The sequence below is a fragment of the Lissotriton vulgaris genome, chromosome 11 (genome assembly GCF_964263255.1).
Source record: "Lissotriton vulgaris chromosome 11, aLisVul1.2, whole genome shotgun sequence".
NCBI classification, from domain to species: domain Eukaryota; kingdom Metazoa; phylum Chordata; class Amphibia; order Caudata; family Salamandridae; genus Lissotriton; species Lissotriton vulgaris.
In genome coordinates, this window is record NC_141699.1 from 22696233 (window position 1) to 22768321 (window position 72089).

Below are 72089 nucleotides of genomic sequence, written 5' to 3' on the forward strand. Positions count from 1 at the left end.
ACATTTTTCTTTAGCAGCCTAGTAATGGGGCTCACCTTCTCTGAGAAGTTCAAAATGAAGCGTCTATAAAAATTGGCGAATCCCAGGAAACTTTGGATCTCCTTTACAGATCTGGGCGCCGGCCATGACTTGATCGCTTGCAACTTAGAGTCGTCCATGGCAACTCCTTCCGGAGACAAAACAAAGCCCAAAAACTCCACTCGGGAAGAGTGAAAGACACACTTCTCCAGTTTGACAAACAGATGGTTCTTCAGCAGGAGTTTCAAGATGGCTCGCACATGATGGACGTGTTCCTCTAAGCTGTTGGAGTAAATGAGGATGTCATCGATGTAGACCACTGCGAAACGGTCCAGACACTCACGAAGCACATCGTTGACAAAATGCTGGAACGCCGCGGGGGCATTACAGAGCCCGAAGGGCATCACTTGGTATTCATACAAACCAAACCTGGTTCGAAAGGCAGTCTTCCACTCCTCTCCTTCGGCCATGCGCACCAAATGATAGGCCCCCGTAAATCCAATTTTGTATACACACTGGCATCCTTGACTTGATCCAGGAGTTCTGAAATCAGGGGCAGAGGATAACGGTTCTTCTTGGTGGCCAAGTTCAATGCCCGATAATCAATGCAAGTCCTCAAAGTCCCATCCTTCTTCGGGATGAAGAAGAGGGGCGAGGACACTGGAGACTGAGAGGGGCGGATGAATCCATTGGCTAGATTTTGTTCGATATAGTCCTTCAAATGGAGATTCTCCGGTTCCGACAATGCATAGATTCTACTGCATGGTAAGGACACCCCTGGTTCCAATTCGATCCGACAATCATATTCTCGGTGAGGTGGCAACTTCTTAGCTTCCTTCTCATTGAACACCTCTTTCAGGTCCTGGTATTCCTCGGGAATCTCTGGGGCCTCCAAAGCACACACCATTTGAACCTGATTGGCCAGGTTTTGTGACAACGTGGAACTTGGGCTCTCCGAAGTCAACTGGAAACAATGCTCCGAACAAAATTCGGAATTCATCTTTACAGAACGCCGTGACCAATCGATCTGCGGGTTATGCTCGGTGAGCCAGGGTAACCCCAGTATGAGTTGGAACTGGGGGGCATCTATGAGACTAAATCGAATGAAGCTTCGGTGCTCTCCGGGTCCCACCACTGTCATCAACTCCGTATCATAAGCAATAGGTCCCGACGACAACTGGGTGCCATCCACTGCTCGTACCGGTTCCGGTCTGGGCTTCTTTTCAAACTGTATTCCCAAGGTCTTGGCAAACTGGATGTCGCAGAAGTTCCCGGTAGCCCCTGAATCTACCATCAACGAAACCTCCTCCTTCTGAGCTTTTCCAAACTCTATCCTACACAGTAAATTCAGATGCGGGGCTGCGGATTGCAGGGTGTTGGCTAAAAGTTGTGGCTTGGGAGTTGGCTCGTCACTCGCTCCCACCAGTGCAACTCCGTCTACTGGTGGAGCCGATCTTTTACCCACGAGCTTGCCTTTGATCTCTTCGGACATTCCTTGACAAAATGGCCCGATTGCCCACAATACATACACAATCGACCTTGGCGTCTCTTTTCTCGTTCCTCCTGCGTAAGAGGGCCTCGAATGGTTCCCACCTGCATCGGCTCTTCCTGGCTTTGGCCTTCTGGGTTTTTTACGACCTCCGGTCGGGACGATCAAATCGTGGCGGGAGAGTGCGGACATCCTTTTGTCGTTCACTTCGCCTTTCTGCAAGTCTCTGATCAATCTGCAATACAAGATCGATGAGTTCTGACACATCCGTGGGTCGTTTGGGAATCTGCGCCAAACCGTCCTTCAACTCATCCTTGAGGCCTCAGTAGAAAATGGCCGCCCGCTTAGCCTCGGGCCAACTCGTTTCGACGATCAATTTATTGAATTGTGCCAGGTAAGCCACCAAATCACGATTCCCTTGTTTCAATTCCAATAGTTCATTGTCGGTGGTCTGCGAAACATTTCTTCGGTCAAAAATGCGCAAAAACTCAGCTTTGAATTCTTCGAATTTATACAATACTGGATCGTTGCTTGCCACCAAAGGCAAAGACCACGCGGCAGCATCTCCGCTCAGGTAAGACAGCACAAAAGCCATTTTAGACTGATCCTCTTTAAACAGAATGGGCTTACACAAGAAATGCAGGGAACACTGGGTCAGAAAGATTTGGGCCTTGTGAGGATCTCCCTGAAATCTCTCGGGTGGGGCCAACGGAATGGTAGGGGACATTGCGTGCACCACCTGTGTGGTAAACTCCGTAGAAGAGGATGAGGAGGGAGCGAAACCAAAGGCAGATGATTTTATACTACCGAAGTTGGGGCGCGGGCTCTCTGCTAGTTCATCTAATCTCTGACGTAAATAACTAGCCTCCTGGTTAGATTTCCTAACTTCCTCCCTCGTCTCACTCAACTGTTTCTGAAGTCCCTCTAACACAGAAGCCAAAGCCTTGACATCCAATCCTTCGGCCATCTCGCTCAGACGGAAGATAATTGAGGCACTTCAATCTGTCAGAAGCAGTACCTGAAATATCCAGATCTCCGTGGGAGCGAGCGGCTATCTTCGGCGATGCTAATTTCCGAATTCCCATACACCCCTGCACCCGGATTGCTCCAAGCCCAGGAATGGAAGGGAAAGGGGAAGTGGATAACAAACAACAAAGAGAGTCTTCCACACTGGTGTCTCGTACTACCTCTGGAAGGAGTGGCTGGGGAACACCTGCAACAGGGAGCAGAACATTACTAACATTCTAATAAATCATGGACAACACACTCTCTCTCTCTCGACTCTCTTCAATCATACCTGGTTATTGTGTGGAGTTAGCTTCTCTCTTAATGAGTCCCAAATAGTGAGGTGTGGGTTGGAACTCTTGTTGCTTGTGTATAGCTGTTGCAGAGATGATGCGAAGAGTAGAGGTGGTAGACAACAGTATTACCATATGCATATAATATATACTCTCATTTACTTGACGAATATCGTGAACAAGGAGAAACACTCAAAGTCTTGTCACAACTGGATTTGGATAGTTCTGAACAGTTCAGGAATACAACTCACTGGAAGGCTCTGAGCTGATGACGGGCAAGAGCACTGGGCAAACGACAGGACCGGCAAGTCTGAAGAATGAAATGTTCTTACCGCAATTCTGTGACAATGCGGGAGGTACTTGCCCACTGGAACGAAACCCAGACGAGGAGCGCTTGACTGAAAGAGTCCGCACGGCCAGACACAGGCCGCGGCGAGTCAGGGGCACACAACCCGGAATGCAGTAATCCACAGGAACGAAGCGTGAACACGCTCCAGGGGTTCTGAAACTGAGTCTCTGTGAAAGCTGACTGGAATAGCGGGAAAACTATGAAAGAACGCGGTGAATTGACAGGAGCCAAACTCAGGGCGTCAAACTGCTGGAAAGGGACAGTTGAAGTGCGCCACATAGAACGTGCGGCATTAGGAAATGGCGGACGGCTGAAAAAGACTAGAACGCTAACTGCATCGAAATGGCGGCACAACCAGAGGCGCGCTACACCTCCGACCAACCGTGATCATGAGCTAATTTTTGCAAGGAACCCCAAAGTGGGAACAGCCTCCAAGCAGGAAATCTTCCCCTAGCTGCCGGGACGGACAGAGGTCTCTTGCTGGGGATCGGCATAGTCCTGACAATACGCTGTTGTTTGTTATGGTGTGTGTGGTCTTTTGTAGGAGTTCCGCTCTGCGTAATTCTGCAGAGTGTACAAAAAACTCCACAGAATTACTCTCTGCAAGTGGGCGGAGTATGCCTGGCACTGCTTTAGCACAGACTTGCCTTGAGACTAGTGGTATTGGCATAAACAAGTGTGAAACCCTGAGCACAGATCTAGAATGAGCCTGCTAGTGCATCAGTGACACAAATCAGCCTTTCTTTACAGTTCAGTCAGCTGTTAGCAAGCAAAGGTTAGCTTCCGGGTCAGGTTAATATTTAAAGCTGCTAAGGCATCAAAAATTGGTGTGCTTCTGGTATCTCTGCACGTATGGTTACGTCTGCAAGTGATGCCTGTTTCGTGTTTTTTGTGGCTACTTTTGAAACAAGTGCTCCCCACAGCACAGCATGCTCAGGTTTCCTCAGAGCACATTCATGCAAACACTAAGGACAGGCAGCGGGTAGTGTATACTCCACCATGCAGAAGAGTCAGAGTTTTTGAAGAACTCCACATTCCAAGTGGAGTGCCGAGTAGCAAAAACTCTGCAAACTCCACCCACGGAGCGGAGTCCACCGCTCACCCATAGTCTTTTGGTGGAGCAGGGTGTTGCGCGGTTTGGTGTCCATTTTGGTTCTAGGGGGATTTTGTGCTGCAGTAGGATATGAGATGTTGCCTCATGTATTTCGCTTCTGCCTACAAGGATACATGCAGAGAGAAGAAGTTTTTTTTCTGATAGGATTTGTAGCTGAGGATCCAAGGACAGATATTGCGGATATTATGTTGTAACTTGTCTGTTAAGGTTTGTGGTGTTGCCTATGAAGCGCTATTGGCCGCACATTGAGAGAGGCACTTATTAAAATTCGATGATGAGATTGTACTAATCTAGATTGTTGTTTGGTTAAGCTTTTTGTACAGGGGACTATACCACGCTAGTCAGTATCAATTCAATTCAATTCAAAAGACCTTTATTCGAATTTCATAAAATTCATAAAAGTACACAATAAAAACATTCATTTATACATTAAAAACAAATATGGAATAATACATTTAAAAACTGAAGCATTTCTCATGGGGAAAGTAGACAATTTAAGAAGGGCTTTCCATGGTTTTACGTCAGTATCAAGATTTCACTTTGTGTGTTGATAGTACTCTTCTTGTGCTCTTCCCCAATTTCTCCCAGAGTGACTCTGGACTCAAAGCTTTCCTTTAGTGAAACAGACCGTTATTCTTTTGTTTTTGTTTTTAAATAATTTGTTATTGCAAAGCTGAATTGCTTTTGAGTGGGAGATACAGTGAGGTGCTGTGATTTGCGTCACAGGGTGCTCCCTCTATTGGTCAGTTGGTTTGTGTGCTGCGCTGGGATTGGTCATTACCTCAAAGAGTGCTGCGCTGTTTTTGGCCAGTTGTTGGTATCCTACTGAGATTAGGAGTTAGTGTCATTGTGCTTTTCTTTGTGATTTTCAGAAAAGTGATGGTTATTTCAAATTGACCTGTAATTAACTTTGTGCTGCATTAAAATCACAAAAATTTAAATGTTCAAGAAATTAAGGGCATTATTTAGGGATGATGTGCAAACCCATGTTGGTGATGGTGAGGAGGCAAATACAGTATTGTCTTCTGAATAATGATTTTACTTAGGTGGTTACGAGTGTTCCACTGTCAAGTGAAACCCATAAAGCATTGTTTTCCTATGCTTAGTGACTTATGAGTCAGGTTGGACCATTTGTGAAGTTTAAGGGCCCAATTCACAGAACTAACTTAAGACAAAATCCTAAACTTACTACCATTTTGGTATTCACAGAAAGCACTTACTCATTTCGGTATTCACAGAAGTTAGGATTCCTAACTTTAGGACTCCTAAATACCTTCTGTGAATACCGAAATTCTTAACCTTAGGATTTTTCTCAGTTTAGGAGTAGTAAAGTTAAGACTCCTAATTTTAGGACTCTTAAATGCCTTCTGTGAATAACGAAAATCCTAAAGTTAGGATTTTTCTCAGTTTAGGAGTCCTGAAGTTAGGAGTCCACACTTTACTACTCCTAAACTGAGAAAAATCCTAACTGTAAGACTTTCGGTATTCACAGAAGGCATTTAGGAGTCCTAAAGTTAGGACTCCTAACTACTGTGAATACCGAAATGAGTAAGGAGCATATGCATGAAATGATTTTTCATTCGCAAACGCTGCGATTCGCAAAAAAACAGCGTTTGCGAATAAAAGAATCATAAATCGCCATATATGAGACATTGCCGCATCGCAATATTAAGGAATCGTTAATTTTATGATTCTCAATTTTGCGTAAGCATTTAGGGAATCGTAAATTACGATTACTTAAATGCTATGTAACAAGCATCCAAGTTGTGCGATTTCTCCTTCAGAAACCGCAAATTACCACCAACTTCAAGTTGGTGGTAATTTGCGATTTCTTTCAAAAATGCAATTTTTGGCATTTTTCAAGGTGCCATGTGGCGTACATACATGCCCTTAGGGCATGTATGTGTGCCATATGCGCACACATGCTCATTTCAGGGGTGCATCACGGTGTCCTTATGACGCCCTTGCACCCTTGAAATTATTCTCAATTTGCGATGCTCAAACTGCGAATCGCAAATTGAGAATGACTTCCCATTCATTCCTATGGGCCTCCTGGCCCATAGGAATGAATGGGAAGGTATTCCTTCATTTCGATTTCGCAATTTGCTAATCGCAATTAAGGAATATTACGAAATCGCGACATATTTGCGAGTTTTGAAATACATCCCGTTTTGCAATTCTCAAATAGCGATTCTCAAAAAATCGCTCTTTGAGAATTGCAAATACGGATTTTGATACATAAGCCCCTAAGTACCTTCTGTGAATACCAAAATTGTAGTAAGTTTAGGATTTTGTCTTGAGTTAGATCTGTGAATCGGGCCCAGAATGCTTGAAGCCGCTTTCATGATGCTTGTGAGGTTTCTTGTACAGATGTTTTTTCCAGTCATTACTTTGCTCTGTGATTTTGTACTGTTATCACACTCATCTAATAGAGAATCATCGTTTCACTTCAGTGACACATTCACAGTAGACAGGATCGGTTTTATTGCTGGTGGCCCCCGGTCCGGCACTCTTTATTGGCACCCCCCATGACCTCCTTTTCTACGGATTCACTCATTACCACCCTCCAACAGTGCCCCTCATCTCTCCGTAGCCCCTATCTCAAAAGCAGTTCATTTTTTTAAATAATATTACTCATGCCATTGTAGTGAGTCAGAGCACTTTACATCACACACACTTTATACAGAGACAATGAGCCAAACATGTGTAAATCAGTCTATAGGATATGAGGATTACAAGATGAAGGAGTCACATGTCATCCAGTAGTTAGTATATTTCAAGACTGCTTGGTCTGGAAAAACACACACTCAGGATTTAAAACGTACCTCTGTGGTTGGGGTTGGCTTTACTAATATAAGCATATATTTCTACCTAAAAAAAACTTTTAAGTAACATGAGGATGCTGGGGGAGAAAGGCATGATGTTTTGCTCTATACCATGTAGTTTTCATGCAGCTCTTTGGAGACAGTTCATATGTCACTGTGCTGTAGCAGGATGGTAACTTAAGAACCGCAAGTAACAAAAGGAATTCTGTGATAAAATCAGTAGCCCACTAAGAAATCCACATGAAACATGGTTCCGTGATCTGCATGGTACACATTCTTTACAGCCTACATATTAACCCTCTCTGCTACTTTGGGATTATACAAAACTCCAACTATACAAAACTTGATCTCTCTCCAGCAGGAGCATTAATCACCAGTGTTATCTTGACAATTTTATTGTTGCCTGAAAACTGCTGGACACACAAGGAACTCTGCAGCGGATTCTTATAAACCCATGTTATTTCTAAACACAGAACGCTCCAAGGTCAGCGCCGGTGCAGCTTCACTGCTCGCACCATCAGCCAGCCCTTGACAGTCGTTGATTTTTGAAGTTGCTCAAGAGATGCCAACAGAGACTTTGCTAGAGGCATTTCAGCTGATTGCCTAGAAGCGATGCTTGCTTCTGCAGCCTCACAAGTGAAAGAACCAAAAAATGAATATATATATTACCACTAAATCTGCCTGTTAAGGATTAGATGTTACCAGACACAAAGATTTACAGAAGTGGTTTTCATTTAGAAAATTTCGCTTGGAAATTGGTACATTTTCCATCAGAGTGAGACGCCTTCTATTTGTGGATGTTGCTGTGATTAGCCGGAGAGTCGAGAACTCTGTATGGTAAACTACAATGCTCTTGTTGTCTTTTCATTGAACTGACTCCAATAGTCTCTGTCAAAAATGGAGTTGGAAACACTAAAATTCAAATCTTTTGGCTTTTGGCATTCACTTTGTGATCCTTTGGTTTATTTAGAATGGTGCAAAATATTTGGTACGCCTGGTTATAACTGTCTTCATATAGTTATGGTGATAATAAGTATTAATAAAAATAAAGTATAAACATTAATAACAATATTAATAACAATGATACCAAACGTGATATTTTTTTCAATGTAGCCCAGCACGTCCTATTGTACTACACTGTTTTCCAAGCACAGTTAATAATCTTTTTTCCAATTTGATATATTACAGAATCCAAAACGACGGAATACTGAAATGTCGCATTTACAAAGTGACATATTGCAAAACAACATTCACATATATTATTATACGTACATGCTGCATTGCATTGTGCATTTCCGCACTATCTTGTGTGCTTCACTTAGCCAATGAACTGTGCATTTTATAAGTGGGTTCTTCAAAGCAGGTCTCACATTAAAAAAAAAAACAATTAAAAAGCTGTATCTAAAATAACTTTACAAGTCATTGATGGAGCCAAGATGTGAACTAGGCAAAACAATGCCAAAGAACAAACAACATGTCCTCTCCTACACCCTTTCCCTGAACCCATCACCAGCATCCTTCACCATTTAGCCTTACCAGAGATTAGCCATGGATATAATAGCAGGCTGGAGAATGAACCCTTATCCTGCTGGTCCCAATCTGTTGTTGGGCAGGTCACCTCCAAGGTCTCCAGTGTGTTGACAGCCTAGGCAGTCTGCACAGTGCCCTAGTGAGATAGTTTGGGCTACGCGACCCACTGCAGTTTAGTTCCTCTGCACAGCAGCCATAAACTAGGTAGGCCAAGAAGAACATTCCTAACGCTAGCCCAGACCTGTCATTAGTGAACAGGCTTAGGTAAAGGCAGCAGGAGGGTTAACTGATAATATAAACACTGCTAATATCGAGCTACAAAATTATCATTACACTAATATCAACAACAAAAATATCAACAACCTGTATTTAATAAAAAAAACACGAAAATATCTAAATCAAAATATTGTCATAAACTGCATCAAAACACCCAATATCGAAAACAAAACTATAGAAAACAAAAATATAGTAAACATTAAGGGGTCGATTCTTCCCATACGAATCGTACCCTGCAATGTCCCCCGTACGTACGACGAAGTACGATTCGTACCAGGAGCTGGACTCCGTACGTATCGTACAGAGACCGTATAAATGAAATCCCCGTACGAATCTCCCTCGGAACCCGCTGCACGCGACATCTGTACGGTTTGCGGCTGCTTTTTCCGACCCGGCAAGCACGATTCGTGTTGGGTATGCACTGTACGACCCTTTTTCTGAAAACAGACGTAAAAGCAGAGTTCGCCCCAAAACAGGTACGAAACGGCCCCACCGAGTATGGTGCGTAAACCCCATGATCGCATGGGTAGGGTGCATATCCCTGTGATCACGGAGTGTATGCACTGTACCCCGCGATCTTAGGGTGTATGCACCTTACCCCATGTTCGCTGGGTGTACGGTACGTACACCCTGCGATCGCGGGGTACTGTGCGTACACCCCAAGATCGCAGGGGTACGCACCGTACCTCTGCTATCATGGGGTGTACGCACCGTACGGTGTGTAGGTGATTGTGTGGTTTTCGGTTCGAATCGCCCTTACCTGACGTGGACCTTACGAATCGCGTCCTCATACCCCAGGCCGGATCGTACTCGTTGGGTCGTACGGCATGTATACGGTTCACTGTTTCAGCCTTGCAATACGTACGGATCGTGACGATTCGGATGGATTGACGGAATACAGATCGTACTACGCGACTCGGACGGATGGGTATGAATCGTACGGCGATGGCTCCGGATGAAAATCGTACGGACGTTTTTTTTCAGGATCGGAATCGGCCCCTAAATATAGAACGTAACAAAAATATTGAAGCTAAAAATATCTACTGCATAAATATCATACAAACACAAACATAGCAACCTTAATAACATTAAAAAAAATATGAATCTAATATTAGCAATATAAAAATGATTCAACAAACAAACATAATTCTAAGCACCATATGTTATGTTATGTTATGTTATTAAAATTTCTATAGCGCACAGCTGCCCCAGCAAAGGGGCGTCCCAGCGCTTTTATACTAACAGAGGAACTCCGGCTGCAATGTCAGAGGCAGAGTAGCACAGCAGACTGGTGCATGTAACAGAATCAGGGTTTGAGAGGGAACAGATGGGTTTTTATCGCCTTCCTAAAGGGAAGAAGATGATCCAGGGCACGGATGTGAGCTGGTAGAGCGTTCCAGAGTTTTGCCGCTCGAACACCCACATTTGTTACCTCGTTCACTGAAACGGGGGCCTGACCCAGAGTGGCGGGACACCACTGATCTCCCCATAGGTTACTGTGTTTACCAAAGATCATGACTTCGGTTTTGTTGGCATTGAGCTGGAGGCAGTTAGCTGTCATCCAACCAGCCACTGCCGCCAAGCCCTCCCTGAACCTGGAGGCCTCCAGGTCAGAGCCCCCTGAGAGCATAACCACAAGCTGCGTATCGTCTGCATAAGAGACCATAGTCATGCCCCAATGCTTGCCGACCGCAGCCAGCGGCTGCACATACAGATTGAACAGCGTGGGGCTAAGCGCAGACCCCTGAGGCACACCCTGTTCAAAAGGATAAGCCTGTGATTTGTATGGAGAAGTGGCGACCCTAAACGATCTTCCAGAAAGGAAAGACCTGAACCACTCAAGGGCATGATCAGTGACCCCTGATTCCTCCAGACGCCGGAACAGCACTGCGTGTGAGCCCGTGTCAAACGCGGCACTGAGATCGAGTAACACCAGTGCCGCAGTCTGACCAGATTCCAACACCCAGCGAAGATGTTCCGTCATAGCAAGGAGAGCAGTCTCGGTGCTATGACCAGCCCGAAACCCATTTTGTGAGGGGTCCAGGATGTTGGCAGTCAGAAGATGTTTAGAGAGCACGTTGTTAGCATGTGCCTCTGCCACCTTGGCTGGCCAGGGAAGAAGGGAAATGGGCCGATAGTTTTCCAGTTTCTTGGGATCTAAGGTGGGTTTCTTCAAGATCGGGGTGACATAGGCTTGTTTCCACTTAGTCGGAACAGTCCCAGAGGCAAAGGACAGGTTAATGAGCTGGCGAAGAGGAGGTACCAACGTCGCATCTATAAATTGAGAGGGTCTAAGCGGGTCTGCAAGAGAGCCCGATTTTACTTTGGCTGTCAGCCTGTCAAATTCTACCTCCGTGAGTTCAGGAAAGATGGTAAGACAGTTGTTATTGATAGCAAAGGAGCTCTGTTTTTCATTCACGGGGTAGGTGGTTGGGAATGAGCTATAGATAGTGCGCACCTTCTTGAGGAAGAAGGTGGCGAGATCTTCGCAATGTGTGGTTGAACAAATCTCAGCTATAGGGGCTCTTTTGGCAGTGAGATCTTTAAGAACTTTAAAAATCAATTTAGAAGGATTAGGGCTGTGTTTAAATTCAGTGGAATAATAGGCCGCACGTGCTCTACAAATGGCTATATGGTAAGCTTTGACTTTGGCCAGGTACTGCGTTTTCTTCTCACTGTTATATCCTTTCCGCCATTCTCTTTCTGCCTGTTTGCAGGACTTCTTCATAAGCAGCAAAGCATTGTCATACCAAGGGCTAGGCTCAAATGCACGGCATTTACTCAAGGCAGCAGGGATCAGGGAGTCAAGGGCACGACTGACCCAATCGCAAAAAAGGTCACAGACTGCTTCGGCATCGTTGAGTGGACCCAGGGGATCCTCAGCGAGCAAGCGATGAAAGTCCGCAAGCTTTAATTTCCTCCAAGGGCGTTTAAATACAGTCCTGTCGATATTTTTAAAAGTGGGGTTCAAGGTCGGGAGGAATAGTTCTATCAGAAAATGATCGGACCATGCCACCGGAGTAGGTGGCTGGACCTTCATTCTAGCTAAGTTGGTGAATATAGGGTCTAAAATATGTCCGCCTACATGAGTGGAGTGGGTGATAACTTGGGATAGCTGAAATGCCGCTAAATCAGCTAGAGTGCTGCTGATGGTTGAAGAATTACAGAGGTCAAAATGCAGATTGAGGTCACCCACTATCGTGAAGTTGGCTGAACCCAAGGCAAGAGAGCTGACTGTCTCAGGGAGCGCTTTCCTGAAAGCGGTATTGTTTCCCGGAGGTCTATAGATCAGTAGCCCAGAGAGGGTCAGATGGTGATTAATTGATATGCGAAAGTGAGCACTCTCGCAACCCTCCATCTCTAGAGCCTTCCAAACACACGGGTAGCAGGACTTGACTACTGTTGCTATCCCTCCACCCCTGGTATTGCGATTACATGTAAAGACTGTATATTCAGGGGGAAGGGCTAAATTCAACCCAGCTAAAGTATCATCATGAAGCCAAGTTTCAGTCATAAAAATGATGTTGGGGGATTCGTCAATGATGAGCTCATGGATAGCAGAGTGGTGTTTTACCAATGATCTAACATTTAAATGCCCGATTTTAATGTCCTGTGAGCCTAATGGTGTTTGAAGGTCTTTAATAGGGATACAGGCATGTAGGTCAAAGTTACCGCAGCAGCACTTAAAAGGGCCACACAGCGGATGGCGACCGGGTTGTTCACATTTCTGGGTATACTGCCTTATATCCAGCAACTTATCTCTCGTGTAAGTTATAACCCCTTGGCTGGGAGGGGCAGCATCCCTGGCGAGAGGCGCAGAGTTGGCGCTGACTGGCGCAGACGGGCTTACCTTAGGTGCACCTTCGGCGCCCATTCGGTCCGCCTGCTGCACCCGTCTGCTGCGCTCCCGCCACATGCCTGCTTATATAATACGATGAATGAACGTCGACCAACTAGACCGCTGGCCAAGATGGCGGGTCAGAGTGTGCTGCAACCGGAAGTAGGTCTTTTCCGGTCTAACTCCTTGCTCTCAGACGGCCCTCCACACAAACAGCCAGAAGACTGCGGTGGACCGGGGCCTAGAGCGTCGTGATGCAGGGGAGTGCAATTATATACAGGTAGGTGTTCAGGGCGCAGTTTAAAAACACAGTGAAAACGTCTGTCTAAAAACACGAAAGTGCCCTCCACCCCCAAAATACTCCAGTGCAAACAACGAGTGCTCCGTTCCCCTCAATGAGCAATTTTACATTGGAAGGTGTTCAGGGCGCAGTTTTAAAACACAGTGAAAGCGTATGTTTATAAACACGAAAGTGCCCTCCACCCCCAGAATTCTCTAGTGCACACAGCGAGTGCTCCGTTCCCTTCAATAAACAGCTCCGAATAGGCTGTTAGTCAAGCAAACACTATTTGCTTTATATTATTTATTATTATATTTAATTAAAACACCTCTCCATATTTTCCTAATTTTCTTTCTTCATCAAAAATGAGATATCATACAAAAACACAACGTAAAAAAATACATATTTCAAACATATAATACATACATTTCTTAACAAAAATATTAGTTATATAAAACTAAATTAGTGTTTACAACCAAATATACCCTTATTCAAAAATATTTCACTTTTTCCAAATAAGGACATACCTGTCAAACCAATTAAAACTAAGAAACTAATAAAAATCTACCAACAATTAAATATAAGACATAAACATTTATATATAATCTACCAGAGGCCAAATCGCTACCAGATCTCTACCAGAATGCCAAACCTTTATTTTTACACTTTCAACAACTTGCAATGCAATTATAAATAAATAAAATACTTATATGTTCTTTTTACTCATTGGGGCTTATTACGATGTCAGTCGGAAAGCCACCGACCGCTAGTCAGAAGCTTTCCGACAGCTTTTGGAGGCTTTCCTACGACACAGTCGGTTTGCGATCCGACCGCCGAATTACTATGTTTGGTCGTCGGAGCGTGAACCTGCCGGTCTTCCGACGCGGTTCCCACTGGCTCTCGGAGTGTTCCTGCCCGTCGGCACCACACCGTAATCCCCTCTGGATGGCGTTTCTGCAGTCGAGATTATGTTGTCGGTTTCACACAGCCTTTCCATGCCAGCCTTTCCGACATAGAAAGACTGTCAGAAAGTGACTTTGGGGGGGCGCCCTTAGCAGGTCCCCCCTTGCCTCTGCTGCCTAAAGTTGTTAGTCGAGAGGGTAACTCGGGTACCCCCCTGTAAATCCATGCACACACCCATTCCTTCATGGGAGCCTGTATTACAGCAGGATGTCAGCCGTAACACAAGGTCCCATAGAGAAATATGAGTATCCGACCAAACAGTGCTCGTTCGCTTCGTAATCAGGCGGTTGGAACTGCTAACAGGAGAACGGTCAAACCCGAGACCAAGACAATGTTGATCGGAGGCCCATTAGATCTCCTCTACAGATATTCCCAAGTAAAGTCAAACTAACTACAAACAAAATCAAAGTAAATCCACCAAATAACATAAGTATTTGTTTAATAAAAACTAACCCACTAGTTTAGAAAATAGTTAAATCCCACCCACAACCTATCCACCAAATAAAATAAAAAAAACAATAGAATTTATCAAAATAAATATTTTCTTTTCTTCAACAGAAATAATCTAACCACCAACACCAAAGAAAACCAGAATATTTGACAAAACCCAAAAATAACAATGCACCCAAATATTTGATTGTATTTGGATTTCTTTTTATGTTTTAAAATTGTCCATAATAACTAGTTAACAAGTATATTTAATTACAGTCCAAAACAGAAAATGACAGAGGTTATAAAATGTATTACTTCACAGAAAGGAAAAGGTGCACTATGCAATATGGGTTATATATTTTATAGATTGTAATTAGATGAAACCTATGATCTAGGTCAGAAAGCCCCTGACCTTTGGTCGGAGGCTTTCCGACCAAGATCGTAATAGGTCCCATATCATTTACTATTCCCACTACAAGCTACCTTAAGACAGGGAAGATGCCGGACACTAAACATATATAATTTACTGTTCCCACTCCACCCTACCTTAAGTCAGGGAAGGTGCTGGACACTAAACATATATAATGTACTATTCCCACTACAAACTACCTTAAAGCAGGGAAGATGCTGGGCAGTAAATATATAAAATGTACTGTTCCCACTTCAACCTACCTTATGTCAGAGAAGGTGGTGGATACTAAACATACATAATCCACTATTCCCACTCCAATCTGCATTAAGGGGCCTATTACGATGTTGGGTGGACTCACGTCCGCCCAACATCATATCGAAACTGGGATCGACCGGCCGCCGGTCGGCGATTCCGACCTCCTGATTAGGTTGTGGCGAAGACTGTTCAGTCTTTTTCTGACATTTCCCTGCCTGTGGGAGCATGTAGATTGGCCATAAACCAGCTGTAGTACATGCTCCCAAAGTAAAATGGGAGGTGGTATTATTCCCTGCACCTGCCACGGAGTGCAAGGATTAACAGGGGGGCACCATAAGTGCCTCCTCTGCTCCCAAACGGAGGCCACATATACAAGGGGGCCTTGCCAGGGGGCCCCATACTTGCTCTCCAACAGGCTTTCCATGTCAGAAAGCCTGACATGGAAAACCTGCCTGAGACCAAGGGGTTGATTACTATGCAGCCTGGAAAGGCTCCGACAGATGGTCTGGGCCACATCTCGGTTTACTTTCCGACCGCCGTATTAAAATGCTGGTGGCTGGAAACTAAACTGGCTGGTCATTTCAGCTGGCTTCCGATGGGCTCAAGGGGTCCCGTCAGCCAGTCGGAGGCAGACCCGCAATCCCAAAGGGCAGTCTTTCTGCCCTTGGACTTACAAAACTCATTCTCAGGCAGGCTTTCCATGCCGGGCTTTCCTACATGGAAAACCTGTAGGAAAGCAAGGCTGTGGGCCCCTAGCAGGATTTCGTTGTGTGCACGGCCTCCGGTTGGGGGTTGAAGAGGCATCTATGGTGCCCTTCTGTTAATCTCTGCCCGTCCAAGGTGCCTGCCATGGGGTGTAGGTATGGGAGCTGGTTGATGCCTGGAATGTATGTGCCCATAGGGGAAATGTCGGAATGCAACCAAACAGTGTTGTCTGATATCCTAATCAGGAGGTCAGGAAAGGCGACCAGAGGTCGGTCAGTCTCAGTTCTGAGATGGTGTCAGGCACATGCGCGTCCGTCTGACATCAAAATAAGCTCAGGATTACCGCAATCCTAAGGGTGGAAAAATAGCCCGTGGGGATTATGGGTCGGCCTCTGACTGGCTGATGGGCTTCCTGAGCCCGTTGGAAGCTAGCTGGAATAACCAGCCGGTTTAGATCTGACCGCCAGCATTGTAATGTGGCAGTCGGAAAGTAAACCGAAATACGGCACGGAAAGGCTCCGACCAACGGTCAGAGCATTTCTGGGATGCATTGTAATCGGCCCCTATGTCAAGAAAGGTGCTATAGACTTAACATAATTAATTTACTAATCCCACTCCAATATACATCAGGTAAACAAACATAATTTAGGTTTCCCACTCCAATCAAGTTTAGGTGAAAGAAAGATACTGTACACAAATCATAAATATTAAACTACTAACACCCACATATATCTTGGGTCAGTAAAATTAGTAAAAACTAAACGTACATTAACACTACAATATACCTTAAATTAAGCTACAATTTCATCATTAAACCTACATAGTTATCTATTACAATGCCAATGTATCTTAAACCATACAAAGTGATAAACAGTAAACAAAGGAAACTTATTGTAACCTCTCAAAGATAAATAAAGTTAAAGTGAAATTGAAAAGAGATCATACATAATTTACTAATAAATATTCCAAATGTCATCCCTAGAATATTAACAATATGATTTTTTAAATAAGTTAGTATTCTCTCTCCAATCATACTCTTTCTTTCTATTCTAAATTTTATAAAAACACTACTGTTTGTTCAAATTATTAATTGTAATTATAATATTTTAATATAAAATGTAAATAATGTGTGTTTAAAATATCAAATAAACTTAACTTAACTTTATTAACCAAACAAAAAAATATATCCCTTATTATGTTACATAAAACATTTTCTAAATTACAAATTTATAAAAATTATTTCACCATTAACAATAAAGTCACTTTATGTCTTTTCCTTTTAATTCTCACATCTAAATAAATTTCAATATAAATACATACTAAATGTAAAGGTTTTTTTTATAAATAATTTATTTTCCAACATTTAATTTTCACTAAAGTATATTGAATTATATTGAAGTTTATCGGTCTAAAGTATCTTATATTTCAAACTAAAAAAATATTAATTAAATATATACTTAAAAATTAAATATAACTTTAAAAATAATAAAATGAAATGTCTACAAAGTAATTTTTTCAAATACAAATATTTTCAAACATTTTTTAAAAACAAATTTTATTTGTCAAATAGCACATATAACGCAGAGCACTGTATTCCAGAAACTTCTGCATATGAAATGTACATCATTCTGACTTTGACAGTTTTGATGAACAAATAGGACAAGTGAAGATCAATACATATGAATTATCAACAACAAAAAAGGAAAACTATAACCCCACAAACCCATCCCCCATCGCACTAGCACCTACTCCAGAACAGCACCACGAAAGTAACAGCATTGTCCATACAAGCATGATCAGTCATCGCCCATGGAGCAGTGTCTTATGCCAACTAAACTGAGAGTGAAGCCGGGTCAAGGGACCTGGTCATTGAGATGGGTCCCAACTCTAAGCCACGATAAACCGCCCAGCGCTTCTGAATCTTAAAGGGTTTAAGCTGGCACTCCTGGTCACAAAGATTAAAATCTCCAAGCCTATACAAAAATCCATGCCATTCTTCCATGCTGATACCGAGGAAGCCCTTGGTGCCTTCCAGGCCCTAGCGATATCCCTCTTAGCCAAGGTAAACCCTAGTAGCAGAAGATGGCGTTTGGATATATTGCTCCCAATTCCGTCCATAACATGCAGGAGTACCAGCTTTGGTGAGCAAGGGAGGTCCCAACCCAGCACTTCGGAGAGACACGCCATTACCCCCCTCCAGAATCTCGCTAAAGCCAAGCAGTGCCAAACTGTATGGAGCAAAGTACCTTCCTCATGTTACCATCTGAGACACACCGGGGAAGCCACCAGTCCCGCCCGTCACAGCCTGACTCTGGTAAAATACACCTGGTGAAGGTATTTGAACCGGATAAGGCGCAGACTTATGGCTATGGATGCCCTCTGCGGGGAGGCGAGAGCCTCCATCCAGTCCTCTTCCTCCAGTGGTCCCCCTGTCACCCTCCTAGGCCTCCCTAAGGTGTAGCAGCATGGGGGAGCTATGGGTAACAAGGGACTGATAGATTTTGGAAATCTTGTGGTCTTGGAGGTCCTCCTTAAACACCTTCGCCTCTATCGGGCTCAACTCAGCGAGGGACTCCAAGCCCTCTAAGCTGGGGAAGATGGCGTGTCTGAACTGCAGGTATCTGTAAAATTGGGATTTTGGCATATGGAATTCCCTCTGTAGATCCGGAAAGAATTTCAGGACCGGACACACATTACGTCACCCAGAGTAGAGATGCCGGTACGGTCCCAGCCACGAAAGCCAGACACCGTAGCAAGTTGCAGTAATCGCCCATTGTGCCAGAGAGGGGCCTCCCGGGTCAACCTATTTCACCAACCGATCCTCCGCAGTGCCTGCCACCAGATTTGGAATATCATTTTCGTAACAGACGGCAAGGAGTTACGTAGCGGTGCAGAGTAGAGTATAGTGTGTAATGTGTGATCCCCATGCACCGCCGCTCGACAGCGTACGCCGGGTCAGCCCTGATACCACCATTCATTGAGGACCAGCAGATGTGAGGCCATGTAGTATGACATAATATCAAAGGTCGCCACCCCCCACAGTATGTGGACTGAAAAGAAGTCCGCAGGGCCACTCTCGCCACTCCGCCGTCCCACAAACAGTGTCCCAGAGCCACAATAATCTGTCGGAACCATCTGGGAGGAATCAGAAATGGATGGTTTTGTAGGTGATAAAGGAGGCGCGGGAGCGAAACCATCTTCAAGATAGCCGACTGGCCACAGATTGACAAGGGCAAATTAGACCAAGTTTTAAGATCTTCCCGCACGTGATCCCATACCGGGGCCAAATTCCTATTCCAAGATGTGACAGACGAGTCCGACAAGAACACTCCCAGATATTTCAGCCCCCCCAGAAACTACCTGAACAGAGAAGGTCCAGGAGCCAAGACCCACCTCCCCGCCAAGAACCCAGAGGGTGGATTTTCAAGGGTTCATATATAGGCCAGAAGTCTTCCCCAAAATGTGCATGATGCAAAGCAACCCCTGTCCCGTCCTATCAATATCAGTGAGGAAAAATAGCACATCGTCGGCGTATAGGGCAACAGGATCGGACAGTCCTGGCGCCCATTCAAGACCGGTCACTTGAGCATCTATCCAAAACCAGTACGCTAAGGGTTCCATAGCTAACACGAACAGGTAGGGAGACAGTGGACAACCCTGCCTTGTGCCTCGTCCAATAGAAAATGTGGAGGAGATGGAGCCCGCCACTTGCACAGATGCAGTGAGGTCCGTATAAAGCAAAGTCAGGTAGGACAGGAATCGAGGTCCAATATTCAGCCTACGGAGGAGTGCGAATAAATAAACCCAGCTAAGAGAATCAAATGCCCTATCCATATCTGCTAGCAACAACACTGCTCGGTCGCCACGGCAACATGTGTACGAAAAATATTATGGCGGGTCGTCTGCTGGGGCATAAACCCGGCATGATCGGGATGGACCAATAAAGTAATATGGGGCCAGAGGCCGTTAGCCAGAGCCTTTGCCAGAATCTTGGCCTCCAAGTTCAGGAGGGAGATAGGGTGGTATGACGTGGTATGACGTGTGCTGTTCGGGCGGTTTGCCAGGCTTGTGGAACACCACCACTTCCACCTGTCTCAATCGGGCGGCAGACGACCACGCTCCCTGGCCTCCTCCACCACTCTGCCATAATGGGGCCCTAATTGTAGAAAAAATTCACAGGGAAAGCCATTAGGTCCTGGGGCCTTCCGGGGTGCATGTGCCCCAATGCAGCACCCAATTCGTCCTCCGTGAGAAGGAGATCCAGCTCTGCACTCACTTTGTCAGAAAGGGCATTAGGTGGGAGGTCATCCAGGAAGCAACCGATCACATCTGCATGGAGACATTTTTTGTGGGCATAGAGATCTACATAATACGTAGCAAAGCTTTCGGCGATAGTGGAGGGATCCAGGAGGGGAGTCCCATCAGGGCCTACAATGCAACAGCTTACTGGACTTATCCCCCACTGGTAGATCCTACTGCGGGTCGCTAGCCACGCCTGGTGGGATTCATCTTAGAGGAGGTGTGAATAGTCATGTTGTGCCAATAGTAGTTGGTGACAGGCGTGTGTGCCCCCACCATCCCTACTGCGAGTTTCTAGATCAAGAAGTTTATCCTCTGCCTGTACGAGGGACACCCCATGCATTCTGCGGGCCGCCACACAGAAGGAAATGTCCATGCCATGGATCGTGGGCTTCATTGCCTCCCAGATAAATTCAGCCCTCTCTACTGAGCCTACACTAAGTGTCAGGTACTGATCAATAGCGCCTTCCATTCATTCTCTACAGTCCTCCCTCTGGAGGTTCCAGGTCAAAAGGCGCCACTGAAAGGGCTGGCGCACCCACCCCACCCCCAAGGTTAGAGCCACGGGCGAGTGATCTGAGAGGCAGCGTGGAAGGATATCAGCTGCAAATACCCTGCTATCTACCACCCGGGGGGGCAAATATATAATCAAGGCGGAAGTTGGAGTCATGCACTGCGGAAAGGTACATGTATCCCTGCAAAGTCCCATTCAGTTGGCGCCAAGGGTCCACCCAATCAAAGCCCATTGTAGAGAGTGCAGTTTGGTAGACTATTGGGCATCTGTAGAACCCCCGGTCCTCCAGCGGTCTCTGGCCAAATCCATCACGTCATTTCAATCTCCCCCCACAACTGCCAGGCCATCAGACATATCCACCCACCAGGTTATAATTCTCTCTACCATACACCAGGAGAGAGGCAGGGGTGTAAATAAACCCCAGTACCATAGTTTTATCCCCTACCGTCCCTTGTAGAAAAAACTACATGCCCTGCGTATCCCCTCATGTCTTGACATGTGTGTAGGGAACCCGGCGATGTACCAATACCGCAACTCCCCGAGACCCCCCTTACAAATGAAATAAATGGATGTAGTCAAATCATTGAAAGATAGTACCTTGGTCTCCATAAGGTGTGTTTCTTGTAGCATCAGAATGTCTGTGTCAGCTTGTTTTCCCTGCTTAAGTACAGGTCCTCGTTTGATCTTGTCTACCACCCCCTGACGTTCCATCTAATGATCTGAAGGGTCCCAAGGGGATCTTGTTGGTTACCTGATAACGCTGCCATGGGAGGACTTGTGCAAAGCATTGGCATAAATAACAACGTGTGATATGTGCAAGGTGACGCAGCAGTGAAGATCAGTGTGATCAAAGAACTAACCCCCCCACCCACAGCAACCCAACAATTCCCCCCACCCACCCTGTACCTCAAGAACAATGAATTACCTGTCACGGTGGGCACAGCCTGCAGACCCCAACAGGAGGCCCCCCCTCAGCCAGCCAATGGATCTTCAACTTACATCCCATTGTCTGCTGGCACTCTCCCTGTCAGTTAATGTCCAACAGAGATACAGACCCTCATCTATGCTTCTCTGGTCAAGGCAAGCGTATCAAAGACCCATGAGACTATAAGCACCCGGAACAGTCAGTCCAACGATGTGTGCTGTCACTGGGCCGACTCAGCCCGGGAGGATGTGCCACACGACTTGGATCAACATCTGGACCTGGAGCGTCTTCTCCCCTTCGCCTTCTGCGTGGGCTCCTTCCGTGCTGCCTCACTCGACGAAGAATCCGATTCCCTCCGGGGAGGTGTGTGAGGGCAAAGACGCACCATCTCATCCGTCTACTGAAAGACCTCCTGTGGTGAATCGAAGAGATGGGTACAGGACCGGTACACCACCCACAGCCTGGCCGGATACAACAAGGAATAGTGAAGCTTGAGATCTCGGAGACGGGCTTTGGCCGCCATGAAGGACTGCCTCCATTGCTGAACTAGTTTAGTGTAGTCAGGAAATATCAGAATGCGGGCATGGTCAAATAGCAGAGGTTCTTTGGCCCTAGCCTGTTTCAAGATAACGTCCCGGTCATGATAATTGAGCAGTTTGCAATAACAGGCCTCGGGCGGGTGCCAGGTGGGGTCTTCTGCATCAGGGCTCTATGGGCGAGCTCCACCATGAAACATTTGGACAATGACTCCGGAGGTAGCCAACTCTCCAGCCACTGTAAGGAACCGCTCCATATCACCATCCTCGCACCCCTCTGGCAACACGACAAAGTGAATATCATTGCACCGGGTCCTCCCCTCAGCATCCTCCACTTGGGAAGCCAGTCCACGTTGGATCGTCTCCAGTGAGGCCACTCACTTCTGCAGAGTGTCGACCACGTCCTCCACTCCAGAGACTCTCATCTCGGTCTTTGTGATACGCTTAACTGCATTGCGTAGGTCCTATCACAGCAACATAACGTCGGAGCCAACTGCCCCAATCTTAGCGTCCAGGGCATCCCTTGACTCGGTGATGGCAGCTATGAGAGCAGCATTGTCGGGCATCTCTCCAGGCGTCCCCCTGATGCCACTGTAGAGGCCCCAGGGCCAGTGAATTTATCCATCGTGCTCTGCCTGGCTGATCCCCCACCTGCTTTGTCTCTTGTCATAATGGACTTAGGACCACTCTGCACCCCAGAGAATGTCATACTAACTTCTGTATAGCGCAGCCCAGATATAGTGGCTCCCAAATCACAGACAGGGGGTAGGAAGAAGTGCACCCTCACAATGACAACGACCCTCCCCAACGTTGGAGGCTAGGGTTCGTTGGATCCGGCTGTGGGTAGCAGAAACAGAGGAGCTCGGCCCAAGCAGCCCGACCTGGCCGCCGATCACATGGCCGTGCACAGGAAGGATAAGACGGGGCCAGGGAGCCCGGCACAATTGGGGGCCACACGTGCCGGAGGGCATCAACTACCGGACCTTGCTGTTGTCCAACACACCTCTCCTGCTGCTGCTCCAAGACGAGAAATAAAGGGGGAGTCCCCACAAGCCCCGCTACAGCCCCTCAAGGACCCCCCATAGTGTGCAAATGTCACTGCCAAAGCCCTGGTGAACAAATAGTGACTCAGTTTTGAGCTTGCGCAGCCCGATTGACCACCCAAGTGAGCAGGCCACCCCACGTGTGATGAGAGAAGTTGAGGGTTCCCCAGCCAGCCGGTGGAGACCCGTATGCGCCACAGGTAGTACTGGGCTCAGGTCCACTGGCAAAGGTCCTGGAGGCGGTTACGCTGCTCAACGGGTTGCTGGCAAGGGATCTCTGTGCAGCGAGAGGGAAAGGGCACAAGGAAGGTCCACCACCAGGCCCCGGAAGGCAGAAAAGGCTGCAATCACCCTTCAAAACTATGGCCGCCGACTCCATTAGTCCAGCTGTACTCTCAGATGGCACCCCCATGATCTGATATAGCCGCCGATCGTTAAGGCACTTCTCGAGGGGGAGGCGGGGAGGCGGGAGGATGTACCTGAATGGCCAGGGAATAGGCCCACTGAGAGGCTCCAATCTCCAATATCCCCCACAGGCGCTCATATGGCCCAGTAGGCCACCAGTGCAAGCCCTCCACGCCGCCAGGGGGAAGAGTACGCTATCACCGCCATAGCCCAGGACACAGAGAGGTGCCACCAGCTCCTCAGCCCAGCCATGCATGGTACTGACTCTCCTCCTCGCGGCTTGATATGGCCACCGACAGTTAGGGCTCACCACGTAGCGGAGGAATGAGGGGAGAGGCAACCGGCCTCCGAAAGCAGTGGAGCAGGTCTAAGAGCTCCCTCTGCATCGGAGATGGCCACCGGAATCACCTTGCTGCCAGCACAGCATGCAGACTCCCCGTCCCGCAGGGGCCCAGCCCAATTCAGCTCTCCGGCCTCCTCACCAGGCTGCTAGACTTCACCGACCAGAAGGCAGACCCCGGGGTGACGACGTCATCCCGCTGTTCAGGTTTGCACCTCGAGTCGGGATTCGGAAGGAAGGTGCAGCACCAGCCCGCACCGTTCCCGGTGCACAATCTGGGTGAGAAAGTGGACTGGAGAAGCAGGATGACTCCGGATATTAATTTAGGCTGGACGAAGCTCTCCTAGCACACAGCCGCCAAATATGGCTTGCTAGGCAATGCCCCCAATTTCAAATACTCCAATATCAATTTAATAACATAACCAAAATCAAAAGAATTATATTTAAATGGATCACTGACAAAATATAGAATACAAAAATATAGAATACTAAAAATATCGAAGTTAAAATATAGAAAGCAAAAATAACGAAGTCCTATCTACAAACAGGTAGGTACAAAATATCGAATCAAAAATATCGAAAAAAATATATAGTTAGTCAAAATATCAATTTTTTTAAATGTCTTAAAAGTAATTTAAAATTAATGAAATAATAACTATAATGAACTAAAACATACTTAAATAACTTTAAAAGTATTACATAATTAATTTAAGTAAAAAAAATAAACATACAATTTAATTTTTTACCACATACATATATATATTAACATAATATTAATGAATAATATTCAATATTTTTACTGTAGGATAGCGGGAGGGTAAAATGTACTATTACCGCTCCAGCAACTGCAACAGTAGGGTAAACGTTGGATAGCGGAGGGGTAAAAATTACTATTCCCACTCCAGAGAGTGCAACAGTAGGGAAAGCGCTGGATAGCGTAGAGGTAAAAATTACTATTCCCACTCCAGAGAGTGCAACAGTAGGGAAAGCGTTGGGTAACGGGAGGGTAAAAATGACTATTCCCACTCCAGACAGTGAACAGTAGGGAAAGCGTTGGATAGAGTAGGGGTAAAAATTACTATTCCCACACAGAGAATGCAACAGTAGGGAAAGTGTTAGATAGCGTAGGGGTAAAAATTACTATTCCCACTCCAGTGAGTGCAACAGTAGGGAAAGCGTTGGATAGCGTAGGGGTAAAAATTACTATTCCCTCTCCAGAGAGTGCAACAGTAGGGAAAGGGTTGGATAGCATAGGGGTAAAAATGACTATTGCCACTCCAGTGAGTGCAACAGTAAGGAAAGTAAATACTTCATTTATTAATAAAAAAAAAAAATATATATATATATATATATATATATATATATATATATATATATATATATATATATATATATATATATATATATATATATATATATATATATATATATATCCAACCAACAACTTTCTCCAGTAAGGAAAAAGAAATCCGGGCCACTTGTAAGTGCAAAAGCGTGATTTATTCAATGGCTTTCTCGACGCGTTTCGCAGTAAGTTCTGCTTTTTCACGAGACCGAAACCAACCAGGAAGTGCAAGTTATATACAATCACATGGTACAGTCACATGGTATTAAAATAATACACATGGAAAACAGACTACCCATAACTTCGTGGGCTGTGTCCTATGTAAACAAACACTCGTTGTGCGGTAGGATGGACATAAATTGGTCATGAATATCTAATAAGGGTGCACAATGCAGTTTATTAAATTAAATTAAATTAAATTAAATCCTCGAGTTGCCCCAGGATGGATTCATGGCACCTTGTGGTGCCGTTTCTATGATTGCGCCCAAGTGGGCGAGGCTACTTCATAAGGAAGTTCGCCGTTCAGTATGATCCAGAGGTATTTACCAAACGAGGCTAATGTTCAGACATTGAATATGTCTAGGGTACTAAGTGCAGCCCAAGTGGGCACATAGTTAGTCCAAATGAGGTAACTGCAAGAAAAAGGGGGTTCAGTCCACAACATTGGCACCTTGACAGCCGTGAATTAATTCATTCATACTGTCCATCTCAGAGATTGCGCCCCAGTGGGCGAAGCCATATCATTCTGAAGTTCACAGTGAAGTCCATTCATACATTTCATGCTCATCCGAGGTTTGTACTTTTGGATAGATTCCCAGGCAATTCTGTAAACCAAAAAAGTGAGAGACATGCGATGAGTGACTGTACTAAACGTCATAAAGTAATAACACAAAATTAGTTAAAAAACGGCAGATATATACACAGACAAACTAGCATGTCAGCCTAAATGAACACTCAATTCCTCATGTAGATTGTGGCCATTGGGTTGGGTCTAGATTCTAGTCTTCTCATCTCTTTTATGCGATCTCCCCCCGTTCTCTTGAAGGGACTGTTTCCAGGACACAGAATGATAGCAAGTTGGCATTGCTTTTGTGGTGCGTGGCGAAATGCCTGGCAATGGGATACTGCTTGTCCTCATTGGTTATGGCCCGCATATGTTCAAGCACTCTTTTCTTGGCCTGGTGTTTCGAGCTGCCAATGTAATGCAACTGGCATGGGCATTTCAGTGCATATATCACATGGTCTGTTAAACATGTCACATGCTTGGTGATTTTAAACTTATTGGTATCTTTTGACTGTTGTATTTCCTTTATGTTTTTACTGTTGCGACAGGCTTTACACCTGCCGCAAATGTAAAAGCCTTGTACAGGGTTTCTCTGTTTGATCGTCTTGGGTAAGAGAGTCGAACAGAGGAGATCTTTCAAGGATTTTGGTCTTCTAAATGTAAGTTGGGGATGCTCAGAGATTCCTGGCGCTAGATCTTTATCCAGTTTTAAAATGTTCCAGTATTTGCTAAGAGCTTTCCTCACCCCCTTGGAGTCACAGTTGTAGTCAGTAATGAATCTACTGATTACACCTTTGTTAGTCTGGCTCTCTAGTATATTGGGGCTGAGGAGGCTTGTCCTATCTCTCTCTTTCACTTTAGCCAGAGCCCTGGCTATGCATTTGCGGCCATACCCTCGTTCTTTGAACCTTTCACTCATGAGGGTTACCTCCTTGTTGTAGTCTAATTCATCAGAGCAATTTCGTTTAGCTCTGAGAAATTCTCCTACTGGGATGGAGTTGATGAGATTGGTCGGGTGACAACTTGAGGCGTGCAGTAGGCTGTTCCCAGCCGTACTTTTGCGGAACAGGGTTGTGGCAAGAGTGTTCTTCTTGCTCTCAACCCTGACATCAAGGAATTCAATAGTTATGGGATCTGTGTTACAGGTGCAAGGTTCTACAGCGACTCTGTTGGTTGTATATATATATATATATATATATATATATATATATATATATATATATATATATATATATATATATATATATATATATATATATATATATATATATATATATATATATATATATATATATATTCCAAAGTTCCAATAACAAACGTATTAAAAGTAATGACCAATTTAATATAATATAATAATGAATCAATTAAAAATGCAAATAAAAATTAATTATTAATATGTACTACCTATTAATACAAATTAATTACCAACTAACAATTAATTAATTAGCAATTAAACATTAATTAACAATGAATTCACAATAAATACCAATAAATAAATGAAAATATTTAATTAATTACAATTAAATTACTTCCCACCCTATTCCCCTATAAACACACAACCCGCTACGGGAAATACATTTATAAAATTAACATAATTATCAATTAATCAATTATAAAAATTAATTATCACTTCAAATTTAATTAATTACCAATTAAAATGTATTTAACAATTAATTCAAGATAAATACCAATAAATAAATTAAAATATTTAATTAATTATAATTAAATTACTTCCCACTCTATTCCCCTATAAACCCACAACCCGCTACAAAATTAAATTACGCAAAAATTAAATAACATAAAATTAATTACTTAAAATAAATTATAAAATAAATATACACTTTTCACACATATACTAACATACAAAACACTTTAAGAAATTCGATATTATTAAAAATTCGATATATTTAATACCTATATTATATGCTTCGATATTTTGACTTTCTATATTTATGAAAATCGATATTAAATTACTTACCTTAAATTCGATATTTTTGTTGACTATATTCTGTCCATTCGATATTTTGTCCATTCTATATTTTCACTTCGATATTAGTGCTATTCTATATTTTTGATTCGATATTTTGTCTGTATACCATTTAAATATTAGCCATTAATATTTTTTTATTTTAGAAATGTTCATACAGCATTATCAATATTATAATTATCGATGATAATTAAAACATTTTTTTACACAAAACGTTTTTACGTTTTGAGGTATCTTTACTAATGATGTGGTTTCAATGTTATTGTGTGTGGGTGTGGTAGTGGTTGTGGGTGTGGTTGTGCTTGTGGGTGTGGTGTGGATGTGGGTGTAATTGTGGGTGTGGCAGGTTTAACTTAATTTCTTCATGGTGAGATTGCAAATGCTTAGCCTACTTAAGACTTGGAGCTGCACTACATGCATATGACAGTGGCAGGGTTTGTGTGTATGTGTACTTCTGTAGGGTGATGAGAAAGTATATTTTGATCATTATGTGCTGTTGAGGTAGGAAACGCACCATATAGTTTGGAGCCATGTGGCTTATTTATGCTGACGTTGTAGGGTGATGGGCAAGTATAGCTTGATCTTGATAATCTAATGAGTTATCAAGCCCTGAGATGGAGGAATGACTTTGATCTCAGTCATGCATGTGATATCCAGTGGAGTTGTCTCTTCCCGCAGACATGTGAGGCGTAATGCGCTATTCATGAGAGCCTGCCAGGATGGGAAATACCAATACAAAGATGGAACTAAGCTGAGGCAGGAGGAGGAGGAAAAACACTGAGTCCAAGTTCATCTCTGCAGCAGATGATAAGAGGTCTTTGGTAAATGTAAAAGGAGGAGAGCAAGTGGGCCAAGTTCAGAAATGCGGACAAAGGTGATAGGCAGTATGGCAGTGGTGGCTGGCTTGTACCGAGGGTGGAGGGACATGGGTGGGGGTGAGACAGACACTAAAATAATTACTAATAAAATTAATTCACTTATCTTCTTGCAGCACGACATCCTCCTTCCTCCTTCCTATCTTGTATGAAGCTCCCGATGCAGGAAACTGCACTACCCAATCCTGGAGCTGCTTGCACAGCATGAGAGCAGCACCAGGATTGGATATCAGGCTCTTCCAGGGCTCCTAAGAGCACTGGAGGATTTGTCTAAGACAGCTAGGTTAGAGAACTTTAAAATGCACATGTCTGGCAAGAAGGTCGGCCAGAGACATGCGCCACTCAACAGCTTTGGCCCAGACCCATCCTGACACTAAGGGGATGATTACAATGGCGTGCGGACTCAAGTAGGGGGGACTGGGACTGCCCGCTTGTCAGGCTGCAGTCCTACAACCCCGATCATGATGCGACTGCCACCGTGGCAGTCACATTGCCCATACTTTGCATTGTGGCAGGGATGCACACAGCAACCCCCTCCACATTGCAAATACGAGGCACTTGCATGTCCCTGCAGGACGTGGCAGGCACCATGCGGTGCCTGTCACATGGTGCAGGGTTATGCAGGGGGACACCATAGGTGCCCCCCAGTTCACTTGTCAAAGGTCTAAGGATGAAGGGGCCCGCTACGGGCCCCTGAATCCGTTTCTGCCTTTCTTTTTGTGGCGGGTTGCACGCCACGAAAAGAACGGTGGAAAGAGATATCGTAATCCCCGCAATGTCAGCCTATGGTTTAATTCGGCAATGTGGTCGGGAAAGGACCTCCTTACGGAACCATGGCAGGCGGTCTTTGTGACCGCCACACTGCTACATCGATTCCCACTGCCATCATAATTTGGCTGGGGAAAACAGCAGTACGATGGCAGAAGGCCCATTACCGACTGGCTGTCGGTGGCGGGCCTTCCGCCATCAGAATGAGCCCCTTAGTTCAGGACAGGTTGCTGAAAAATAAAACGGAAATAAACAAATTTTATTAACATCTAATTTTTCAGCTCTGGCGCTTGGGAGGATGTACCTACGTCAAATGGAGGAGCAGCCCCTGCAGTGTGGGCAATCAACCTTAGCCCGAGTGGCCACAGGCAGAGTAAATAGCAGCTCCACATACCTCAGCTGATTTTAAAGATGGAGCATAACTCGGAAGGCTCTTGCGGCTTTAAGTAAGTTTGGCTGAGCCGCAAAGTCACTTACAGAATGACAATGGGCAGAAGGAACAGGCTCAGCATGTGGTGTACCTCCTCATGGTCCTGGGAGGTGACTCTCTGAGCAGCAAACTTAACAAGTCTTTGGTGTGGCGAGGTGGCTTTTGTCCCACACAACAGGACACACAGATCCCTCAGACAAGCTGCAGGTGTCTGCTGCCAGCATTCTCAGATTCACACTGGGAGTTTCATTTCAATGATGTGCTTTGGACAGATCAAGGGCAATGGAATCAGAGAACAGACATTGTTAAAGCCAATAGGTCTTGACTACACAAGCTATTGGCTCAGGGTTTTAGCCATGTTACGCAGCTGTGCATGGCTTTAAGGCCTACAAAAAAGGCTATGATTCAGCTGTCCTCATTACAGCACTTAGGCGCATATTATAATGGGCCATTTCGCCGCTTTTTTAACTTTAAAAGCCAAAACAGCGGCGAAAATGACATTGCCTTATCTAAAAGGGGATGCTAACATGCATTAGCGCATGTTAGCACCCGTTTTCTTGATGCCTCGCTTTGCATCTCTAAAGAGATGCAAAGTCGGCGTCACTGGTCAGTACTCCTTGTAAATTATCGCTGATGTGCACATCGCAAAATTTATAGGGAGGCCCACGCATTTTTGCAGACGTTTTCGCAAAAACTAACATCTGCAAAAATACTGACTTAGGTATACATACCATTGGGGTGGATTATGCTGATACGACCACAGGGTCGTATCAGCAAGGTTATCGCCGTTTTCCATGGAACATCACTGAAAAACCAGCGATGTTCCATGAAAAACATTGCTATCGCTGGAATAATTATCAACATTGCACTACTCGTTGTTAATATAGCGCTAGCATGGCGATAATCACCAGCGATAGCCGGCGATAACATTTTTCACGCTGAGTGCGGCCAGCGATAATCGTCGCTATTGCTTGATAATATGCTCCTATGTTTTTAAACTGCTTGCAGGATGGTGGGGCAGGAGGCATCGTGGAGGGAAGGTATTGACCACAAAGAGCATAGATGCCTTTGACCAGCAATATAAAAAAAGTGCCAGCCACAGCACAGCACTTTTGTTTAAAAATATATATGTATAAACTTTCAGTGTTGCTGTGCAACTTGGCTTTGAACAATAAAGCCACAATGCTGGACGGGATGGGGCAAGCAACAATAAGGGAAAGGATGGGTGGGGGCAAGCAACAATGCAGGATGGAGATGGAGGATGTGAGGCAGCAATCAGCAACATAGATTATAGGGGCAAGCAATGCAGGATGGGGTGGGAGAGGGAAGCAACGACGAGTGATGGGGAGGAGAGGCCATAATGGGATGGGGCAACCAACAACGATGTATGGGGTGGAAGGGGGCAAGCAAGAACGCCAGATGGGGTGGGAGGGTGCAAGCAATGGAATGGAGCCGGGTTCGAGGAGGCTAGCAATAACACAGAGAGGGAATGAAAGTGGGAGAGGGAAACAACATAATAGAAAGGGTAGGAAGAGGCAAACAATAACAGAGAGAGAGAGTCATAAAGGTGGGTAGGCAACAACAAAGAAGGACAGGATGGTAGCAGGGGTCAAACAACACCATGGAGTAGGATGGTAGGGAGCAAGCAGAAGCACAGAGAGGGACAGGAGGGTGGGAGTTGCAAAGAACAATGTGAAGAAGGCTTGACTATGCCAATGTGCTCTACCTAGGGTCCCCAGCCTCAACCATTAGAAAATTGCAAATTGTACAAAACTGTGCGGCGCGTCTTCTTATGCAGGTTCAGAAGCAGGAATCGGCCCAGCCTTTTATCACTTGCCTGCACTGGCTCCCGGTGGCTGAGAGAATCCAGTTTAAGGCATTGTGCATTGCTCAGAAGTCACTCTCAGACAGGGCTCCCCGATTCTTCAATCCATTATTTCCCCTTATCTCCCAAAAGATCCTTGCGCCATGAGAATAAACATCTAGCTATGGTTCCTAGAGTATACTGAGCTAGGAGTGGGGGACATTTTTTTCCCTCATTGCGGCTAAATGCTGGAATCAGCTTCCAGACCATGTCTGGCTTGAGGCTAACTATCTTTCCTTCCGCAAACGACTGAAGACTCTGCTATTCTCTGGAACTCTCTGATCATGCTTTGATTGTGTGTGGGCTCCGTCTCTAGAGCTGGGCGCTCTATAAATCTCTATTTATTCATAAATCTCTATTCATTCATTCAAGACGAAAACAAAACACGGAGGAGAATGGAAAATTAGGAGGGGGCAATTAGGCCTAGGCATCAAATTTGTCCCTGCTTACAGTGTTTGCAGAGCTTTTTCCACACCACGCTCTTCGTAGCGCGCAAAGTTCCCAAAAACTCTGCTCCTCTGAGTTTCTTTCTCGCTCATTAATGTTAAGTTGGTGAGCGGAGAGAGGAAACTCTTACTACAGACTACCTCCCAGCGAGATTTCACAATGCTGGTGGTCGCGGAGGACCACTACCGCTCTCAGTAAGATAACTTCCATTTGCGTTGAGGAAGCTGCCGCTCAAGTAGAAATCTACTCAAGAGGCAGAAAGAAGCAACGCCCACTTGCTCTGCGCATGGTGCTCTTAGCTCTTATTTTCCAGCATGGGGCAAACACCCGGCGTTAAAAATCAGCACAAACGCCATGCCCCAATGCACCCCACAGCTTGTACAACACTGCTTAGGGAGGTGGAGTTTTTTGGTTACTATGCCCAGGCCTAGGGGCAAGCAACAACACAGGGAGAGGTGGAAGGGTGCAGGCAACACCATGGAGAGGGACAGGAGGGTGGAAGGGGGTCAACAATAATACGGAGAGGAACATCAGGTGGAAGGTCGCTAAAAATAAAATGGAAACAGGCAAACAATAACAGAGAGAGGGAGACAGGAAGGTGGGTAAGCAACAACGGATAGGGACAGGAAGGTGGGAGGGGCAAACAACAACAGGGAGTGGAATGGGAGGGAGCAAGCAGCAACATAGAGAAGGACAGGAGGGTGGGAGGGGCATACAATAACATGAAGAGGGAAAACTGGAGAAGGATGGAATAGTGGGAGGGGGCAAGCAACAGCACAGAGAGAGGTAGTAGTGTGCAAGAAACAACACAGAGAGGGACAGGAGGGTGGAAGGAGTCAAGCAACAACATGATTTGGGTAGAAACACATGAGTAAGGCAGCCTGTAAAAATATTGGGGGATATTCTCTAGAATGTGTGATAACCATCGCAAATTTAGCTTAACGCAACTGTGCATATCGCAGTCTATCACAAGAAAATAACACCGTCTTAACGTCCAATTCACAACCCAGAGGCACCATGCGACAGAAGCATGATAACGCAACAATGACAGCGCAAAACTCAATGCGACTAACAAAAAATGCCAAACACGAACACCCAAGAAGTTGCGATGCCCCAAAGAGCGATACCAAAATCATCGAAAAACAGCGAAAGCCCTGCAATTCCCACGCGCCAAGCGGAAAAACGCACTATAAAAGCCAAAACAAAAAACCACACCAAAACCAATTCAAACTGTGTAGCACCATGGATGCACCCGGACCGAGTGCAGAGGACAAGCCAAACCCCACAAGCCCCATGGAGGACCAGCATGGAACCCCGTGTTCGGGGAAGGGCAAGGAGAAGAGGAAGAGGAGACGGGCTTCAGTCCGCTGGAAGACCGGATCATCGTCACGGAGGTGGAAGAACACTACCAACAACTGTCCGTCACCTCCACTGCGGCACTGCCAACTCAAACGGAAATATGACAGACCATCGTCACCAATGTCAATGCAGTTGGAGTGTCGAGGAGGTCAATGGAGGAGGTCAAGAGGCGCTGACATGATGTGCAAAGGCAGACCAAACAGAAACTAGCTGCCAACATGAAGGCAGCAACGGCGAATGGAGGTGGGAGTCCTGCACCACGGGTGGAGCTGGATGACCTGGAGGAAATGGTGGCCACAGTCACCAGTGTAGAGATGGTGGCAGGAGTCGGGGTCCTGGCAAGAGCACGATATGACCTAACTCAACAGCAACAGGGTGAGTGATGACCAGGGACTAAGAGGACGGGGGGAGAAGGGCACAATGGCATACATGCACAATCATGTGGAGCACACTGCACACACACAATGACACTGGAACATGTCCCTAATACCCTTGGCACACTGCAGCACACATACAAACACCAAGTAGACCCCCATCCACCATGTGCACATAAGGGCCCCATCCGAATATCCAACAACACTACCATTCCATGCACATGTGATGAATCCAGAAAAGCAGCGGCTGTGTGAGCCACACTGACTAAGCAAGTGACACTGCATGACCGATAGCACGGCAGCACCAAAAGAGATGAAATGGTGCACAAATCGACATGGAGGTGGCCCAGTGTGGATCACATCCGTAAAGGAGCAGGTCACACTCTGACATATCTACGTGCACCCACAACCCATGCCGTCCAATGCACGCAGCAGACAAACAATGCACAAGGCCACAAAATCTGTCCAAGAGCACAAATGACCCAAGTCGCAAATATGTCAGCCCCTGAAAAGCACACAATTCAAAGGCACACCACCTCAAAGGGACGAAATCAGAGCTGCAGGGTCGACTCCCCCACAATGCAGCACACACACATAACAACCACAGAACATCACCAATGACGTCAATGTGGGACAAAGTACAACACCTACACCACAGGACAGAGGACACAACAGGTTCCGCTTGTGCATAGTAACTGGGCACTAAGCATGGGCGAATTTTGCGGATCTCGCGTTCGCGAATTTTGCGGATTTGCGGATTCGCAATCCGCAAAATCCGCGAATTCCCGCGAATTTGCGGATTTTTTTTTTTTTTTGTGTTCGCCCGTGTTTCTGCCAGTTCGCGAGGGTTTTTACAATTTCGCAATTTGCGAACTTACCTGTCGGGTCGCAAGTTTTGCGAACTTGTTGTTTCTACATGTCCAGCCTGTTTGGGACACTCTTCTTCATCACTGCCACTCTCTGTCACCACTGCCACTCTCTGACTACTCATGCCACCCTCTGGCCCACCCATGCCACCCTCTGTTTCATCACCACACCCTCTGGTTGTCCAGTGTACATTATTTTCGGCAAAGCAAAGCACACCTTCCCTGCCTCAAGTGACCTGAATTAATTTGGGGCTGATTAATGTGTCACAGAATATTTTTTTAGCTGGCACCTGCTTCCTTAGTGCGCCCTGATTAGTGATCTTTTGCACTTGCTAAGTGCTTTCATTGTTGCAAAATTAGTTACAACACCTGCCCTGCCCCAACTGACAATAATGAATTAGGGGCTAATTAATGTGTCACTGAAAGAATTTAAAGTTCCAGCCTGGCACCTGCTTGTCTGCTCCTTTAGCTGTAAATCAGGACCTTTGTGGCATACAGTTAAGGTCAGAGCAGGGTCACACAATAGTTGCAAGCAGGCAACCGAATTCTGGAGGGCCCCCTCAGGAAGCAATACAAAGAATCGTTACAAATCATGAGGTTGACCTTTTGCACCTGCTCATTGCTTTTGCTTTTGCTGAAATCGTTTTGCGGTTTTTTTCGCGCTATTCGCGGGGCGCGGCGTCGTGCGAAACCGACCGCGGAAGCCGCCAATTCGTGCGAATGAGCATTTTATTTTTTTGCGGCTTGTTGTTTCGCGAGTTTTTTTGCAGTATTCGCGAGCCGCTTGCAGCGCAACACGCGAATTTACCCCAAGGTCGAGTACGGGCGCGGCCATTTTGTTTGCGTGACGTATTTCCGTTTCCGCCCGCTATGTATAATCTCGCGCAGTAAGCGCATTGCGAGTAGAGGTTCGCACGAGATCGCGCGGGAAATCTAGAGGTTCGCACGAGATCGCGAGGAAAATCTCGCGCGAACTGACTTTCGCGCTCGGAAACGGGCGCCGGCCATCTTGTTTTTCATTCATTTCCTGTGTCTGGGCATGGTGTTTAATCCTCTTGATATCTTTCCCATCCTTTGCTTGTTTTCAGTTTTTTTTTTACGATTTTGCTTCTTATCTATCCCTCTCTTTTCCTAGCTGTATATTTTTGTCTTTTCTGCTATTTTTCTTTACTTTTAAACTACTTTTGTAAACTCTTTTCTTTTCTTCTTCCCTATCCTATTCTTTCTTAATTTTCTACTTCTTCCTACCTTACCTGCCCAGACCATGGTCAAGCCAGGCGCCGTGAAGCTGCCCAGGCACTTGAGGGCCGCAGCGGCGGCGGGGAGTAGTGCTGGACCCAGTGGCAGGACAGCAGGCGTGAGATCGAGGGGGGAGCAGGTGACGCGCCGGGAGATATTCAGCCCGGAGGAAGTGGGCGCGCTGGTGTACTTTGTCCAGCGCCGCCTGCCCAGGACCATCGCGGGAGGCGGCAGGATCGCGGCCGGCGGCTATAACATGCGGGAGCGCCGGAAGCGGTGGGAGAAGGTGTGCTGGGCCATATCCCACCTCTACGGGGTCCAGCGCACCTACAGCCAGGTCACCCATCGCTGGACGGACCTCCTGGACCGCGAGCGCGACCTGCTGGACCAGCTCGGCTTGGAGATCCCCGGCCTTGGTGAGTAGTAGTAGCCATTGGCATTTAATCACTCACTACTATGATGTTTTCTCCTGCTCTGTGTTGTTGTATTGCAAATATTTGTTTTTTACATGGAGCAAGCCAATAATGCCGCTGATGACGATTACATTGTAGTTAAATTATATTTCAAAATCTTCTGTGCATTTCAGGTGCACTGCTCTCCTTCTCAGTGGGGTTGCTACTATGCTTATTTGTTTTCTATTTCGTGGTCTCATTGGCCTGAGTAACTATTATGTATGAGTGTACTTAACAGAACTGCGTAATGCTAGACACTAGGGGGCAGATTACATTTACAAGCCCCTTGCGCCACGTTTACGTTGCCTTGCGTGACGCAACAGCGGCGTAAACGTGCCGCATCCCTGCAAGTCATTTACAGCATGACGCATCTAGGGAGATGCGTCACGTTATAAAGCCATGGGCCTGCACCACAATGGGTGCGTTCCTAGTACGCAGGGTGGGCGGTCCAGCGGCTGTGCGCCTCGCAAAATTGCCTGCGTGAAATCTACAAGATTTAACGCAGGCACTTCTGCGCCGCTGCTACGTCAATTCAATTCCTTATGTCTGCTCGAAGCAGGCGAAAGGACTGACACAGCATGTAAAGTATTGGGTGGCCCTGAGCATTACTGGAGTTGCATTGCGTTGGCGACGTGACTCCAGCGATGCGCCGCTCTTACGTGACGAGATGCGTCACGCAAGTGCCTACCCTTGCGCCAGGGCGCGCCGCATTGTAAATGAGGCACATCTGCCGTGTCGCAAGGGTAGTTTTGCGTGACGCATTTGATCTGGCGCATCTCTGGAGATGCGCCAGAACGCGTAAGTAAGTATGCCCCTAAGGGGCAGAATTGCAATTACCGTCGCATCCCTGCAAAGTAGCAGGGATGCGCCATTAATTGTGCGGCCCGCTACCACCACCAAACATGGTGCGCCGTATTTGCAATGCGGCGGCGGCGCCCCATGGGCCCAAAACGTCACCGAAGCTTTACTGCTGGAGTTGCGTCGCAACGATGGCGCAGCTCCATCAATGCTCTGGGGTACCCTATCTCCCCAATGCTGGGTCAAGCCGTACGTCTGCTTCAAGCAGGTGCAGGGTTTGTGTGACGCATCATTGTCCTAAAGGTGACTGATTGATATTTTGTAGATTTCCCTCAGCCACTATTAGGATGTGTTCCAGCGCAGGAATGCCCTCCCTTGCGCCGGAACGCCCCCTGATGGCGCAGGGCTTTATAACGGGATGCATCTCCCAAATGCGTCACGTTGTTATAATATTATACGCCGCACCATGGCGCCCTTTTTTGTTTAGCTGCTGCGTCACAAAAGTCACGCAAGAACGGCGCAAAAGAGCCGCAAGGGCTTAAATCTGCCCCTTCCTTTGTAACCCTGACAATAAGAAAAATAGTGGCGGTGGATTGATAGTTTGACTATTTAAATGACTGGTAATGTAGCAGGCAACTGTTAGTGTTGTCACTGATCTGACTGAAATCACAATGGAGTTTGTCTGTCACTTTGCGTCTTGCCTGCGGACTGCTGCCTGCCAGTCCTAGGTGAACGTTTCAGTACTTTGTTTAGTGAGTTACGTGACTTTCGAAGTCACAGGTCCGCATATAAATGAAAAGTAACCATAATCAATATAATTTCGCAGAAATATTTTGTTATTGTTCTTTTGAAATGTTTGATTTGGTTGACATTGACAAGCAACAATCATCCATGTTTTCTGTTCTTTCTTTCATGTTGTACGTCAGCTCCCCCCAGGGGCGAGAGGAGGACACAGGAGCAGCAGGCGGCGGATGCTGTTCATCAACAGGGCCAGGATCGGGCAGGCGAGGGCTCCTCTGCTGGCCCCAGTAAGTTTTCATTTTAGACTAGTACCTATTTTTCCTAGCGTTCCTCATTTGACTTTTTTCAAAATTGTCTTTGCTCTTCTTGTAGACTGTATCTAAATTCTTATCCTGCCTCTACTATGACTCCCTGTGGTATTACTAGATTATTCTTATTAGTCTGTCTGTGTAGCTAACTAAGATTGCACGGTTGGCGAAACTCCCATGATTCTAGTCAGCAATAGCTCTATCAACTTAGTGCAGTCCTCTGGGATTGTCCATAATGTCTTTTGAAGTGTTCTATCTGGACTCATGCTTGCAAAAATTGCAAAACCTTTCGCTCAGTCACTCTAGTCTGGACCAAAAAACACAGATTGTATTTAAGTTTAAAAGCTTTATTAAAAGTAAACACATTTATTAAAATGAAGTCATAATAAAACTAAACGTTTAACTGATAATGGAAAAGTGGTTAGTGCTGACGATTAATTGAAGACATTTCTTGTGGTCGAGCCGAGCTCTCACCTGGTTTCAACTTGATCTTGTTGTTAGAAGTCCATCTTCTGTCTGTGTGGAGAAAAATGGTGCGTGTTAAAAAAACAGCCTTCATCAGTTGTGCCAAAAAGTGCAGCAAGACAACCTTCCCTGGAAAAAGGGACATTTTTTTTTTAACTTTAACGACAGTCACAAATTACATTGTTTTCACATGTCTTCATTCCTAGACCAAATACTAGTGACTGCTTTATTCTAACATTCTTAAATGTACTTTGTAGGTGGAACATCTGGTGGCGGGGCCAGTGTGGAGGTGGTGGTGCTCGACACCGAGGCGGAGGGCGAATCGGGCGATGCTTCAGGGGAGGAGGCGGCGGCGGCAGCTGTGAGAGTTGAGACGGTGGTGGTGGCGGCCAGAGGTAAGCTCTTATATATTCCTTACTTATTGAGATTGAAGACTAGCTGGGAAGGCAAGAATATGAGATGCATGGCTGGGTGAATGATGAAGCAATGATGGGTGGAAGGACAACAGCCTGGGTGGGTGACACAGAAACTGTATGTGTCCATATACCTGGATCATGCTACTATCTGACTCTTAGATAGCATATGTGTATCTAGAGCAGGGGTACTCCTAGTACGGCCCGCGGGCCGGTGGTGGCCCGGCAAGCCTTCGTTGGCGGTGCGCTGACCTTGCAGACAATCACTGCTCCCCCGGCCCCCACAGAGCAGAGGCTTTTTTGTATTTCACCTGTTAGCGCCCCTGCATCTCCACTCTGACAATCACTGCTCCCCCGGCCCCCACAGAGCAGAGTGGAGATGCAAGGCCACAAAGAGGTGAAATAGAACTAAGCCTCTGCTCTGTGGGGCCGGGCAAGCAGTGATTGTCAGGGTGGAGAAGCAGGGGCGCTAAAACAAACAAAGCCTCAATAATATGTTAATGGTCTTTTAAAGACCTGTTAAGTACTTTGGTGTTGTTGTCTGTGTGTGCGCGTTGAGGAAGCGGTCTCAACCCGGGCTGAAGGCTGACACAGATAGACACACACACAGTGAGATGACAGAGGGAGAGGGAGGGCAGGAGGGAGAGAGAGATGGAGGGAGGGCAGGAGGGACAGCAGGAGGGAGAGAGATGTATGTAAATGCTGGGTCTGGTGGCTCAGTGGATGAGGGCATCTGCTGCAGGGACCTGTGTGCAACCTCATGGTCACAAGTTATCGTTTTGCTTTAGCCCCGCCCCCTCTGACTCCGCCCCCACCAGTGCGGCCCTCGGCCCCAAACTACACTGTAAATGTAGCCCCTGAGAGAAAGTTTGTGAGTACCCATGATCTAGAGAGAGTAGACGGTCAGTGGATGAAGTAAGTGTAACTTTGAAGAGCATGTAACACTAACACTGCACCCGCACGTCCGTTCCAGTGTAGGAAAGGCAAGGAAAAGAACTTTTAATTTTGTCCAAATACTACCATAAATAGTAGCAGTAGTTTGTATTGCAAGCACTGCATAGATCCGGTTATTATGGTGGCCACTCCCTACCTCTCTTAATAAGTTTAGTAGTACTCAGTCATTCATGTGTGGATGTATCACTGCCTGTCACTCAATAAAAAGCAAAGCACCTAAAGTCATCCCATATATAAGCAAAAACATCCCATGTGAAGTGATAGATAATCAGATTATTTATCTTCTTCAATTTTCCATTTCTAGTACTCATTTCCACTGTAGGGTGAAAGTTAAATTAATTAAGCAGTAGCCCTTGAGTTGTAACAGAGTATTCTCAGTGCCACCCGTAATAGAAAAGTAAGAGATTCACCACCTGCATGTACTGGACGGGTACAGTAACGCAACGGCAACGCAAGTCTAGGTCACTCCTCATGGCGTGCGTCTCTTTTTCTCGGGTGCAAGTTTACCGCGCTGGCATTATGCCGGCTTGCAGAAAATAACGTACCAATTTTCCAAAACAAGAGACAAGAAGAAGAATAAGACTGGTGTACTTTCATAGTCGACTCCAATGGAAGTCCACAGTGCTCATAGAATTTGTTCCTTAAACTCCCACTAATGTTAGAGCAAGGATGAAGAAGTGTGAGGTTAGATAGATACTGGCCTCAATAGTTATGTAATGCGCTTGCAAGTTGCTAGTTGTACTGCAGCACACATTTCTGCTGAATGATTGAGTTAATCTTAAAGAGCATTGGTTACAGACTATGTCTTTCTTTCTTCATATAGGTTCTCCTTCCAAACGAACAAGGAGGAAGGAGCTGGCTAGAGCGGCCCGGCAACGGAGAATCGAGGCCACTGTTGCGGAATATCGGCGGCTGGTGGCCCTGGAGGACGTGGAAAGTGTGCGGTCGACAACAACGACAACGTCGTCCTCCGTGGCCTCACCGGCTGCCACCGTGACCCAGCACAGTGGTCCACCGAGACTGAGCCGGGCTGCCAAAGGCAAACGCCACCGCCGAGCAGCAAGGCCAACAGCTGCTTCTCACAGGCCTTGCACCTGCAAGGCAGTGAAGGCACGCCTGCGCCGCACCACCCTGATGGTGTCCCGCCTTCAGCAGGAGCTCGCCTTGCTCCGCGAGGAGCATGATGCCCTGGCCCAAAAAGTGAACAGCATCCACCCCTAGTGTCCCTTGCCCCTTTTTTAGAGACTTTTGGGGGGTGGGAATTGGGAGTTGGGTTTTTGGGGACTTTTGAAGGACAATCGTTGGGGTTAGGGAGGGTCTTGCGGGAGATTATTTTGTTAGGGATATAAATATACTTTTTCAAACTTTATCTGAGCATACCTGTTTTTTACTGCTTGCCTGGTGGGTGGGGGTTTAACGTTGACTGTTTTCCTGAAAGTTTAGTTCCATTTTCTTCCTTTAAGTGTAAATGCCCAAATGTTTTCAACACTAAGTGCCTCTCACAGACTAAGTGAAGTGAATCCAAGAGTCCTAGGACTTTAGTAGTACTACCTTCAGGCTCTCGTCTCTCGTACTAATACTCCATTATACCCCCAAACCACCAAACGCTTATCTTACCTGTAATTTGTGTTTGAAAGTAGGGCTAGGCCCAGGGCTGGCTCCACGGGAAACACCGAATAACGTTGGCAATCTTGGTCGGATAAAATTTCCTCATAGCGGTGGTAGTAGTGGTGTGCCACAGTGGCAGTTGCATGCCTATGAAAAAAAAGAAAATGAAATCTGGTTTGTCCTCCTGAGCAATTCAACGGTACAACTGAGAATATAGCAGGTGACAGAAGTACAGTAGAGCAGTGCCACATTGTAGCCTAACAAATGGTAAAGTATAACTACTAATTCGGTTGAAGTTCTTTCACATTAGCAATGGTTCTTTGTCAAGCAGAGTAAGAATATATCATCGACAACTGTGGAAAGAAAGAATGCGACAGTACAGGGCCTGTGTGGAATTATTGATAACTATATTCAACATAAGGTCTCTGTAGCCAGATACCCGAGAGCCTTGCTGGTCACTATAAATCCATTCACAACAACACTCAATGGGGTTGGTCTGGAAGGTGTCACGTTTACTCCCCGTGATCCAGTCGATGCAAATATGGTTCCACCTCCAAATGTCACCAACACCCAGAAGTGTAAACACAGGGTGTTCGAGGCATTAGGCGAGGGAGAAAAATAACAAACTAAAATAAAAAATGTGGGATGGGTAAAGGTAGGGTCAGCAGGGAAAGGATACCTGTAAGAGAAGACAAGACAGGCATCAGTGAAGTGATGTCCTAACATACAAGGGTACTCTCATATAGTCTCACTAAATAGTCTGCAAGTCTCCCGCCTACTCATGGGAAATGTAGTTTCATAGTACGGTAGGCGCTTAGGGGCTGCGTAACCTGACAGAAGGTATAGTAGATAGAAAAGGAGAAATTGCTTTTTTTCTAGGTGTCCCCTCACTCACCAGGGTTGCCCCTTGGTGACATGCTTCATCATTGGGGCCATCCCAGTCCTCTACGGCCTGGGGCGTGCTGCGACTTGTGAATTACGTAGGAGCACTTACAAATGACTATGTGTGGTGCAGATAGTGGAGTGGACTAAGTGATGTGTTAAGGGATCAATGTAGAAGCCGAGAGAGAGCAAAGAAATGCAGTCACAGTCAGAGAAAAAGGCAAGGGATACTGTATCTATGTGTGGTTGTAGTGGTCCTGTTGGAAGTGGTAAGTAAGTTGCCCGCAGAAAAAAAATCCTCCTATTAGCGGCACTCCTCCATTGCAGCCGACGCTTCGTCCACCGATGTTGGTCACCAGAAGACACCCTGTCCACTGCCTGCCTGATGCTGAATTGTGGCTCGCTACTGTGAAGCCTGACTCCATCCTTTTTTCCCCATTGCAGAGACTGAAACCCGGCCTGTAATTATTCAACGAAAAACAGGAAGTGATATAATATTACAACACCACTGATAAATAAATATAAGGTATGTAGGCTGTGGAGTGCAAAAAGTCACAATTTGTTTTTCCTAGTAGACAGACAGTACAATGTTTTTGAAAGTGCGTACTCTGAGTCACCTTTTGAAGGATAAGTAAGTATGGGCAAATTAATGTAGCGGATCTTGCCCCTCAAGCTAGGTGTACTGTAAACTGTGTTTTAGAACAAAAATAGATCTTCCTAGCAGTGCTCCCACCCAAAAAACGAGGCCTAGCAGAAAACTGGAGACAAAACTTACTTTGAAAGTAAAAGTAGGCCGAAGTACCCTAATTACCCATTACCCCCCGTGGATTGTATTCAAACCACTTGCAAGCAACCAAGCAAAAGTAGCCATAGCCAGCATCGCTCCAAGACTCGAAATCCCCCCCACTCAAACACATGCAATAGAAATACTGCTAACCCTAACGAACCCTAAGTTAAGAATAGTGGCAAAGGCTTTCTTTAACTATGCCAAATCCCCCCTTTCCCACCATGGATTTTCTTCAAATGACTTGCAACCAAAATTACACATTCTCACGAGTGCTCTAAGACCCCAGAACTCAGTTTGAAAAATCTAGAACACCCCGATACACATGCAATCCTGGTGCTAGGGCTAACCCTAACGAACCCTAAGTTACTAAAAGTGCCAAAACTAAAGGCTTTTCCGCGCGGATTTTGTCCCAACCACTTCTACCCGGTATTAGACCTTCCCAGGAATGCCCCAAGACCCGGCAACCCACCCGCCAAGAAGCATAACACCCCCAAACAGGCCAAAAGAAAAATCTCATACTTGCAATATTTCTGGGCCTTCGGTCCAAACGCGCTGCGTAGCTAGGCCATAAGTCGGGGTTGGCACGACGGATTTCCTGAAAAGCAAATGCAATCAAGATTAGAGTGTCCCAGCAGTGCTCCCAGACCACGAAACTCACCCGCAAACAGACGGAACCCCCCCTAAGAGCACCTCAAAGGCAAGCAAGTCATCAAAAACACAAAAAAAATTCCGCCTGGGATTTGGTCCAAAACACTTTTATCCGGTATTAGAGCTTCCCAGCAATGGCCCCAGAGCCGTCAACCCAGGAGAAAACGAGTAGAAGACCCCCAAACAGCCAAAGAGCAAAAGTACAAAAATGGGGACTTAGTCACTTTTTCACAAATTTCCCAAATCACTCCGCGCGCGCTCTGCAGCTAGGCCCTAAGTCCCCTCAGCCACCATGGATTTGCTTCAAACCTCTTGCAAAGTAAAGTATATATAGCCAGCAGTGCTCCCAGACCACGAAACTCACCCGCAAACACCAGCAAGCCCCCCAAACAGGCCCCCGAAAACGCTACATAGAGCAAAATGTCTGAAATAGCCCAAAAAAAAATCGGCCTGGATTTTGTCCCAACCACTTCTACCCGGTATTAGACCTTCCCAGGAATGCCCCAAGACCCGGCAACCCACCCGCCAAGAAGCATAACACCCCCAAACAGGCCAAAAGCAAAATCTCATACTTGCAATATTTCTGGGCCTTCGGTCCAAACGCGCTGCGTAGCTAGGCCATAAGTCGGGGTTGGCACGACGGATTTCCTGAAAAGCAAATGCAATCAAGATTAGAGTGTCCCAGCAGTGCTCCCAGACCACGAAACTCACCCGCAAACACCAGCAAGCCCCCCAAACAGGCCCCCGAAAACGCTACATAGAGCAAAATGTCTGAAATAGCCCAAAAAAAAATCGGCCTGGATTTTGTCCCAACCACTTCTACCCGGTATTAGACCTTCCCAGGAATGCCCCAAGACCCGGCAACCCACCCGCCAAGAAGCATAACACCCCCAAACAGGCCAAAAGCAAAATCTCATACTTGCAATATTTCTGGGCCTTCGGTCCAAACGCGCTGCGTAGCTAGGCCATAAGTCGGGGTTGGCACGACGGATTTCCTGAAAAGCAAATGCAATCAAGATTAGAGTGTCCCAGCAGTGCTCCCAGACCACGAAACTCACCCGCAAACACCAGCAAGCCCCCCAAACAGGCCCCCGAAAACGCTACATAGAGCAAAATGTCTGAAATAGCCCAAAAAAAAATCGGCCTGGATTTTGTCCCAACCACTTCTACCCGGTATTAGACCTTCCCAGGAATGCCCCAAGACCCGGCAACCCACCCGCCAAGAAGCATAACACCCCCAAACAGGCCAAAAGCAAAATCTCATACTTGCAATATTTCTGGGCCTTCGGTCCAAACGCGCTGCGTAGCTAGGCCATAAGTCGGGGTTGGCACGACGGATTTCCTGAAAAGCAAATGCAATCAAGATTAGAGTGTCCCAGCAATGCTCTCAGACCATGAAACTCACCCACAAACAGACGGAACCCCCCCTAAGAGCACCTCAAAGGCAAGCAAGTCATCAAAAACACAAAAAAATTTCCGCCTCGGATTTGGCACAAACCACTTTTAGTGCTTCCCAGCAATGGCCCCAGACCCGTCAACTCACCTGCAAAGAGGTAGAACAACACCCCCACAAGTGCTGAGTCTTTCTTCATTGGGCGTAAACCAGCCCTCTGCTTTGATGGAAATAGGAGTCTGGAGGAGGAGGATAGAGGAGCATGTTCTTCTGAACTTGTGAACCTGAGGAATGCAGACTGCGGCACCTTCAAATAAATTAGCAAACAAGTGAAGACAGTTCTGCTGATGGGCTTGTCTTTGTGATAATCTGATTAAAGTTTGAATTATATTAACTGTGCACAACAAAGAAAGACAGACACACAGGAATAAAAGTGAATAAGGATGAAAAAGAAAGTTATTGATTCGTTGTCTCATTTTCAGGGCTCGAAGTCGGAATCACGGTCCAGGAATAAGAATAAGGCTTCGTCATCATACTCTGCGAATTCAGCCCGGGTGAGGTCAGTGCCACCTGACAGAGTAGAAATTCCCTCATCTATGGTGCTGGCCACCTCCTCTTCATCCGGCACGCTCTCTCGTACTCTTATATCTGGTGGTATGAGGTGCTGATTCATCTTGATCATTGTTAACCTCTCCACATTTTTGGGCGAGAGGCGGCTCCGTTTGGGAGTTACAATCCCACCAGCCGCACTGAAAACCCGTTCAGAAGACACACTTGCGAGTGGGCAAGACAAGTAGTTTAAAGCCAGGTTGGTGAGCTGTGGCCACAATTCTTTTTTCCCATGCCAATACGCCAATGGGTCAGAATTAACATAGACCTCTGTGGAGTCATTCAGATAGTCCTTCACCATCGACTCAAGGTCCTCCTCCAAGGTTCCTCCACTTTGCGTAGCTCTTGCTGTGCCTCTGGCCTTTTGAGAACCAAACCCACGCAGAGCTAGCCAATCCTCTTCAGCCTCCAATGTTTCTGCTGTCTTTCGTGCAGATGATGCGGTTGCCGGTGTCTTTAACGGCTGAGAGGTCACTTGTGCCACAGCCACAGGTGCAGAAGTGGATTGTTTTGACTGGGGATGGCCTGCTGATGTACTGCCATTTCCTTCAATTTCCAGCCGTTCTGTTTCAAACTTCTTGGCTGACAAGGCTAGCCAACGTTTGTACTTTGTAACATCTTCATCAGCAAAAGCAAAGAATGCTCTGCCTGCCAGCGCCTTTTTGTAGCGTGGATCCAGAATAGTAGCACAAATGTAATGCTGTTCTGAGTGGATCTTTTGAAGACGTTCATCACCTTGTAGGAGCTCTAATAATTGCTCAGCCAGAAGCAAAGAAGAGCCTTTCTTTTTGTCATCTTTTCGAAACACAGAACACACCTCCTTCAGTTGGTCCTCCAGCATGTACAACAATGGGATAGCTTTTCCCAAATTAGAGTCCTCCTTGCTGACTGCACGCGTGAAGACCTCAAAAGGACGAAGCATGCGTGTTAGGCTTTCAACTATGTTCCATTGCGGCCCACCCATCCTCAGCTCCTCTATACCCTCTTTCAAGAAATATTGATCGAGTTGCGTATACTGCTCATACAGACGCTCAAGCATGTAGAAGGTTGAGTTCCAACGTGTTACCACCTCCTGGATGAGTGCTTTCACTGGCATTTGACATTGATATAGCATGCTCCTCAGCTGCTTGCGGGCCTTAAAAGAATGCCTGAAATGCTTGCAAATTTTTCGGCAGTTCTCCAATACACTGCACGCTGCACTGTCTTTATTACCCAAGAATTTTTGGACAACCAGGTTTATACAGTGCGCCAAACACGGCACTCTGAAATAGTAACCGTCCCTCATGGCCTTAACTATATTGGAGCCATTGTCCGTGGAAACATAACCAACCTTGCGTTTTAGTGGGGACAGACAGTTAAGGACCTTTGTGTTAAAGACATCCAAAATGTTTTCTGCTGTGTGACGTTTCTCCAAACCAAACATGGCTAGTGTTGCATGTTTCCGAGCACCTTTAAAAACAGTGTTAGTGTCAACACCTGAGTTTAGCTTTGCTTTAGCCCCTGAAAAAGAGACCCAGTGTGCAGTGATGCACATGTAATCAGCGCCTGCGCCACTGGTCCACATGTCTGTTGTCAGATGTATAGTGTGAACAGCACTCTTCTGCAAAGCTGCCCCAATCGCCTTCAGAACATCTTCATGTAGTGCTGGAACCGCAACTCGGGCAAAATAGAACCGGCTAGGAACCTTCCATTTAGGGCAGAGCACTGCCACTAATTCTAGAAAACCAACCCCTTCGACAAAAGAAAAAGGGAGAAGGTCCAGAGCTAGCATTTTAGCCAGCTTAGTGTTATACAGACGGGTCATTGGGTGGTTGCGTTCATATTGCGCTTCTGTAAACAACATCTTTTTAATGTTGCCCTGGACCAATGATTTACGGGATGATGATCTCTTCGACCCAGTTACGCTCGCTGATGAACTTTTCCGCATTGATGTCTCACTCTCTCCCACACTCTTAGTGTGGCTCCCATGGGGTGTGCTGCTGACATGGGAACTGGGTGTAAGTGAAGTGTTTGGATCGTCTTCTTCTACCTCCTCGTCATCAGCAGATGACAAATCAACGTTTTCATTACGTGCAATTCCGGCTTTCTTGACCGCCTCTAGGTGCGGAAACCATTCGAGAGGGTGCCTTCTCTCAAGATGACCTCTCTGGCCTCCGGTACCATAGTTAGAACCAAGCTTACCACGACTATATCGAAGCTTACAAAGGCTACAAATGGCTACGTTTGCCTTTTTTGGGCAAACACTAAAGAAGTCCCAAACTGGAGACTTGAAATGTCTTCGGGGGCCGCCGCCGGAGGAGGCGTCGATACTGGTGGTGGTGGTCCTGCTGCTAATGACAGATGAAGTGGAGGATGTGGATTGCCGAACTTCAGTACGTTTTGCACTTTCACCACCACGAATTGAGGTCGAGGACGAGGTGGGTACCTTCTTGCGAGGAAGAAATATGGAAGCGGTAGGTTTTGGTGTACTACTTAACTCCAAATCTAATGATTCCATTTCCATTGCCTCCTCGCCGACATCATCATCACGCTCAGCAGCTTCTCGGGATAGGGTCAAAATGTCTCTTTGCTGCATGCCCGGTGGGGCTGCAGTGACCTTTGTGATGACTGCCTCGTCGTCATCGTGAGAGGCTTCATCACCAGCAGTATCTGTCACTTCTTGTTGAGCCTCATCACACTCCATAGGTTTGAGTTTTTGGACGACCTTCCTTTTACGCTTAGGTACCGGTGGCAGATCATGGTGTGCCTCTGCCTCACTGTCAGACCGCAGTTGTCGTGGTTCCCAAGACAGATCACTTGCACCAGAACGAGGTGGGCTTGAAGAAGATGTAGACACCCCCCTTGATCTTTTCCTTGCTAGGGATGTGGAAGACAATGAATGATCATCAGGAGGAGTGGCTTCCAATGATACCTCAGCTTCATTGTCGATTTCCAAATGTGCCCCTACTTCGGGAGGAACAACTATTGTGGGCACTTGTGAACGTCCATGCACCTTTGCTTGCGCATCTCCTTTTGCTGCCTCTCCTTCCACATGTACTTGGGCGTGTACTTGCACATGGTGTTGTTGTTGCGGCTGTGGTTGTTCAACACTTGTCAGATGAGTTACAACAACCTGTGTTGATTCAGGGACATTGCTGCTACTTTCTTGCGATGAGCCAACATCACTGGTCGATGGTGATTGGAGAAGTACACTGACTGCCTCTGAAGCACTCAAGGGCTTTGACTTAAGTTGGCGTGGTGGTGGAGGCACTGAACCCAATGGAGCAGGGGTGCTGCTCTCAGGTTGGTCCCCAGCAGATCCTGCTGCTGCAGGCGTACTTTTTCTTTTGCTCCCAAAAAAAGTGGCGGGTGACACACCAGCCTCCTTGGTAACTTGCTTCTTCTGCTCCTTACTAGCAACTTTCTTGCTAGAGGAGCTACGGAGAACTTTCTTTGGGGGCGGGGCCATCTTCTTCAGAGCAGGTCAGACAGCAGGCCGCAGTTGCACGAATTGTAGAGTTGTCTGAGGCCAGACGTGACGTCGCGTGACGTTATGCTGCACACACACACCGCTGCAGGACTTCTTCCTGGCACTGGTGGTTCTCTTGAGTCTTGTGCACCTAAAAAAAATGGAAGACAGAGGAACATCAGTTCAGTTATAGAGCACAAAAAAATCGAAAAACACTGCAAAATCAGCACAATCCCAATCCATCCATGCCCTCCATAATGTTTAAATTCAAGACAACCCACAGAAAGACTAGGCCCATGCAAGACTCACTACCCCTGGGCATAAATAAAGGTTGAAAAGTAGGCAAAATGGTTGGAGGCCTAACAACAAAGCCTGCATTCAAAATGGCCACTTGCCTGCCAAGCACATGGCCAGTGCCTGTAGCTGCACTCAAAATGGCCACCAGCCACATGGCATGTCCCTCCCCATGAACACCCCCAAAAATCGAAAAACACTGCTAAATCAGCACAATCCTATTCCATCCATGGCCTCCATGATGTTTAAATTCAAGACAGCCCACAGAAAGACTAGGCCCATGCTAGACTCAAATACCCCTGGTGAAAAGGCCCCAACAACAGGTCAAAAATCGAAAAACACAAAATTGTACAAAAAAAAAAATTCGAAAAACACAGAAAAATCAGCACAATCCCAATTCATCTATGGCCTCCATGATGTTTAAATTCAAGACAACCCACAGAAATACTAGGCCCATGCAAGACTCACTACCCCTGGCATAAATAAAGGTTGAAAAGTAGGCAAAATGGTTGGAGGCCTAACAACAAAGCCTGCATTCAAAATGGCCACTTGCCTGCCAGCACATGGCCAGTGCCTGTAGCTGCACTCAAAATGGCCACCAGCCACATGGCATGTCCCTCCCCATGAACACCCCCAAAAATCGAAAAACACTGCAAAATCAGCACAATCCCATTCCATCCATGATGTTTAAATTCAAGACAGCCCACAGAAAGACTAGGCCCCATGCACCACTCACTACCCCTGGTCAAGGCCCCAACAACAGGTCAAAAATCGAAAAACACAAAATTTTACACAAAAAAAAATCGAAAAACACAGAAAAATCAGCACAATCCCAATTCATCTATGGCCTCCATGATGTTTAAATTCAAGACAACCCACAGAAATACTAGGCCCATGCAAGACTCACTACCCCTGGCATAAATAAAGGTTGAAAAGTAGGCAAAATGGTTGGAGGCCTAACAACAAAGCCTGCATTCAAAATGGCCACTTGCCTGCCAGCACATGGCCAGTGCCTGTAGCTGCACTCAAAATGGCCACCAGCCACATGGCATGTCCCTCCCCATGAACACCCCCAAAAATCGAAAAACACTGCAAAATCAGCACAATCCCATTCCATCCATGATGTTTAAATTCAAGACAGCCCACAGAAAGACTAGGCCCCATGCACCACTCACTACCCCTGGTCAAGGCCCCAACAACAGGTCAAAAATCGAAAAACACAAAATTTTACACAAAAAAAAATCGAAAAACACAGAAAAATCAGCACAATCCCAATTCATCTATGGCCTCCATGATGTTTAAATTCAAGACAACCCACAGAAATACTAGGCCCATGCAAGACTCACTACCCCTGGCATAAATAAAGGTTGAAAAGTAGGCAAAATGGTTGGAGGCCTAACAACAAAGCCTGCATTCAAAATGGCCACTTGCCTGCCAGCACATGGCCAGTGCCTGTAGCTGCACTCAAAATGGCCACCAGCCACATGGCATGTCCCTCCCCATGAACACCCCCAAAAATCGAAAAACACTGCAAAATCAGCACAATCCCATTCCATCCATGATGTTTAAATTCAAGACAGCCCACAGAAAGACTAGGCCCCATGCACCACTCACTACCCCTGGTCAAGGCCCCAACAACAGGTCAAAAATCGAAAAACACAAAATTGTACAAAAAAAAAAAATCGAAAAACACAGAAAAATCAGCACAATCCCAATTCATCTATGGCCTCCATGATGTTTAAATTCAAGACAACCCACAGAAATACTAGGCCCATGCAAGACTCACTACCCCTGGCATAAATAAAGGTTGAAAAGTAGGCAAAATGGTTGGAGGCCTAACAACAAAGCCTGCATTCAAAATGGCCACTTGCCTGCCAGCACATGGCAAGTGCCTGTAGCTGCACTCAAAATGGCCACCAGCCACATGGCATGTCCCTCCCCATGAACACCCCCAAAAATCGAAAAACACTGCAAAATCAGCACAATCCCATTCCATCCATGATGTTTAAATTCAAGACAGCCCACAGAAAGACTAGGCCCCATGCACCACTCACTACCCCTGGTCAAGGCCCCAACAACAGGTCAAAAATCGAAAAACACAAAATTTTACAAAAAAAAAAAATCGAAAAACACAGAAAAATCAGCACAATCCCAATTCATCTATGGCCTCCATGATGTTTAAATTCAAGACAACCCACAGAAATACTAGGCCCATGCAAGACTCACTACCCCTGGCATAAATAAAGGTTGAAAAGTAGGCAAAATGGTTGGAGGCCTAACAACAAAGCCTGCATTTAAAATGGCCACTTGCCTGCCAGCACATGGCCAGTGCCTGTAGCTGCACTCAAAATGGCCACCAGCCACATGGCATGTCCCTCCCCATGAACACCCCCAAAAATCGAAAAACACTGCAAAATCAGCACAATCCCATTCCATCCATGATGTTTAAATTCAAGACAGCCCACAGAAAGACTAGGCCCCATGCACCACTCACTACCCCTGGTCAAGGCCCCAACAACAGGTCAAAAATCGAAAAACACAAAATTTTACAAAAAAAAAAAATCGAAAAACACAGAAAAATCAGCACAATCCCAATTCATCTATGGCCTCCATGATGTTTAAATTCAAGACAACCCACAGAAAGAATCAGTCCACCCACCACTGAGTACCCCTGGGAAAAGGCCCCAAAACAGCAAAAAAATCGAAAATCCCAAAATTTTAGTTGCAGCAACTGTAATGCCCCAAACAAACTTACTTGTAAAATTTCTAATCCAACAGTGATCCAAAGAAAGTCAAAAAGGCCTCAAATCCAAAGATCCAGCAGCATCCACAAAAGGTAATCCTTCCAGGTCCACATCCGAATGAAAAGTGACCAGGAGATGGACAAAGCACTGGGAGGAGCCTGCTGAACAGGAACAGGAAGTTGAAGACTATGGGGCACTTCCTTCCTCCCACCCCCCTGCCCCCCTCCCCAAAATGGACTCCTCGCTAAAAAAGTGCAGGCAAATGTCAAACTAAGGAGTTATTCACATAAAAATCATCATTTCTAGAAGGTTTATGCTGCTTGCTGGTGGATTTCTTGTGCAGAATTGCAAATTTATATTTTCGCGCGCCGCATCTCAAATCTCGCAATTTGCGAAGTACCGCGAGACGTGATCTCGCCGTACTCGCGTTGACAAACTCTCGCTGGCAAGCCGCGATGACGTAATCGCGCTCGCCAATTCCCGCGGGATCACACAGCAAGATCCAAAATGGCGCAGCACTCGCAAACTATCGAAAAAAACAACTCGGCAAACGATGATAAACGCCGCGCGCCGCAAAAATTGTATCACCAACGCCGCGCGCCGCCAAAAAAATCCGCTGCGTGCGAATTTGCGGATTTTGCGGGAAATCCGCAAATCTCGCGGATTGCGGATTTCCCGAAAATCCGCAAAATCCGCGAGCGGAACGGATTTTCCGCCCACGCTTACTGGGCACTCACATCTGGCATTGCCTGGCACTGTGTGACAACAATGTACGAGTACTACCACACATCCGTCAGGTACTCGAAAAACCCACTGTCTGCCATCAAATAGCCAGCTCCACCAAAACAGTCACATTGTGCATTGTCATGCAGTCTGCATGTAAACATCGGCAAAGCAGCAACATATATAGGAACCTCTGTTAACATGCATCTCCCCTTAACATTGCTGGGGGACAAACAACACTTACTGAAAAGCAGACCACAAATCCCATCAGTGATGATGAAGAGGACAGCCTGCACATATGTTTAGACACCCTCCAATGGCTAATGGACAGCCTTTGCACCCTACCCCCAGGAGCAGGGCAGCTCAGCTGCCTCAAGGTGACCTCACCACCTACACAGACCACACAGCAGGAAACACACACCACCATGGCTGTCTCCTAGGACCCCCACGAACAACACATGGAATTTCAACGCTGTGTGTTGGGTTGCCAGGTGGAGTTGGCTGATCAGCTGAGGGTGGGTTTTGAGCTTGTGGCAGCCAAACTCAATGCCATACCTGGGTGTCTGAGTCCCCTCTGGAACCACTTACAGTCCCTAATGGACTAACACTGTCCGCACCATGCTCCATGACAATCCTTGGCTGACATTGCTGGGGCCATCTCTCGGATGCAAAAACTGTCTAGTCAGACAGGCACCAGCGATAACAGCACAGAGTTGGCACAGATGCGCAGGACAATTGAGACCATGGCGCAGATGCATACTGGAAGTATGACTGCCACGGCTGAACACCAGCGAGATGTAGCTGGGATCTTCCATGCCTTGCAGTTCATTATCCTGCCATTGCTGCCACTGAGCCGGTCCCAGGTGACTGCAGAGGAAACTGCGACACACACCTCTCCGACCCCTGAAGTGTCAGTGGCACATAGTGATGCAGCCCTATCACCATCGCACCCTGATGTGTCAGAGTCACCCAGTGATGCAGCCATTACCCCGCCACACACACTGGACACACCGGACACTGAGGAAGTTTCAGAGGACTAAGATGTGGATGGTAATTATGATGTGAGGAAGGAGGTAGTAGCATTCATCACCCCCATATGACTTGTCCCTGCCTGCTTCTGCCCTATGCATCATGCCCTGGGAAAACACCTTCCACTGACCCCTGGAACACTCTGCAACATACACCTGGACCCGAACATGCACTGGCATATCTTAACTGGTTGGCAATAACACAGCAATCCTGCTACAGACTGCACTCTCCCTCTCTCAAATCACTTTTCATTCCCCAGAGGACTCTGGTTGGCCCACCACTGGGCTCCCCTGTAATGTGGGCTTCACTTGGCCATGTACAGCTCCACCTCCGGAATTCACCAGAATGTGAATAAAACATTTGAAATCACACAGATGTGTCATGACTATGTTCACTCAAGTATGAAAGTACGGATGTATGTATGGACAATGATTGCACAAGAAGGTACACCCTAGTAAATGACATCAATGCACATGTTGAACCCTGAGCCACATGGCCAGTTGGATGACTGTGAAGTTGAGTATTAGCTGTGGCTTCATTGCACATTAATGACAATCTCGCAACCCCCCAACGTTGGTACACGTCCGTGTATTGAATAGGGCTGTGTGTAGGAATGACCTAATCGGTTGCAGGCCAGAAGAGTGTCCTACATCACATGTGACACCAGAAGTTCACTTCACATGCCTACTCACACACATCTGTGTGGACACATTCTGTTTTGATTCATAGCATTGCTCCACATGGTCAGAGGTTGGACACCATACTCACATTGCTGAAGATACGTAAGTGCACAGGCCTCCCAGCAACTATCCCAAACACAGTGGGCCCAATTCACAGAACTAACTTAAGACAAAATCCTAAACTTACTACTTTTGGTATTCACAGAAGTTAGAATAGTTAGGATTTTTTCTTAAGTTTGTCTTAAGCCAAACTTAAGACAGACTTAAGACAGATTTAAGACAAAATCCTAACTTAAGTCTGTCTTAAGTTTGTTTTAAGACAAACTTAAGACAAAATCCTAACTTCTGTGAATACCAAAAGTAGTAAGTTTAGGATTTTGTCTTAAGTTAGTTCTGTGAATCGGGCCCAGTGTTTGGCTCACAGTGGTGGAGCAGTCAAAAGGGACCCACCCCCATTGTACATGCATCAGTCAGTCCCTCCCTGTGTAGGTACGATGTTCATTGTGGCACATGATTTGTACATCTGATCAATACTTATCACAGTTGGACAGTAGTGAAGTTGCGTAGACTTTATTGGCATGTGCGTGTCAGTACGGACAAGGCAAGGGCTACAACATGCAGGGACATGCTTGAGACACTTACACGCAGCATGGGAACATGTCAAGGTGCAGGATATGGGGAGGCAAAAATGTACACAAATCATTACGGATGGCAACGGTCTCAGCCCACCTTGCCTTGCTCGATGAGTCATGAGATGTTTGGCATCTGCCTTTTGCCCCGTGTGACGAGACATGACTTACAGCCCATGAGATCTGCATCGCACTGTCCCACCGGACTGCACCGACTGTCTGCTCTGGTGGTGAGATATGTGAGCATTCCCCACGATGCAACAAGGTGTTGGGACCTGTTCTGTGGGTGACAATCTGATGTGGCTGCAGGAACGTAGTTACTCGTCCATGAATGCCAGTGCAGCTTCATGGGCAATGTGTTACAATAGTACGTCATTGTCGCCTTCAAGGAAGACCAGTGTGACCCAATCCATTGACTGGTCTGGGCAGATGTGCTCAGTCCATGCTCTTTACCCAATCCGCAACACAGCCCAATAGGGTAGCGCTTTGATGTGGTCAATGCACACAAAGAGTTGTGCAATCTCCCATGCACAACTGCTAGCACATACGCCAACGATCAGTGCATCCCATGCACTGGTATCCGGGTGACACTCCTGTGCATGGGCCAATGGGGGGGCGCACTGTCAGGTCATAATCCAATTCAGCTAATGTTGCGTTTGATAGGCAGACCTCCATGGGCCACTCGAATGTGTATGATTGACAGTGGAACCAGGGCTGGACGCAGGTGATGTATGCAAGGCAGAAAATCAGACGGTAACTGATTCGCAACACTGCCATTGGTACAGATCCCAACAGATGCAGAATTCGTACATGGTACAGTTCAACGTAATAGAGGTTGTGCATGTGTCCGGGAATGCCTGGCATTGCGTTTGTTGGTCTCGTAGCACTGGCACTCCTGCGGCCGACTGCAGTTCTGTGGACGATTTGCCGCAACTCAGGGCAATGAGTCATATGTGTGTGAAATGTTTGACCGTATGGGTAGTTTTTGACCAAAGTGTCAAGGGCATCCCTTGCAGGTGTAGGTCATGCAAAGGGGTTGTGCAAGGACAAGTGTATGTGGGGTGTAGGCACGTTGGTTTTTCATTAGCGCAGTTCGTGGTGTGGGAGTCATTGGAGTCTGGTCTGGTATCTCATGAAGGGTGTGCCAGCCGCATTCAAGACCAAGGTCGGAGGGTTTTGATGGCCTTCCGCCTTGTGTGTTGAGACAAAGGAGCTTTCATACCTAATTTTAGTCTGACTACTGCTTGCATTTCTGAAATGTGATGTGGCCTTTGCGCTGACTTTGATGCCAGGACTGTGATTTAGGGTGCACAAATTTTGAGACACACGCAGCTGTTGGCATGTTTTCATGAGCCAAGGGCACAATTGGCATTGCGCTCCTGGTTCTCTCTCTTTCTCTCTCTCCCTGTCCTTTGATGAGTGTCTGACACACCTTCTTATCTTGGATGTTGTCTTGCAGGCTGTGAGTCACAGATTGTCCAGGGATGCCCCGCCAAGACTCTTCAAAATAGTTGTTTGGAGACGAGTTAGTATGTGACATTTTGTTTGGTCTTTCAAAGGTGCATGAATGAATCAGGATTTCTGCACTCACATGTGTGTTGATTGCTGCAATTGTGCGACATCATGCAGGTGATTTTTTTCATGTTTTTGGGTCATTGGTGTGCAGTGTCTGGGTCCGGTGGAGGTGGGGTGTGCCTGGGTTGGGGCCCCGGGGGGTTGGTGGCGGTGGGTGTTGTGGCCCTCTTGGGTGTCCAGCCCGCATGTTCAGTGGCTCCATGGCATCTGTTGTTCTTCAGGTGTCGCTCTGGACTGGGCTCCCTTTTGTGGTGCAGGCTGTCGTCCAATTTTGTACCTGTCAGAAGATCAATGTCTCTGAGAAGAAACCTCCTGGCACCTGATTGCAGAAAGAAGCTACAAGCAAATTACAGTGGGAAGGAACCTCAGGTACTACATGGTGAGCAGGAACCATTGGAGCAAGCTGGAGCATTTAAGGCCAGAGAGCACACAAAGGTTTGTGGAACAGAGAATAACCACAATATCAGGAACATGCGTTTGAGCAGCATGTTCAGGGCCCTATAAAAAACATTGCCCCTGAAATAAATGTTAAGCCCTAATTCCAGCTATAAGAATTAAGTTTAAGCAGAAGATTTAGAAATCTGACTGTGGCCGTGAGCCCATGCCCTTAAGGTGAACAGTGCGGAAAGAGAACTATGTGGAAATGTAAGCTTTGCAGAATCTCCTACGAACACTGTTTTTAGGAACCAATGGTCGATCGAGTTTCCAGGTAAGAGTGAGAAAGGGCTACTGGGCCTGAGGCTAAATATGGAAATTGGGTGACCAGGGGATGAGGTGGAATCTAAAGCCATCTGAGTGTGATCTGGAGCCGCCGAATCTGAGCCCGAGAAGGATCCTCAGGGGACTGAAGAGTGGAAATGGGCTAAAGGGTTCTATTAATATGGGGCTAGTTTATGGAACAATTGATGGTGTGTAAGAACCTCAAGGTCTTAGGATGAGCAGCACTTATGCGTCCGTGAGAATCAACAGAGGCCTACAACCTTGAGGATGGGCGTGAGCCTCCGGATTCATGTTGGTCAATGGCAAGAGATAATCCCCAAGGATGACCAGGAGTTTTAGGACCTGAAAGGGAATTCAAAGATCTAAGGGTGAGCTAGGATTTGGGATCTAAGAATGAGCAACATATTCAGGCACCTGAGAGTGAGAAGATTTATTGGCCTAAAGGTATGCATCAGAAGTCCTGTGGGTGAGCTATAATAGAATAATGGTGTTTCCAGACTTGTATAATGCGACTTGCCCTAGAACCTTTAAAAAGCTTAATTTACCACAAATTTCTCCTCAAATGTAATTTGATACTAACCATGCAATGTTTCATTAAAGGTTGAGATTGGCAAATGTGGGCTACATTGTAGTGTGTCCTGTCTAATTTTTGATCCCAATCTGACCTTGACTTCAACCCACTCCAACTACAAAAATTTGGAAAAGATCCATGACCACCAAATTGCACCACGCACGTGTAAGCAAGGCCAGCTAATCATGGGGCCACGCATGACATGGAATGCAACAGCAATGCAATCAGATGTATGCTACACCTCCCTTCACAGACAAATTTGGACAGAAGGAAAACATGTTAAACAGCTCAGACAGGCTATGCAAGGAAACTGACCCAATGGCACAAATAGAAACATTTTCAGGCAGATTTACAAGCTCCGTACGCCACATTTGCGCTGCCGTTGCGTCACTTTTGTGACGCAGCGGCGGCGCAAAGCTGCCCCATGTTGCTGGGTATTTATAACGTGATGCATCTAGGGAGATGCGTCACGTTATAAACCCTTGCGCAACATGTGGGCGTTTCGGCACAGGGGTGGCGTTCCGGCGCAGGAACGCCTCGGAAAAGTGGCTGAGTTAAATCTTGTAGATTTCACTCAGTTACTTTTACGGCCATGCTACATCAAAACCCTGTGCCTGCTTGAAGCAGGAGTGAGGATTGATGCAGCATGTTAGGCATAGGGGCACCCCGAGCCTTGCTGGAGCTGCGTCGTGCTTGAGATGCGACTCCAGCAATGCACTGCTTTTCCGCCGGGGGATGCGACACGCATCTGCCCATCCATGGTAAATGTGGTGCATCAGTGGTGGCGCACCGGTGGTTTGGCGTGTCGCAACTGCTCTGCCGCATCCCTGCTGATTAGCAGAGATGAGCCAGAAGTTGTAAATCTTTCCCTTTGTCTGTTACTAAAATAATAATAGATTTGAAGCATCCTCTGTGTAGAGGATGGCCCTCTGGGCACAGCTTATGGTTCGCTATAATGCGTTCAAAGTTTGTTCAAATATTTAATCCAGTCAAGGTGCACTTTTCAAAGTGTTTATTTTGTTGAAGGTAATTGTTGTCATTAGCATCAAAGTTAGCTTCTTTTCAGCATTGTTCACATGTTAATTCATGTTCCACGTCTTTTATGAGATGTTCCCAATGCATTTCGTGCACAGAGTGCACTCATCAGGGGAATCTAAACATCAAAGATTACATAATCTCAGTATGAGGATAACTTCCTACTAAGCATGTAGGTAAACATATTTACATCATCCATAAAAAATTAAAGCATCAAATAGAAAAACAATCTATCTAGTATTGTTATTGACAAGCGAGATCTTTTCAGAATTAAAACATAAATAAAGTTGTGGCTTAATGGCTGGAAAAGATCCCAAAACACCGGTTATCTACATGCTGCCGAAAATGGATAAGCACCCTACCAACCCACCATTCCGACCCATTGTATCAACTAAAGGCAGTTTACATGAACCCATTGGCAAATTTTTAGATACTCATCTACAACCGTTCATAACAGAGATGAATACATACATCAAAGATACAACAGATTTCATTAACAAAATATCCACTGTCCAACTACAGAAGGATCAAGAGATCTGGATGTGTACCATTGACGTTAAGTCCCTCTACACTTCAATACCGCACAACTTAGGATTAGAAGCCATAGAGGAGATTCTCATGTCATCAAACCTTGAACAAAACTTTCAGATATTCTTAATGGAGCTACTTGCCTTCAGCTTATACCAAAGCTATTTGAGATGGGAGAAGTAACATTTTTTGCAACTTTTAGGAACTTCGATGGGCAATTGTGCCGCCCCAGCATATGCGAACAGTTTCATGAACATTTTTGAGAACAAATACATTTTGAATCAAGACTCTTGGAAGAAACACGCCCTTGTCTTTTTCAGATTCATCGATGATATTTTTGTACTCTGGCAAGGGACATTGCAAGACCTACTCACATCAGTGAATCAACTTAATGAAATAAACGATCGCATTCAGTTCACCCACATTATAGACAACAAAACCATAGCATATCTGGATGTTCAACTCACAAGGAAAGGAGACAAGATTGAGACTACCTTATACAAAAAATCAACAGATCGAAATAATCTCCTCCACTACAGGAGTTTTCACCAAACATCACTCAAGAACAATCTTCCCACATCGCAATTATGCAGAGTGAAAAGAATAGTATCTGAAGAACAAGAACTGGAAGTACAATTGAAAAACATGATCACAAGGTTTGAGGCCAGAGAATATCCTAAACCAATCCTGGACAAAGCATTAGATAAATGTATCACCAAGACTAGAAAAGATCTTCTACAACCAACAGCAAAAGATGAACCATCTAAAACAGTGATAATATCCAAATTTTCAACCATGAGCTACCAATGCAAAAAAATCATCAAAAAACACTGGCCACTGCTCACTAATGAACCAGATTTTCAAAAATTCATTGCTCAACAACCCACATTTGGTTATACCCGAAGTAAAAATATACAAGACATTTTAAAATACACTGGAGACATTGAGACACCGAAACATAAGGGGACAATACCTTGCTATAATTGCAGTTGTTGCAATAATATAATAAGGGGTGATACCATGACACACCCTATGAGAGGGACTTCGATCAAACTAAAGACCACAGCAACTTGTGACACACAAAATGTCATATACTATCTGAAATGTCCATGCGGACTCATATATGTGGGAAAAACGAGCAGGAAAATTTAAGTGCGAATATCTGAACATAAGAGCAATATCAGAACCAACAACTTGAGATCCAGTGTTGCTACTTACTTTAATGAAAGACATCACAATATCAGCCAACTAAAGTTTGCAATATTGGAAGCTATTGTTAAAATCCCGGGCAGAGACATGAACAGAACATTATTACAACAAGAAAATCATTGGATATATTTTTTGAATGCAAAGAAACCAAATGGGCTCAATGACCGAGTAGAATTCTCTTGCTACTTACAACTTGATAAATAGACTGTATGGCTTAAGGCGTGACCACAGTATATTAACCTTATTCAGTTAATCGTTTTTATTGTTTTATCATTGAATTCTCAAATGTTCATTATTATTATTATTTTCATCTACGTTGCTTTCCCCAGATCCAGTATTTCAAATACAGGGTAATTCACCTAGAAAACGTTTTTTGCACTTTTTTCACTTTTCCATCATATCTTTAGGATTCTTCTATATATTCACATTTTCCAAATTTCCTTCACTGCAATATGGCACTTAATAAGAAAAATCACATTTATTTCCTCTATCTGTTTCCACCCTTTCCGGCATGCGCGATTTTCACCATTCTAAGATGGCAATCACTTTGAGTGTCCACATCCAGTCCTATTTTTACCTCCAAACACACTCACTTCGTTTGAATAGTCGGTTTGCATTCTGAACTCTGCATGAACACGGAAGAACCCAGCTCCTTATTCGCATGATTAATAGGTAGGAGATTCCTCACGAGCACGCGTCTCACTTGTTTCACTAATGATAGATCGCGGCGCACAATTCTATAACTTTCACGAACATGAATTAATGGGCATCTTTATTTTCGTATCACTTCATTCAGAACTTGAATCTATGCTATATACCAAGAATAGTCAGATCGGTTTTTACAATAACAACACATGGGTGATGGAGTTCACAATCTGAACCCTTAAACATCTTTTCTAGCCATTAAGCCACAACTTTATTTATGTTTTAATTCTGAAAAGATCTCGCTTGTCAATAACAATACTAGATAGAATGTTTTTCTATTTGATACTTTAATTTTTTATGGATGATGTAAATATGTTTACCTAATGCTTAGTAGGAAATTATCATCATACTGAGATTATGTAATCTTTGATGTTTAGATTCCCCTGATGAAGTGCACTCTGTGCACGAAATGCATTGGGAACATCTCATAAAAGACGTGGAACATGAATTAACATGTGAATAATGCTGAAAAGAAGGTAACTTTGAACCTAATGACAACAATTACCTTCAACAAAATAAACACTTTGAAAAGTGCACCTTGACTGGTTTAAATATTTGAACAAACTTTGAACGCATTATAGCGAACCATAAGCTGTGGCCAGAGGGCCATCCTCTACACAGAGGATGCTTCAAATCTTTGTATGTTCAACACTCTAAGAGGGAGAGAGTGACACCACTGGAGCACGCTCCACCAGCACAAATTGATCACTTACAAGCCTGTGCGCCGACCAAAGAATTTTGTTTTTAAAATAATAATAGCCAATCATATATCATTACACAAACTAAAAAAATTGCACTTCATGGTTTTTATATTTAGAAGGCTGAAGCAATCCCATACAACTTAGAACAAAGAAATATTGAGTGAAATCCTGCAATGCCCAACCTTTTGTATTGTATAAGACATGTTGCAGAACTCGCAGGCCAGACGTGGGTTAATGGTGGGCCTGAGCAAAGTTCACAGAGTTCTGCTACGCAAACTCTGTGAAGTGCTGAAAAAACACTGCCGTGCTTCTTGGAGTTCTGCAAGCAGTGGTGTGCAGTAAGTCGCACTGCTTGTGCTGATTTTTAGCGACAGGAGTTTGGCCCGCACTGTAAAATCAGCACTAAAAGGGATCACGTGCACCACAAGAGGGCAGTGCTTCTTTCTGTCTCTTGAGTAGATGTTCTACTCAAGTGGTAGCTTCCTTAACCTGAGAGGCAGGTTTCTCAATGTGAGTGGTAGCGACCTGCTGTGTTGAGAAGTCTCACTGGGAGGTGGTCTAGCATATTACTTTCCTTACTCGCGCTCACCAACTTGACCATGGCGAGCCATACGAAACAAAAACTCTGCTCTATACCGCTTTGTGGAATTTTTCAGAACTCTCCGCAGCCTACGTGGAGCGCGCAAAACTCTGCCAACTCTGCCATGGAGCAGAATTTGCCGCCCACCCCCTAGTTTATGGACCCAGATTGCTACCACTTGTTTATTTTGGAATTCATTTTCCAATTGAGTCTAACACTGAGCACCTAGTACATCCCTTTAGCACTATGAGGCAGATTTACAAGCCCCTTGCGCCTCTTTTACGCCGCTGTTGCGTCACTTTTGTGACGCAGCGGCGGCACAATAGATGCACCATGGTGCAGGGTATTTACAAAGTGTCACGTTGTTTTAGCCCTGTGCCATAAGGAGGCGTTCCGGTGCAGGGGGAGGGCGTTCTAGCGCAGGAACGCCTCCTAAAAGTGGCTGAGTGAAATCTACAAGATTTCACTCAGTCACTTTTAGGCCAATGCTGCGTCAAAACCCTGCACCTGCTTGAAGCAGGCGTAAGGCTTGACGCAGCATTGGACGGATAGGTCCCCCGGGAGCAATGCTGGAGCTGCGTCGCGTCGCGTTATTGTAAATCTGCCCCGAAATCTTCAGGGTAGCAAAAGGAAGCAGCCCAAGACTGACTCAGGAACGTGATGGGCTATGGGATGCTCAGAACTCAATAAACCATCTAATAAAGTTTAATAATATAACTGCAAGTGCTTAGTCTTTGGAAAAGAAGACATTTTTTACTAAATTATACAAAACATAATACCCCAAGCAGTCTCTGTGGTTCTTCTTGCAAGGTCATAAAGACTGTGTCCCGGAGGAAGCCAGCATTGTTGGGACTAATATTTGTGGTTATTTCCTTCCTTTCGGTGTGGGCATCTACCCTCCCCCCTTAACCCCACCACCACCATCAGTTTGGTGTTCGGTCAGGTTGCAGTGTAACTTATTGCCTGTTGCGATCTTTCGGTAGTGTAGGCAGCACCTGCACTCTGATTGGTCAGCAGGGCAGCGCCCCTCCAAGAGGGTTCCACCATACAGGCCATGGGGCAAGGAGGCAGAGTCCTTTCCATGGCCTATCCAACGTGTTCATGATCAATAGAACTTTCATAGAGTTTCATGTCCAACTCCAATATTGGTGTGCAGACTTTAGTCCGCAATGAAGGGGCACTTCAGAGATTCTAGAACTCAGGTGCGCGGAGCGGGGCACGTCCTTCTGTCATGTTGTGTAAGCCTCCAGCTTGTCCCATCGAGGCGCCTTCTCTGCCCTTCTCCTTCTAGGCAGTGTCTTCCTTGTTCAAGGGAGCTTCTAATACCCTCCTCAGCAGCTGGTCACCTTCATCCTTTGAGGCAGGGACCAGGAATCCCCTCCTGGAGGTCTTGGTGGAAGTCCAAATATGTGTGTTTTCCCAATCCTGCATCTAGCTACCATAACTCTGGGGCACTGAGTAGCCACTTGGTGCTTAGACCCCAGATTATTTTAATAAATATAGGGAAACTGGCTGGAAGTGTCTGTTCCCTCTTTATACCAAACATGTAAACAGTGGAGGTGTATTTCAGCAATATGCTTTATATAGTGCAAGCTTCCTCTCTTAGAGAGAGTTTACAGCACATCACCAACAGTGCAAGCAATGCTCAAAGAACATGGATGGCCAAGAGCAGTGCATATCTCCTTCACTCACTTAACAGATACAATATGTGCATCTGCAGTGCACGCTTCCTCATTTACTGAGAATGTACAACACAACACTGGCAGCACATGCAATACTCATAGGACAGGGATGGCCATCTGCTGTGCAGACCTCCTTTACTCACCTAACAGATCTTACATGCATCAGCTGTGCAAGCTTCCCTCCCTCACAGAAGTTCAAGCTTACAATTGGCAGTGCAAGGTTCTTCTTTTACAGAGAATGTACAACACGTCACCAGCAGCACGCGCAATACTCATAGGACAGGGATGGCCATCAGCTGTGCAGACCTCCTTTACTCACCTAACAGATCTTACATGCATCAGCTGTGCAAGCTTCCCTCCCTCACAGAAGTTCAAGCTTATCATTGGCAGTGCAAGCTTCTTCTTTTACAGAGAATGTACAACACGTCACCAGCAGCAAGCGCAATACTCATAGGACAGGGATGGCCATCAGCTGTGCAGACCTCCTTTACTCACCTAACAGATCTTACATGCATCAGCTGTGCAAGCTTCCCTTCCTCACAGAAGTTACAGCTTAGCATCATCAGTGCAAGCCCCCTCTCTTGCAGGGAATGTAAAACACGTCACCATTAGCACACACAATACTCACAGAACAGGGTAGGCCATCAGTAGTGCAGAGCTACTTCACTCACCTAACAGATACAACATGTGCATTAACAGTGAAAGCTTCCAGTTTTGCATCAGCTTTCCAAGCTTCTTCTCTAACATCAAGAGGAACAACATAGTCAGTGGCATTGCAAGCTTCCCTTCCTCAAAGAGCATGCACAGCTAGGTAGCAGCAGTGTATACTTCCCCCTCCCTGACAGAACAGTTACAGCTTAGCATCTGCAGTGCAAGCTTCCTTTTTTACATTTAGAGCTACAATATAGACAGCAGCAGTGCAAGCTTCCCATCCTCAAGGAATTTTTAGAGCTTGGTAGCAGCAGTGAAAACTTCTCTTCCTGAAAGAACAGTTACAGATTGGCATCTGCAGTACAAGCTTCTTCTCTTACATAGAATGTACAACACAGGACCAGGACCAGCAAAGCAAACAATACTCACAAAGCAGGGACGGCCATCAGCAGTGCAGACCTCCTTCACTTATCTAACAGATGCAACATGTTCGTCAGCAGTGCAAGCTTCCCTCTCCTACAGAAGAGTTACAGTTTAGCATGTACAGTGCAAGCTTCCTCTCCTACTTCAGGAGGTACAACATAGATAGTGGTAGGGCAAGGATCCCCTCCACAAGGAGTAAGTTCAACTTTGTAACAACAGTGTAAACTTTCCGGAGTGACAGAACAGTTACAACTTGGCATCTGCAGTGCAAGCTTCCTTTCTTCAGTTATGAGGCACAACATGGCATAAGGTGAAAGTGTCTCTTCTTCAATATGTACACCATGGGCAGCAGCATTACAAGATTGCCTACCTCACAAAACAGTTCCAGCATGCTAAACGCAATTTATACTTTCCTCTCTGACAAAACATTTACAGCACTTCAGGGGCAGTGCAAGCTTCACTGAGTCCACCATGAAATATGTGCCGCACCTTAAACTGCTGCAGCTGGCTCCCATGCCTGATGGAGACAAACCGAAGGCTGTCCTTTGGGATTCATTTCACTTTTGGTTTGATACCACACTAATTTTGAAGGTAAGGAAGGATGGTGCTTCCTCAAAATTAAAAAGTGTTCTTGATGTCATTGCATAGATTAAGGCCATATCATTGATACCAAGTGTGACTTTTTCTTGTAGAAATAGTGTTTTTATTGATCCGGGTACATTCATGACCATCTTTTGATTGGAGCATTTCGACTACTGGTGAGGACTGAGTCTAGTTGTGGTGTTTGGTCTAAATTGGCTGGCACGAGTGGGTGCTCAATATATGTACACATGCTGGTGTCCATTTTTATCGATATCAACATTAAATCTGTGTGCGACAATCTTTGACTTTGGATTAGTAGGTTTTTTTTTTACTTTGTTAGTTTGACGTTGGCGTTGCTGTCGGCCTTTTCCCTTGAATTTTTCAAGACCTCACTGGGTGTCTATAAACTTTTTTTTTTCTTTTTTCCTGGCTCTTTTCCGGGTCTTTTCACTTATAGACAAATCAGAGTATGGTATTTAGGTAGGGGTACGTTATCGTAGCAAATGACATACTCAAAAAACAGTCGTATAAATTTTCACATGATGACCACGCTTTCTAGTTTGGTAACAACGTTAATCGTGAAAATCCTCTAAAAGTAACCGATTATGCTGAGGTATATGATATAATTGTATCTTGTTACCAACTGAATATATGATTGTACCTATGTTATGCTTTCAGCCTAAGCATGGGCGAATTTAGCAAATTTGCGATCCGCGAATTTGCGGATTTGCAAATTCACGATCCGCAAAATTCGCGAATTTGTGCGAATTTGCGGATTTTTGTTTTTTTGCGTGTTCGCGGGGTTTTTTGCGTGTTCGCGGAGTTTTTTGCATGTTCGCAGGGCTTTTTGCGTCTTCGCGAGCCGCTTGCATAGCGAAGTTACCAATGCAGTCGTTTATGGGATAGGGAGAGAGAGATAGATAGATAGATAGATAGATAGATAGATAGATAGATAGATAGATAGATAGATAGATAGATAGATAGAAAGAGAGAGAAAGAGAGGGAAAGAGAAAGGGAGAGAGAGAACGAGAGAAAGAAAGAGAGGCCGGATCTCTGAAGTGCCAGATTCCTGAGTTGCCCCTACATAACATACAGCAAAATGAATATGAAAATTGTGCTGTAAAGGTCTCTTTTAGTTTAACCCCTCCTGACAACTCAAAATGGGTGTATTTGCCATCCTCTCCCTTCTTCCTGTTTTTTATATCTGTAAGTGCTTCCTGATGAGGTTTAATTCCTTGGACAGGTGCCTCGTTGCCTACTTGTAACTATTCTCTGACCCTGCTTCAAGGGTCAGAGCAGGGTCAGAGAATAGTTGCAAGTAGGCAACGAGGCGCCAGGAAGCAATATGCAGCAGGTGTCCAAGTTGAAGTTAATTTGTTTGTAACCCTTTTGTAAAAGGTTACAAAGAAATTAGGTTCAACTTTTGCACCTGCTGCTGTAACCCTTGCTTGGCCAAAAGTTCGTCCCCGCTGATTCGCGGATTTTACCGCGATTTCGCGAGATTCGCGGATCGCAAAGTCGCAGAAAATCCGCAAATTCGCCCGCGAAACGGATTTTACGCCCACCCTTATTTCAGCCCTGAGGAAGCCCTATTCAGGGCAAAACGCATTGGCTGCACTGTGGCTGCATTATTCCATTGCCTTCCCTCATATGTGGTCCAAGTATCTATTAAAGGATAAGATTTAACATCATTGAAGAGTCCAGATTGATACGCTTGTCTTGCATTTGTGCATTTTGAAACGTTTATATTGCCTCTCTGCACTTTTTTAAGTGTGAATGTATATCAAAGCAATACTCTCTGGAGAAAAGAAAACAAGCAACACGCAAATTATGAGGTATATTTACATACCTCTATTGCCACTGGAGAATCACTTTTTTTGATGCTACAATGGCGTAGCACCATTTTAACGCCACCATATAAATATGCCTCTTTCCATCACAGTTCTCTGTGAAAAAGGAACATGCAATGGGTGTTTCTGTGGGTGGTCAACCAAGACACCCATTGCTTTTTGACGCTGCCCCAGATTTACAAGGAGGTGTAAATCTGAGGCTGAAACAGCATCAAAAACTAACGCTAATAGCATAGCATGGTGCACAAGGAGAAATGTTTTTATTGCTCCTCGTTTGTAGGCCGGGTCTGAGCAGTGCATGCGCTGCTCTGCGAGGCATGCTGTATTCAAGTATGAACTTGAAGCGCCATCCAGTCTCCTCCCATAATTTTCATTGGCTTGTGTTGTTGTCCTTTGTGAATGCTGGCTTCTAATTCGTTGATAGGCTTGTTAGTTCGTCTCTAGTACCGCCTTGTCTTCATTTGTAACCTCCCACGAGGACTGGCCCTTTTACTTCTGTTGCTACACTATATGTCGTATTTAGTCTTTTAGTGCTATTTTCTTTAATGGACAGATGACCTAAAAGGGAAAATTAATTGAATAAATAAATCTTATTCCGTCCTCTGTCGACTCCCCCCACCCACCCACCGCGTTTACCTGGACGGACCGCATCTAGGATTCCATTAGATCAAGGTCCGCTTCTTACCAGCCCCAACTGCCTACAGAGTGCGCAAATGAAACTATGTGCCTGCGCGGTTGCAGTTTTTTCCGCATAATTTATGGATTCAGGGCATTTGTCACATATTCCATCATCTGTTGCATAATTTGCTGATTTCACCCAAAACATAGTTTCTACCTCAAACGGATTTAAAATTAAACACACAGCAACACTTGTCACTCTGTGCAGTGAAACGCCCTTTCCAAAAATGACTGGTCACCTTCGAGTTGCTGATCACTGTTTTTTAGGTGTTAAACTGGTACTAATGAGGTACAGCGCTCCCAAGACTTTTATTTCTTTCTTTATTTATTTAATGTGATTTTTTTATATAGCTCAAACATTACCTGAAGGTGTCAGAGCACTTACAAAAGAACCAGTTGCGTTACATAAGGACTTTGGATTACATGAGTCACATAAGAGATATAAACAGGGAAAAAATTGCAAATGTACAAGTGGAGCAAAAGTAGGTAAAATTGCACATGTACAAGTTGTAAAGTCACTCAAAGAAGAGATACAGATAAACTCTAAAACCACATAGGAATGGTAGTAAGTACAAAGGTCTACTACATATACTAGTTCTTAGAGATATAAATATATACAAAGTGCAAATTCACACAGGATTACATTTTAACAGCGATTAGGCTTGGACAATTATATATGACATATTTACAGAGCAGGGAATTATTGCCATCCTTCATCCAGATGTTCAGGTGGGGCTGCACTCAAGGGTGGTGGTCTTGGGTCTGGAGGGATCCCCGAGTTGAATGTCCATAGGGGTAGAAGGCCGGATGGTGGTGGGGGACAGGGGCGTAACAGAGGCCCCCGCAGCCCCCGCAGTGCGGGGGTGGCCCGAGCTGCAGGGGGCCCCCTCAGCACTGACTAGTACTCTGTGGTTGTTCTGAGTTCAGCAGGCTCAGAGGTCTGCTGCAAAAATGCCTCTCTGCCCTCTGTAATAATAGCCTCCCAGTCCCCTCCGACGTTTAACTCCTCTTCATTACTGTTCTGCACAAACGCTGGCAAGTACTCTAAACTTTCTTTGCACTGCGTGCCACCGGAAACCCCAAACTCTCTCTCTTGTCACCAGTCACCACTTGCTGCAAGTCTGTGCAGTCCTTGCATGTTTGCAACGCCTGTGATACCCAGAGATGTCCGGTGACTGAATTTAAACACCACGGCATACCATATTATCTTATGTACTTATGTACTCCGGTAACATTTTAGTTAAATCACTGATCCCTTTAAATTAAACCTGGTCATTATTTTAAATTTAAAGGTGTTGTTGGATGGACAATTTATTTTACAAAGGATGCTAGAGTATTTAAATGCTTTAGAAGGTTTAAAACGTAAGAAAATATGCTGCAGGTGAAAAGTACACACTGCAAAGGCTTTGTCACGAGTTTCCCAAACAAACATGACACCCTCGTGGTTAACATTTTCACTGAGTCAGTAACACTTTCAACTAAATAATTACTGCACAAAGCATAACAGAACGTGCATTATTTGTAAAGCGCACGTTCACCTCAAAGGATATATTGGCGGTGAATAACAGGGTGCATATTTACGAGTTCTGGCGCATCTCTGCATATCAGGAGAGATGCGCCAGAACAAATGCATCACACAAAACTACCCTTGCGTCACAGCAGATGCGCCGCGTTTACAATGCGGAGCGCCGTGGCGCAAGGGTAGGCAGATGCGTGACGCATCTCCTGACGTAAGGGCGGATCATCGCTGGAGTCGCGTCGCAAGCGCGACGCAACTCCAGCAATGCTCAGGGCCGCCCAATACTTAACATGCTGCATCAGTCCTTACGCCTGCTTCAAGCAGGCGTAAGGAATTGACATAGCATCGTCGCGGAAGTGCCTGCGTGAAATCTTGTAGATTTCACGCAGGCATTTTGCGAGGCGCACAGGCGCCGGAACGCCCACCCTGCGTGGGATCGCCCCCATTGTGGCGCTGGGCTTTATAACGTGAGGCATCTCCCTAGATGCATCACATTGTAAATGCCTTGCAGGGTTGTGCCAGGTTTACGCCGCTGTTGTGTCACGCAAGGCGGCGTAAACGTGGCGCAAGGGGCTTGTAAATCTGCCTCCAGATGTTTAATGTTAACCAACTCGAAGGTACTTATTTTATAAACCTCAGAAGGATGACAAGCTGACTGGACCCGCCGGGATTTGAACCTGTGACAGTGAAGGCATAAGTCCACTAAGTCACCAGACCCGGCTGAACACTTGCAGAAACGATGAGTAAACAGTTCATATCTCATGCACAGTAAAGCATATTTCCACTGTTTGTGTGAATGAATGAAATGAAATGAAAATGGATTTGTAGAGCACATGGCTGCCCGAGAGCGTCCCAGCGCTATAGAACAAGGAATGCCAAGGACAGTACCAGCGTCTAGGAGTCCTGGGGGAACAGAAAGGTTTTGAGGAGCTTTCGGAACTTCGGATAACTCGGCTCCATCCGAATCCTGGGTGGAAGAGCATTCCACAGGGTCGCTGAGTTCACTGAAAAGCGGCGACACCCAGTTCGAGTCCGTCTTACTCTCTGAACAATGGCCAAATTGCCATGATCGGGACGAAGCAATCTAGTGGCCTTGTATGGGCGGACAAGATGCCCTAAAATGGGGGGTCCGTTCCCCTGCAGGGACTTGTGAGCTCTTGGTGTGTTTGAATCAGTGAGGGGTGGGGGTTCAACTGGATGGGAATTTACATTACCGGTCATCACCTGTAGTGTCTACACCCATAAAATATGGGCCGGCGTAGCTGTTCTTGGGAAGGTGAGGGGTATTCAA